This window comes from Amblyomma americanum, chromosome 6 (assembly GCF_052857255.1).
Source record: "Amblyomma americanum isolate KBUSLIRL-KWMA chromosome 6, ASM5285725v1, whole genome shotgun sequence".
Taxonomy (NCBI): domain Eukaryota; kingdom Metazoa; phylum Arthropoda; class Arachnida; order Ixodida; family Ixodidae; genus Amblyomma; species Amblyomma americanum.
This window is the reverse complement of record NC_135502.1, coordinates 82,162,820-82,224,815: the sequence shown is the minus strand read 5'-3', so window position 1 is coordinate 82,224,815 and position 61,996 is coordinate 82,162,820. Positions and strand designations below refer to the sequence as shown.

The following is a 61,996-nucleotide window of genomic DNA, read 5'->3' as shown; positions in this document are numbered from 1 at the left end:
TATACGTGTGATTTTGTGCCATTAAAATGTATATTTTGACGGTCGCGCAGGTCTCGTTCGTTATAAGCGAAAGTTCGTCTTAAGTGGGGCCATTATATGTAGGCACGACTGTATTATAAACTCGAACATTCCCGAAAGAAAATAAATTGTGATATTTTACGTAGATCTGGTCATGTGGTGGGATTCACTGATAATGGCAGGGTTTCATCTCAAGATGGCACTTTAGCTCGTTTTATGCCATTTTCAATGTGAAATTAAAATTACAAATCCTCGATTCTTCGAAACTGCAGTGCTCGGCTTGTACAATGTGAAGCAGTCTATCCATTTCCATTATAATCTTGGGAGATGCTTTGGTCAGCAGTCATTCCCTTTAACTATGCATCGGGGCACTATTCATCAGCCTGGTGAGTGCACATGGACACTGGCAGAAGCATGGTGTTGTGTTACGAAAGAACAACGCATGGATCTTGTGCACATGTGAGAATTCTGTGAGTGCACAAAAGTTTGTGAATGCATTTCACTTCATCATCATCTGGAGTAGCCTTCCAGAGATATTAGCAGGCTGACATCTCTGGTGATCATTAAAAGGTGCCGCCGCTTCCTCCAAAAGTTCTGTGGTTGAAATCTGAGTTTGTTTGGTACTGTATTCTGTGATGGAACTGCTACGCAGTTTATGCCAAACTGCGCCATATTGCAATTTTTGCTGCTACATGCTGCTGCAAAATACAGTTTTCGCTCACATTTGCGCCATGTCTGCGCCAAAGAATAGCTGAAAAACTGGCGAGGACGCAACCAAAAGCTCCAGCTCGTGGGCCCTACCCGCCATGTTACAGCACGTCCTTCGGTAGGAACTTCGGTAGAGAAGCTCCGAAACACCTTCCGAGGAGAGCACATAGCAGGGACTCCGGAACTTTTTTTTCTTTGAGGGGGGGGGGGGGGGGGGGCAAGAATTCGAGCTTATTTTGCTTTTATTTAATGCTCATTTACATATTAAATTTTATATCCTCATTATTTTTTTATTTTTCAATGTTCAAAGGTTGATGCAAACTGTCACATTGTGGTGACGACAATCCACTGGCAGTCAGGAAGACAATGAAAAGCCTTCCAAAAGAAACTGTTCAAGCGGCTGACGATAAGGTCCTGCATGCGGTTGCATTTCAGGTGGCGTTGCCTCAAGTGCTTTAGCACGTCCTATTCAATTTAACTAGGGTAAAATCGTGCTTTTTTTAAGTATCCGAACATTCCTTGTTGCATGAGATGGAAATAAGGAAGGAAACGTGGGCTTGTAGCAGCGGTAGAGATACTAAAAAAAAAAGCTACTACACAAAGGTGCAATGCTGAAATGCATGCGCTCGCTGGCATGCGATGATGATTGCGCCCGGAAAGATCCTACTCCAATGAAATCCGACTGTGATGAAATGATTTTGTGTTATGCCGATGCACTGAAATTGCTGTGCTTAATAAAAATTAAATGCTAGCAGGCGGCTTTCGTCACGCTGTTTTCGGACTGCTGTATCTTGAATTCTTTTACGGGCAGCTCATACGACATCTGCCTCTCGCTGTTGGTCTTCGTGTTGTTGGTGTGTGAGACGAGAGGCTAATGCCTGTTGGCGTTCTTTCTTAGGGTGCTTTGGTGACGGTAACGAAACGAATGTAACGATAAAATGAGGGCTCTTCGCACTTTGCTTACATCCACGTGTAAAGGTGCAACTGTACAATGTGGAGACAACTGGCGCTGAGGCCTCTGTAATGGAGTGCAAGGCGTCTGATATGATGATTGGCGACCGAGGTGCACTAGAGAAAGAGGCTGGGAATAACGTGGAATCCATGTGCAAAGCTGAGTTAAGAAACCTATATTCGCTCATGACATTCTGATAGGAAAACCATACTCCCCTATCCCACATGAAGGCACAGGCAATGGATTATAGTTAACTGTACGGAGGAATAGCTGAGGCCAGCCGTTACGAATCTGGCTCCAATTTGGAGAGTTTGGATGGAACGTTGCAACTGGTCGCGCGTGGACGGGATAATGGCAAAGAAGAAATGCTTCAAGCTTAAAAAAACAGATCTTGACTAAATTATTAAATAAACGAGAAAATATGTCCAGTGTCGGAATAAAATGCCTCAGAATTACAAAACTTTCCTTAAAACTCAGCGATCATTCAATATAGCTAAGCTGATATAACGCATTACCGAGCACCGTCCATCCATCGAAAGGGGCGGCTGTAACCGCCAATCGTTGGCCGTAAATTACTGTCGGCGCAATGAATAAGAGGCAGCCCGCACGTGAACTTTCGAATGATACCAGAATAAAGCAGAAACTGCCACAGCTACAGAGCCCCATGAAAGTTGACCACGTATAGCCCTATAGGCTTATTATTTTAATTCGGAAGGCGAGGACACTCTCGTGGGGACAGCCAATTTCACTGCCTAAAAGGACTTTGGCGTAGGCCAGTTGGTATGACATCATGAAGACCAAAACCGCAAAACAGGACGGGACTAAGGCAGGCGACAACACAGGGCGGTGTTGTCGCCCTGTGTTGTCGCCTGCCTTAGTCGCGTCCTGTTTTGCGGTTTTGCTCTTCATGATTTCACTGCCTACTTTGCAATGGTTTTTATGGTTACATCGGGTTTGTCGCCCCAAAGCGACTCAGGCTATAAGGGACGCTGTAGTGAAGGGCTCCGGCTAATTTCGCCACGTGTTGTTTTTTAACGTGCATTGACATCGCACAGTGCACAGGCCTCCAGCATTTCGCCTCCATCGAAATGCGACCGCGCGGCCGGGATCAAACCCACGTATACTTCAGGTCAGCAGCCGAGCACCTAACCACCGAGGCACCGCGGCGGCTTGAAATAGCCTAGACTCTAGTCACTGTACAATCAGCTTTTAGTCGCTGGTTTGGTTATTTCAGGATGCTGCCAATTAAACGTTCACTGCATCTCAAAAGGGCAAGCAAGTCCATTTCACGTGAGCCACTGCACAGAAAAAGAAGCAGCGATCGCCGCGTGCTCCGCCGCTTTCGGGGGCAGCTTGCGCTGACAAATGGCTTCGAACAAAGAGCGAACCGCAAGACTACTACTTTGAGCGGCCACCGGGCCCTGCCCACGACCAGTCGGTGAGCGTCGTGCCTTGAGGAGACCGTCTCCCGTTGATCGACGTCGCAGCCCAATCTCCGCAGTGCGGGATGTACGAGTCGAGCGCCGAGTATGTCGTGGGGGGCCGACCCAAAGTCCGGAACACCAGTCGCGCCGCGGCTGGCACAAATACCATGCAGAGCATCAGGGCCCTCGTCGGCCAGCGAAAGTGGCAAGTCGTGATCGGCGTCTGCCTCGTCATGAGCGTAGTGGCGGTCGCGTTTCCCGCCACCGTGGGCCACTCCATGAAGCAGACGGCACACCGCCGCGCCGTGACGCGTGCCGTCTACACCGTCGCGCAAAACGAGCCAGCGGAAGAGCCGCGCGAGGTCTTCAATGCACCCATGGTCGACAAGAAGGCGCTAGCTGCGCACCGCCGTCCCACCAAGGCCAAAACGCGCAAGGCAACCACCAAGAAACGTAAGCACCCCCCACCACCGCCCCGGAAGAAGCCGCCAAAGGCAACCACCAAGAAACATAAGCGCGCCTCACCGCCGCCACGGAAGCCGCCAAAGATGGCGGAAGAGAAGGAACCGGAGGCGCCTGAGAAAGACGCGCCCCAGAAGGACCTGCCAGCCCAGGACGCTCCGGCGTCATCCGTCGTCGACGCTTCTCGGCCGTCGGTCGACAGTACGACGGAGAAGATGACCAGCAAGCCGGTCGAAACGGCAAAAATGGCGGCGCACAAACAGGAAGGTTCGCAGCCTGGCAACGAGTCCATCTTCCGGTTCTCAACTGTTCCTTTAATAAATGACAGCGCTAGCGGTGACCACAACGTCGAGGACATTAGGCTACCGAGAACAGTCAAGCCACTCGCGTACAAGCTGGTGCTAACGCCCATCTACGGAGAGCAGAGCATGTCCTTCAAGGGCAACGTCCGCATCACCCTCGAAGCCCTGGCGCCCACCAAGCTGATCCAGTTGCACTCCGCCAACCTGGTCATCAACCGTGCCAACCTTTCGCTCAACTTCGTCTCGACCGCGCCCGGCCCCGACATTCTGAGCATCCGCACCAACGACTACTCGCAGTTTCTGTACATTAACCTCGCGGAGGACCTTCTCACCGGAGACAAGTACGAGCTGCACATTCCGTTCACCACCGGGGCTCTGTACGACAATGGTTTCAACGTGAGGCGCTACCAGAGAGAAAGTGGTCCGCCAGTGTACGTAAGACGCGTTTTCACGTTCCAGCGCAATAGCAATCAAATTACTTCCGAAGACCTCTCGCATGTGGTAGAGAAGGCAGAGCTACAGGGACCTCGGCAGGCCCGCGACAACTGCTGTCAGGGAAGCGAGACGCGTGCTTACGATAGGCCTTGCACTTTGATCAGCGCAGATGGCAACGCGAAACAGCGATGATTGCGCACGTGGCCGCCGCGGTGGCTGAGTGGTTATGGCGCTCGTCTGCTGGCCCGAAAGACGCGGGTTCGATCCCGGCCGCGGCGGTCGAATTTCGAGGCAAAATTCTAGAGTCCCGTGTACTGTGCGATGTCAGTGCACGTTAAAGAACCCCAGGTGGTCGAAATTTCCGGAGCCCTTCACTACAGCGTTCCTCATAGCCTGAGTCGCTTTGGGACGTTAAACCCCCATAAATCAAATCAAAATCTTGATTGAGGACGTGAGGATAGCGTTCACGTCGAGCCCACCTCTCCGGAGCATCTATGACAAGCTCTTTGTCAAACACGTCTTTACTGCGTTTCCGGACGCACTTCGGTTCATTGGGCGCATGTGATATGCAGCCACTATGGAATTCGAACCCAGCGCGTGTAGCAGCGTTCCACGTTACCCATTCCGGGTTCGTAACGTGCCCCCCATTTTTCTTCCTTTCTCTGCTCAATACCTTAACGAGGGCCTTGGTTCTTGTAGTCTAGATTCCATAGGTAGCATAAGAGGGCTCCCGCAAAGCTTCCGGCCTAGCCGTTCGATCACCTACCACGTGACGCGATAATACAAGGCGTACTATACGTCAGCTGGAGTGAACGAGGGTGGCGCTCGTGGACTCTCAAGGTTAGGTTACACGCAGCATAAATCACTTTGAAAGTAGAAGATTCGAGAGCCGCCGCCATAGCTCAGTTGGTACAGAAGCGGATGCGAAATTCGGAGGTCGTGGGCTCAGATGCCACCGGCGGCATGAGGTTGCTTTTATTGAGGAAGCACTACTTCACGACGTCAAACCGGCTCGCCGGTTTGTGTGAAGCCGTCGGCGTAACCGGTGGGTGCGTTAACGGCAACCACCCACCGCCGATGGAATCCATGGTTACCATGACAGCCCGGGTATGGTTATCCCGCATTACACTACGTTGAATGTGTTTATTTATTTATTTCAATACCTTCAAGGCCCCTGGAGGCATTACAGAAGGGAGTGGAATGCATGAAAAATGTCTATATGTATGTAATTATAACACAGGAATTGCGGCAATACAGAGGGAAAAAATAGGAACAACAACAATAACGCGGTAAAATGCAGATTAGTGGGAGTAAACATATTCTTCGAGAGCAGATTTGAACCAAACAGAGTCGGTATTTGTGGCAATTCAGGTGGACAGGTAGTTTCATGCATTGGTTGTCTTTGGAATAAATGAGTGGAAATATGCGTTCATGCGACAAAAGGGGATGCCAACTTAATGAGGGTGATCTCTACGGGATGAAATGTATTAAGGTTCAGAGAGAAGCGCTTCTTTAAGATGGCGATTGTGATGATAAATTTGTTGAAAGAGAGATAAGCGAGACACTTTTCTTCGTAAGAAAAGAAGTGGAAGGTTCAAAGTAGCTTTCATGTTTTATACACTTGATAAACGAGAGTAGTTGTGAAGTACGAACCTTGCACAGCGATTTTGCACAGACTCCAACGTTTGAGTGTGACATTCGAGACCAGTATACTACACCGAGCATGCATATTCCAGTTTTGGGCGTACGAGTGATTTAAAGATTAGAAGTTTTAAAGAGGATGGTGCCATAGTAAAATTTCGGCTTAAATATCCAAGCACGCGATTTGCATTGCTTCAAATGAAGTTTATATGTGTTTGCCAGGACAGATTGTTAGTTATGTAACCACCTAGGTATTTTAAGACGTTACCTGTCCTAGGGTAAGGCCATCGATCTGGTAGTCAAAAAGGTCAGTGGAAACACGAGGCGGGTTCCGGGAAATTCGCATTGATTTACACTTATTAGGGTTAAGGCGCATGTTCCAGATGTTACACCAGTCGGATATGCTGTTAATGTCGGACTGAAGTTGGGCGGAGTCAGAGATAGAAGAAATCGTTCTGTAAATTACGCAGTCATCGCCGAACAATCTCATAGAAGAGTTTATGTGGTCAGGCAAAGTCATTAATGTAGACAAGGAAAAGTAATGGTCCCAGCACAGTACCCTGGGGTACGCCGGATTAAACTGGAGAAGGAAAAGAATTAGAGTTATTGGCATATACAGACTGTGTTCTGTTGAGAAGAAAATTTTGATCCATACTAAAAGGCTGGGATCAATGTTAAGCCTGCTAAGCTTCAAGCAAAGTAATTGATGGTTAACAAGATCAAACGCATTGGAGAAATTTAGAAATATGTTGTCGATGTAGGGTCCAGAGTCTATGGTAGCAAGAAGGTCATCAGGGAAAGATATGAGCTGTCTCACATGCAAACCATTTGGGAAACCCATGCTGATGTGGCGTAAATAATGAGTTATTTTCAAGGAAATTAACCAGGTTAGAATAGATTATATGTTCGAAGATTTTGAATGGAACGCTAGTTAAGGAAATTGGTCTATAGTTAGTGGTGAAAGCGCGTCACCGGACTTGAATAACGGTACAACCTTGCCCACCTTCCAATCGTTTGATATCACTGAACAATCCACATATTTAGTAAGCAGGTTAGAGAGGATTATGGATGAGTACACGTTAAGGCTGTAGCGCTCCTGGCGCTGGTTCTTCCTCGCCTTAGCTCCGACAAGGCCTTTGTTTGTGTCTCGTCGTCTGGTGTCACCTAATGTCACGGACAACCTGAGTCGAACCAGCCTACGGGTGGCTCTGTACAGCCGCCTGCCAGTGCAGGGGTGCATCACTTGGACCACTACACCAGCCATCGCTGAATCTCGCGTTACATAGTCGTAATCGTGCTGTGATTTTTTTTGTTACTTTTCTTGTGCGCGCTGTGTTTTGCTGTCGGAGGAGAAAAACACCTGGTCGTCGTTCTCGTAATTATTTTCACCGAACCCACGAAGATGTCCCTTCAATCATTACGCGGCGTAGTAATGTGAATTTGCACGTGCAACAGTATCGGTGTTTACAGCTATACATGCACGTAGACTCGCTAGAAGCCGCAAGTAGATCGCGCGTCTTTTTTTACCGTTGTTGTGTTTATTTTTCTAATAGACGACAGTGGGCCATCCTAACAACTCGTCAAGTGACGACACAAATGAGCCTGCATACTCTGAAGGCACAGGATTTTTTTTTATTGCAACAGTGTGCCTGCTTACATTAAGTATTATCAGAGGTAACGTCAACCCGGTCGCGGGGAGCAGAGCGCGAATATGCGAGCAATTTTCGGTGGCAGAAGCACTGAATACACGACGAGACAGTTTTATGTTGCAGAAATGTTCCGGTGGAGGTGCACCTTTCGACAGCGCCAGGTTCAAAAACATGCTTTTCCGCGCGTGCCCTGCTTGCACTGACTGTGAAATATACCGCGGGATGGGCGCTTCAGAGTCTTATACTCTAAGAAACTCCCAGAGTTTTCGCCACTTTGCAAGTTGAGAAATTGTCGAGGTTAGCTGCAACGCAACTAATCACTAATTTGTTATTTAAAAAAGGCGCACATTATGTACTTGTAATTGTGTTATTTGTGTTGCACTCTGAGGGGCTCCTTGCATGCTGGCGCTCGTCTCTCTCGCAGGTGGGTCTACGGTGCCAACTTCTTGCCTACCGAGGCCAGGCGCACCTTCCCCTGTTTCGACGAGCCGGGAATGAAGGCCCCCTTCACCATGGAGGTCATCCGGCCAAGCGACGTTCACACGCTTTCCAACATGCCCCTCGCCACGGTTTATCCCAAGTGAGCGCCTGTGCTAAGTCTCTTATGGTCGATAGAAAGAAGGTGATGAACAGCAGACGCTGGCAAAAGTGCCACAAGTGATATTTGCTGGCAGGACTCTAGATTAAACTTCGTGACATCTGCTGTTTCTGCACACTGCTCTACTGTCACGACATAATGGTTTCCCGCTGGTTCTGGGATGCATGTTGCCGCAGCCAGCATGGCCTTACCGTTCCTGCAAAAACCTCCTCACAATATTTCGTGGTTAGCAATGCTAAACCACCCGCAATTTTTTCTGTGGAATTGTACTCATACCTTTTTTCGTTCTTAGACGAGAAGAACACAAGGCCGACGTGTTCGTCACGTCTTTCCCTATGTCGACCTTCTCTGCTGGTGTCTTCATATCCGACTTCGTCTCCTACGGAAATGGCACGGTATGTTTTTTCTAGCAGCACTGCTGAGTGTCCGTCTTTAGGATCGAAATTGCGGTCATTTATAATACAGAGAAAGTCACACTTATTTTATCGTCATCATCATTACAATCGTCATCGGCCAGTTTACATTCACGCGAGGGAAAGTTATCTCCTGCGACGTCTCCTTTTAGCTCACTCCTTAATGAATGCTTTCTTTCATGAACTCTGCATAGCTTTCATACTAAAACAGGCAAAAAGTGCACACACATTTTTTTCTAATTACGCGCCGCATGGGAGCTAAGATGAATAATATTCTTCGTTATAAATCATCGTTACGAGTCATTATGGTACGTTCATTGTTTATGCGCAAAGTCAGAAGTTTCGAACTTTCGCTTTTTAAACCTTATTTGTTTACCGGGTGAATATATAGCATGTTCTTGTGTGCTATTTTGACATAGCTGGCAACTTCAAGTTGAATGTTCATCGCTTAAAAATTAACGCGCGCTTCCCAGTTTCTGTAACGGAGGGCTTTTTATTCCCAAGCTTCATCTGAGAGTGTTGGCAAACATGAAGCGAAAGGAAACATTTCAACACCCACTACCCGGCAATTGTCGGCCTATAGCTTCGTCGCACAAGGTTCTCTTTATTAACAAGACTAGTTGAGCAATACGACGAGAAATTCAATGTCGCTTGTAACTTATCAAGTCTGACTCATGGTTCTTCTTTTTGCCCTTCCGCTTTCCAGATGAAACTCTGGGCACGGCCTGGCGCTGCAAGGGATGTTGACTTCCTGCTTGAAATGGGCCCTAAGATACTGAAGTTCTATGAGGAGTATTTTGCGGCGCCGTATCAAGTGCCGAAGACAGGTGAGCATTGTGACAGCACAGACTAAGTCCTTAGTAGTGGCTTCTTGCTGTGCAATATTCAGACTCATTTTTCTGCAGACATCATCGCAATGGAGCATTACATCAGCGACATTCAGAACATGGGACTTCTGTACCTTCCGGAAGCAGTCGCCTTCTATGACGCCGAGGACTCTTCGGTGGCCAAGAGACAGAGCGTCATGCTGTCCCTGTGCCACGCGTTCTCTCACGAGGCAAGACAATCACCATTTCAAGCCTGCATGAACTATGGTTTCGTTTTGTAGCGATAGCTACATTACGGTAGCATTTCGAGCCTTCGGCGTGGCGGCGCCGTGGCGGTGGCGGCACTGCCACCCTGTGGCTGCGCCGCCACGCTGTCACGTGGTTGGTCACGTGGTGCGGAGCAGCTGCCGGCGGCGCGTCGCCGTGGCTGATCACCTGGTTCGTCACGTGACCAAGTTCCAATCGGCCCGCTGTAGCTATCGCGTCACTCCAGGTTTAACCAGAGCTAAACCATCGCCATTTTTTTCTTCTCTCACTGCATCAGGGTGTAGATATTAATAGGATTCTGAAATGCCGCAAAGAAGTGGGTACATAAGGATGTTCATTTGCTTCCCTTCATGCTGAGAGAAGCCAGCTAGGACAGCGCTTGCTAGTGAGGGCAGAATGGTGTCAAATAGCAGGGCGCATTTTTGGCAGGTACCACAGAGACTGCGATAAATAAGCAATTTTTTTTCTCGCACTGAGTGATTCCATCCTTCTTTCGTTACCATTCACTTTGTTGCAGCACCCATATGCTAGACCATAAATGGCCGCCGCAATAGGCGGTATTTCATCATTTTGCAAGTCGCGCGCACAGCCTTCGTCAAAACTTTCCGGACCAGCTAAGCAGTTTGGCGTACTAGTGGAACTCTTAGTAGTCCTTTGTGGCGAGACCATGAACTAGGCTGTGTAAGGTCTTGTAAAGCCTTGTAGTGCGGATCTTAGACCTTTCCCGGCACTCGTAAACTCCACCCATAAAAGCGGGAATAGAAGTGGTCCTACCCTTCACACGTTCGGACGGTTCAGAATGTAACACCCCCTGCACTGCACAGTCCCGGCGAGACAGTGTTGCGCCGAGAACTTGATCACGTCATTTTCATTTCGTCCAGCACTGTAGTTGTAGGCGGGCCTCGCGTCTCGCGATGATGTTATGACTTTATTACGATAACACTGTATACGTAAACAATGGTGTAGTGCTGCCTGAACAGTAGCTGGTCATCGTAAGCATGTGCACATAATGGCCCTTCAGAAACTGGAATCGTACGTGGCTCCAGTTTACCGCGTATACATTTCATATGGCGACCTTCCTTCACGGTGTATGCAGTGTGTTTCACCTCAGACTGACAGCAGTTTTCAAAACTAGGCTTTTTGAGTTATAACAGCGCTTTTTTGAGCATAGCATTGCCAGCGGCGAAGTGCATCAGAATACAACTAAGACATGCTGACTAGAAGGATGGCTATCTAATACTGAATGATTAACTTTTTTACTATTACTGTTAGGTTCCTTGTTTACCTCGCGGCCAGAAAGCGCTAGCCACGCCTGCGAGAACGTGTCGCACGTCGGCACATATGCCACGAGCTCTCTGCCGGCTCGCCACACCAGTTGGGCGCTGCGAAAGGAATTTAAATTGCGAATATTACGAGTGTTTTTAAAGATTGCTGAAAGTCTTAGGGGAAACACCCCATATGTCAGCTGGTATTGCACAGTCCTCAGAAGCACTGGACAGGGAGCACAGGCCTGTGTTCTTAGCAGCGTCCCTTTACAAAAACTTCGCTCATTGAGTGTACGCTTAAAAAAGAAAAAAAAAAGGAAAGCGGACATGTCCTCGAAACACCCTTCGTAGAGCTATAGCCTCAATAACTGAATGCACACTTTGTAAGGCATACAAAATGCGCACGTTTGTGTGGCGCTCGCATGCAGCGGGACGTATTTCTATTACCTCCATAGTCAGGAAAGCCGCATCTCTGTCCACGTGGGCAAAATTCTTCATTAAACGGGGCAATTCAGCCGTGAGTGCCCACATATTGTGGGACAAAAGATAACCTGCACTTTTCAACTTTCATGCACATATTTCCGTTGCGCTCGATACATGTTCTTGGAAGCTGTCGTTGGTGCGTTCTTTCGTGTTTTTACTTCGAAATTTATCAAGTGCATCTGTAACAAATTGTGAAGCAGTGAAGTGTTTAGGCCTTGTACGCGTACGTTATTAGCCCATTAACGCCCGACGTTCCATATATGATACAGTGCGCAAAAATGTGAATTATTTTAATTTCTGCCCGCATATCTGTTGAACGGCTGACATAGTTCAAGTAACGCTCTTCTCCAACATATTTATCAACTCAAGGCCAAAGTATAAGCGGCCAGAGATGCCTGAGGCCCAAAAAAAGATAAATTCATGAAAAAGCTGGCCCTAATGCAGAAAAGACTAAAATTTGTGGTCGTAAGGCTGCATTCACAGATAGAGCAGTTTTGAAGTTCGCACGTGAATTCCTGCATGCGTCTGCGTGTTAGCACGTAATTTTATGAACCTTAGGCACCCCGATATTACAAAAATGAGCTCAAATGAACTAATTTGTAATTACATTTTTCTTAATGAATCTCAGTTTTTGCATTTTTGCGGTCAAGGAACCATTAATAATGAAGTCCTGGAAATTCGTAGCTTTTATGGGACGTTTTCAATGGACGGGAATTAATGGGTTAACACGCACCTTGCCTCTTTCACGTTTCAGTGGTTCGGAAACCTGGTCTCTCCGGAGTGGTGGGACGACGTGTGGCTGATGGATGGATTCGCAACGTACTTCCAGTACCGCTGTCTGGAATTCTTCGACCAGTCAATCAAATCGGTAACGTCTGGCTTTTCAGATGTCCATTCTGCTGGTTCTTTGAAGCATAAAATGCTCTCAGCTCGCGATCTTGGCAGTCTTAGTCGAGCATCCGTCTCAAAGTCATGGCGAAGTTTTCGGCGGAACCACCGGCTCTTCAGTGCTGAAATTTCTGTCCGTATATATATCGAGTTAAAAAGTTCACCGGCACACTCAGCGGGGTTCAAGACTACTAATGTGCAGATCAAGGAGATAAGCCGCCTGACGCCACGGACCACTCGGCCATTGCCGCGACATTTGCGATGTATTGTAACAGCGTTATTGGCAGCAGAAAGAGTGCCGCTCCTTTCAGATAAATTTGCGTGCTGTTTTATTTATTGCGGTAGCCCTAAACTCTGCAATCTCAGATTTCGCTGATGGTTATCTGTCCGAAGCCTCTGGCAGGTGGAAACCTGCACACCGGGTTGTGGTACCCTACCAGCAAGATTCATGGCAAACTATGCAAAGAAATTTATGGCCGCGAGTGGGTTTTGAACTCACGGCAGCGCGAAGAGGTCAGCTTCGCTGGCCACTGCATTAGACCACTATGTCAACGCCGCAGCCGAACATCCCGCGGGTTCAACCGCCAGTCTCTCGCGCTCTGCTTTTAATGTGGTCGTCTTCGTCAACTTCCATCCGTGCACTATGTTTCCAGAACACACCGATATCGCACTGCCCTCTTAAACCGAGCCTCGAAACGAAACCGAAGCGAAAACTGAAGCGCGAGCGCAGAAAATTTACTTTTGACGTATCCACGCCAAATCGTAGCTCATTTTTTTCTTCTTGAAGTGATTTCACAAAAGGTTGAAAGGAACCTAGAGCGCAGGACGCTTAATTCCGCATTTCAAGGTAGAAGAACTGCAGAAGAAATTGTTTGCCGGTACTTGGTTGAATTACGGCTTTTTGTCTCTTCAACCATTTCTCAGCCAGCCGCGGCTGTATTCCTATAACTCTACGATTTCTGTGTTATCACGCGCTGCGAATATTTATGTGGGGCTTTCATTCATTGAACATCATAATTTTATTCAAGCGGCGGAGCTTAAAACTGCTCCCATTCTTTTCGCTTCTCCCTAGTACGACCTCATGATTGTCAACGAGATCGTCCCTGTGATGAAGCACGACATCATGAAGTACGCTCCGGCTGTGGTCACAAACGTCGACACTCAGTACAGGATCTACCAGTCCTTCAACGTCTTCAGTACTCAAAAGGTGCCACTTTCTTTGTTTTCAGAGCGAAAGCTCTACTTCGCTGGTTTGAACCAAAGTTTCGCTGCGTGTTGGCGGAGCCTCGAGCGGGGTAGCAGGTGGTTAGCAACGGCGTCCCTAGCAACCGGATCCGCATCTAGAAACAGGTTGTCGCTACGCCGAGCTCCGCGCTTCACCGCGGCGTAGCTCCGCTGGATCGCTAGACTAAGATAGTATATGGGCGTGTACCATTGAGTGGGTAACCATGACGATCTCCTAGTATAGTAGTGAGAATAATTAGTAGTAAACATAATGTCTACATGTAATACATTATTGGAAAGAGGAAGTTTAGCCTAATTAAATAGCACTGATTAGGCAGATTAAATACCTTAAATACCGTTATTAATCAGTTGATACGTACGTTCCTATAGCAACAGATAACTAAGTGCCAAACACGTGACGTGACTTTCGGCTTGACATTGAAAAAGAATTTAGCGAAATGTAAGAATAACAACAGGTGAACGTATGACGTCATATACGATATGACCCAATGTAAGCCGCGTGACTTAGCATGGCGTCAATGGGCGCGTTGAAAAAGCGCCTACCGAGGCTGCTTTCGCCACAGACGGCGGCGACATGGACGGGAATGAAGACGGAGTCGCTTCGACGAGCTCCGGTCCTGGTAGTTGTCCGGAACGCACTCAAGGTTACGGACACCAAGCCGCATCTAGCTGCCCTACACACCAGAACTTTCGCTCTCTAACCAGGTTCAACAGTAGTTAAACCGCAGCTAATTTCTTTGGCGTCTGTTTCTTTTTAAATTCCTATTTTCCTTCAATGCGCATGCCTCCTTGCTCTTCGTTCATCGATATGACGGCGCTGTCAAGCTTAATTTATCTATACAGGCGCAGATATCAATCCGTCATCGCGCGTATCGCATGACAGTCAGCTTTGATTAGGACATACACTTTATTGCGCACTAGGGTCAGCGGCTGAATTCATGCTGTGGCCTTAAGTATTGCGATTTCCGTACTATGCGACGTCATCGACCTTCACAGGTCAACTTGTGTTCCGGGCCATTGTTCGTTGCGAGTATAGCTGAAAAGTCAAAATCCACGGGGAAAATTAACGACGGGATAATGATACAATTTCTTCTCTGCCACTGTATTCAATTCTTCATGAAGTGTTCTCGTGCTGAACTCTCCAGGGGGGCCCTGAAGCGATTAATATTCTTACATTAAGTTCTGCACGTAAGGCGTCCTTACGTCAACTTCCTGATGCCTGAACAGTTTGGTTTCACTAAAAGAAAAAGTTTGTACGACAGGGGCAGCTTGACTAAGTGTACATCGACAGGGCGAGAGATAGGATTCTCCAAAACAATGGGCACGTGCGAAAGCGCGTACAAAACTGCTACAAGGGGTGGTAAACCAGAATGAGTACGCCCAACAACTTGCGGATATAGAAAAGGAGGCAACGTGAAGTCGAAAGTGTTTGATGTCCCGATGTGTTTAGTTCTGTTGAGGTTCATTGGGGACTCAACGCCAGGAGCTGTTTTTGTATTGAATAAAATAGAAACTGGTAGCTACAAATAAAGGCAGGATTAGCTATGTGCTGCCGTGCTAACAACGATTCATGATGTGACTACGGTGTTAACAGGCAGCCATAAAAGCGACAAAAAAACGAAAGGTAGGCCAAGAAAGAGGACAAAAAATCTTTGAGGTACCTAATGACTTAATGTCTACTGGGCTTTTTACTGCTCGAATGCGTTTAAACGGCATTCATTTAAATACGCGACTTAATATTTAAGGCAACCTTGTCAACCTAAAGGGACGTAAGGTAGTTAATGTTCAATAGTAAGTACGTAAATTGTTGTTCACTAGCACACGATCTTTTATTTTCTCCGTAGACTAGTCGCTTCGTTTTTTATGCATTAGCATAACGAGCTCGTCGGTCCAAACGGTGGCATGGCACATCACACTGGGTTGGGGTGTGAAAAAAGCAACAACAGACACTGAGAAAGAAACTGAGCGCGTTGGATTGGAGCCTGCGGTGGCGCGAATCAATCAAGCGTTCCTGGTTGCTGCATTAGACCACTAAGCCATCTGCGCAGCCTGCCATCTCCGCCGCCTACAATCTCGCATGTTAAACTGCCGGTCTCTCGCACTGTGTTTCGGGATCACGCAGGCATGTAGCAAATCATAATAAACGACGGGAGGTTTGAACCAACAAATTAAGTTATCATTGGTGTGCATTAACTCTATACAGTTGCAAAGAGAAGTGAGCCAGGTGCTCAGCGTCTGTGAATTTGTTTGTACGCACTTATTTGAAGGTTTGTATTACGGCTGTTTTATATTATTGTCGTACCCGATTGAGATGTCCTCGTGCGCCACTTCGTCGTAATGACTGGTATGTCGTTGGAGCAATATTTTGCCACAAGACCGCACCAGTTAGTACGCCAGCGAAACAAAAAAAAAAAAGAAGGAAACAAACATCTATAGCCTACTTGGCTTTTTTGTGTTTTGTAGGCCCCTGATTGGTGGTAACCAAGGCTGTCCGTTGCATGGGCTCCTTATTTTAGGCTGCTACCCTTGTTACAAGGCATTACAAAATTATGCATTGCTTGTAAGATGGAGCGGTCTTCTTTGTGACCGTGCACGTATTTGCTTTGTTGAACTGAGCCCTTGATTAGTTTTTTTTTTCATCTTTTTGAATAGGCTGTCGCGCTCCTGCGCATGCTGGATATGGCCGTTGGAGAAGCCGCGTTTAAGAATGGCGTACACGTAAGTTGTGAGCTTTCTGGCATTTGTGAGCGAATACTTGCTATACTTGCTTCCTTTTGCTAGCTTTAGGCTCGTGATTGCTTCGCGAGGTACTAGTGCCTTGGCAATAAGTAACAGCAAATATCAACACATTAAATTTAATCCTTAACTATTTCGCCGAATGAAACATATGGGGAGTTGTTGCAGAGCCCTTGCTTTGTTCTAAAGGCACTGGGACGCCCAAAACAGTAATTGTTATAGTCATTTGCAAATTCTGCGTGAGAACAATAAAAAGGAGAAAGCACGTATGAATGAAGTGCACCCTTTTTAAGCATTGCTGAAAAACTTCTATTTTCTTGCGGTTACTTGCTTCTTACTTTTTATAGCAATGCCTGTTCAGGGCGCGTTTAATTTCCTGTTCTGCAACGTTGGCGTTTGCATTGGCGTAACACCACGCCACAGTGATCGGCAAGCTGGATTTGGCATCTTGCATGACGTCAGTGCAACATGCCAGGCTGAGTGGTCATCATGTAGTGGCGACGCCACTGCAGCCAGCCATGGAAATGCATTATGCTAAGTGACCCGCAAACAGGGACGTCATATCATACAGTATGGTAACGTCACGCACAGTCTGCTAGAAAAGACAAATAATAAAGAATGAACGATATTTTGTTTATCAACGCGAACAATTGTCACTGAATCTCGCGTTACAACGTGATAATTGTCCTATAATTTTTTTTTGTATTTCAGAACATTCTCGAAAGAAGAATGTTCGGCAACGCGACGTCAGAGTTCGTCTGGGAGGCATTTACGCAGGTAACTTCATAGAGAAATAGTCACCGCTGGAACAACGTTTTATGGGTTAGAACCTTGCTGATGTTCAGAACATTTTTTTCGAGCTAGATTCCAGCTTAGTACATTTCATAAATATTTAGTTTGAAATAGACGAACATTGCTTTCAGTCACCTGGATACAAGAGGCGAGCTAACAGCGGAATCATCCGGCCTGATAGAAAATATTTGCTTTTTGTAAAAGTTAATATGGTAAGGGGTAGAGCGAAACCAATTTCGCGAAAGAACTTACTGCATTCGAGTGCGTAAGCAGTCGTTTGAATATGCGTGATGCGACAGCGCATAGTTGTAACGAAAATCTCGCCTGCGGTCATTTTTTTTCTGTTTTTAGTAGACATAACTTTTGCACGAAATTGTTATTGCTGCTATTATACTTTCACTTTCGCCTATGATTGAGTTTTGACGATCCATGATTTCGATTATCTGTACATGAACCTCTACTGAAACCAGAAATTTGAATAAAAAGCAATAGGCATATTTTTCAATATTGTGGCATCTGTCTTCAGTTATATTAGCGGGTCTCCTTCCTTGAATCTTAAACTTACAAATGAATTCCGTAAAGGGCACATTTTTTTTTCGAAAATGATGCCAAAAATCATCATTTAGCACCCGGGCTGCCATCTGTCAGTGAACAAAAAAATGCCTTGAATTGGTCTTACTCGCCTTAAACCGGGCAAGGAGGGTCAGAAATATGACAGGCTGGACCTGTCATGAGCCAGAAGTAAGTCTGGTTATGACGAGGCTATAGGTCGTCTAAGTCCGCTTGGGGGTTAAGGACATGCAAAAAAATGCTCATGTAAGAACGCGTACGCACCCGTGGATGAATGTGTTCAGCACAGATGTATCAGTGGAAAACTTGTAGGATAACTTGCCACTTCATTGTTCGCGCTCTCATGTTTCTGAGTGTTTTTCGCCTTCGACTTGCTCAGGCGCAACCGAAGAAGCGGCCGCTGAACGTGAAGAAAGTGATGGAGCCGTGGGTGACCCAGCCCGGATTCCCCATCCTCAACGTGAACCGCGTGTACGACGAAAACGCAGCGACGCTCGTCCAGAGCAGGTTTGCTCTCGAAGCCGAGGAGCGGGAGTCGAGGTGAGGGCGCAGCCTCGTGCTCATGTGCTAGGCTGGCCACACTTATTTTTCTTTATTTCTTTATTTCTTTTCTCACTTTCCTAAGTCCTTAACGAACGTGGTTTTTGCTCTTTTGCACGGCTGCTGCAGATACACGTGGCCGATTCCAATCACCATGGTGTCTTCCGAAGATCGGTTGTTTTCAAGTACCATGCCAGTCGTCTGGCTCTTTGACAAGGAAGGTGGGTTTCGAGCAGTTGTGCAAGCAAACGACTGGCAGTGCTTACATGGCCTTGTACCCAAATTTTCTGGCTTTTCTGGCTTTTCATCATATTTAACAACTCAGCTTCTCTTATAATGATACATTATCGTTTCTTGTTTATAATCTCTAAGTGGTTGTCTCGAGAAGTTATGGTCAGTACTCCCAAACCAATGAGTGCCCTAGCATATAGCTGTCCTACTTTCGAGATAACGTTCACGTGCGCTCTTTTTGGGTCACTTAGAAAGGAAGCATTCTTTTTGGAGCCGCTCCTTTCAGCCTTCCTTCTCAATGACGACCACCAAAATCAATTCGCATTTCACTTACGTGTTCCTATTTTTTCGCTCTGATTTTTTTTTTAACGGAGAAGTCGGGAGCATAAATATACGAATAATCTCAGCATCAGGGCGGCTATCACTTAATGCGGCATGCTGTAGTGGCTTAGTGGCTACGGCCTTCGAATGGTGCGCACAAATTAGGGGGTACGATCCTGGATGCGGAGACCGGATTTTGATGTGGCGAAAATGTAGAAACTCAGACTTTGTGGAGGTTGAAACTCTCCTGGCGGTCGAAATTTAGAACCGTCCACCATACGGCATGGCTTCTAACCCACTGTATTGTTTTGAAGCATACGTAAGAGCTCGTTGACTGTCACGATGCGCACGCCTATGTTTTCCAGGACAATTGGAGAACCTGCCCAGCGCACAGCACTGGATTCTCATCAACAGCAAGTTTGCATCCTACTACAAAGTGAACTACGACGCCCACAACTGGGACCTGATTGTTCGCCAGCTTCTCTGGAACCACACGGTAAAGCTCAGCTTATATGACCCTCTCGTGCGAATAGTCTTTGAGACCCTTTAGCGCTTCAGATGTGCGTAATATATAGACGAAGGTAGGGTAGAGATAGAGAGAGATGTGCATGGCTATTTATTTCACGTTTATTTTTTCCTCTTCAGTACATCGACCCACTCAACCGCGCCCAAATTCAGAATGACCTCTTCGACTTGGCGAAGTACGTCACTGCATCGGTTTTCTTTCTGAAGTGCCATACTTTACTGTCTAGACGAGCTCATCGCTGCTCACCTCTCTCCTTGCCGGTTGTTGTTGCAGGGCCGGCTTGGTGAATTACACGGTCGCTTTGGAGGCCACGAAGTACCTACTCCGGGAACAGGACTACATCCCATGGAAGGCGGCGTTCGAGAAGATGAAGGACGTCGGGGTCCGACTGCAGACGACCGAGTCGTACTCGAGATGGAAGGTGCGCAGCTTCCGGTCATACAGTCGCTCTCGGTCGTTGTTGAGGTACAGCGGTGAAGATAAAATGCGTGTTAGCCTTGATTTCAGTTACTTCGCTTTCCACATTCTAATCGGAGAGGGCAGAGGGAGAGACGGGGGTTAGCTCTCGTGTGTTTTCGCAGTAAGACACAACTCGGAACACTGTTGCACGGAATGAATGACCGAATGACCAGTTCGCGATATTATTTCCGCCATCTCAGCTTTTCTTCGAAATAACATGGCTAGAGAAGAAGGAAGCGAGAGGAAACTTCTTGAGAAGTAACGTGGCTGCTGGCTGCATCTACTTTTTCCCGTTTGTGCCGAGAGTTTTAATGTGTTAGAATTAGAACCCCCTATTTGAGGAGAAAGTGTGCAGTGCTGGTGTGTGGCGTGTATCACCTCGGGGAGAGGAGGCAAAGTAGAAAGAGGAAGGTTCGAGAGAGAGAGATGGATGGAAAGAGTAGGGAGAAAGTGGAAAGAGCGAGCGAGGAGGGCGTGTCGGTAGGAGGCGACGGGTGGCGATAGGATACCACGGTCGCCAAGCAGTGTGTCACTGTGTGGAGAGAATGGCGAGGGGATACGGCGTGTCACACGGTGATTGATGGACTGGCTCACGCCACCTGCCACCGTCAGAAAGGAACACTAATGCTAACGCATGCTGTGGTGCATGAATAACACTGGTCATCTGTGGCTTTTTTTTCTTTTGCAAAGCAGCTCCTCTTGAACAGTGGTCACTAAGCCAATCTCCAAATGAAGGTGACAGGAATTATTTTGACAGTGATTCTAGCTCACCTGCTGTTATTCTTTTACTTACTGTGAATATCCAGGGTATTCATCCTCCTTTTGCTTGCGATATTCTGCGCAGGGATACATGTCGTCCTTACTGAGCGCCAACTTCGCGAACATTTCATGGGATGGCAACGAGACGTCGCTTCTCTCAGCGTAAGAAAGACAATAGTATCATGACCTCTTCTTTATACGCTGCGCTATGCACGCACTCTGCTTTGAAACGCGCGCAACCACGTTGCTGCTGCAGAGAACTCGAGTCGGAACTGGCCTTCCTGACGTGCTTCTACGGTTACCAGCCGTGCATAGACAAGGCCATGGAGATGTTCAGGGAGGTCAAAGACAACACGCCCATGGGCGACGAGTAAGCACAGCGATGTCACGGCGTACTTCTCGGTTATGTAGTGATTGTCGTGGGGTGGGTGGGCAACCATCTAACTATAGTAGTGGGCTGCGGAGGTGGGTGGTGCTTCTGGAGGATGGGGGCTTCACTGACTGAGGCTTTACACACCACCATTTTAATGGGATGTCACTCGTACTGCTAAGGCAGTAAAACGACCATGTGCTGTGCGATGTCAGAGCACGTTAAAGAACACCAGCTGGTACAAATTGATCCAGAGCTCCCGCTATGATGTACCTCGTAGCTCATGTGTCGCTTCAGGACGTTAAACCTCACTATTTACAACTTTTTAAAAAGAAAAAACTGGTGGGGGGGGGGGGGCACTTTGATGATCTAAACTGCGTGAAGCGAAAGCCTTTCCACGCGACTTTGGCAGCTACTGTTGCTGCCTCTCTGAATTATCATTAATTAATTACTAATTACTAACTCCGGCGTTTTTTCCGTCCAATTTGTGTTTTTTTCACTTTGCTGTGATGACTTCCGGTGGATGTAATGTCACACCGTTTTCGACGCAATTTTTTCACATTTTGGGCTATAATTAGTCAACTAATTACACTAAAGTCATCAAACGTGGCTTATAGGTTCGTTTTTTTATCCTTTGTCTGATGCAACCAGTCTTTTTCTCCCATCTTTATTAGTTCCCGAGTTAGTTCACTATGCTGTGACGACTTCCGGTGGATGTGACGTCCCACCGTTCCCGTGGCTGTATCGACGGCCGCGCTGTTTCGACGCAATTTTGAGATTTTTGGCTATAATTAATTAACTAATTACGCTACAGGCATCAAACTTCATTTTTAACTTCTCTATCCAGAGCAACTATATTTTCTCCGATCTTATTAGTTACCACTAAACAAAGCGTCACGGGCGGACACGATCGGTGGCCGCGAGCATGAGTCATTAAAGGCTTTCGCCTTAAAAATTCCTACTCAGCAATTGCGAAGCACCCGATATATGTAGCTATAGGGCCTACTGAATGTCTCCAGAGATGGCTTGTCTTCTCAGAGGTAATGTATTCACAGAATGTCTACACTTTTCATATCCATGATTCAATAAATAACTTCTTTCGGACTATATCGCTAAGTTCAACTTATTCAAGACAGAAAAAAAAAACCACCCTCATTGTTAAAGCCCTTCGGTTTGTCTGAGAAATATTATACGGTAATTATGTTTCCCGTGCACTTCTAAAATTATTAAATTCACGAATGTGCTAATGCTTAGAGCCGCCTTCTAAACCTGCTCACAAACACGCCTTGCACGCAGCATGCCGTCCCACCTTCGGTACACCGTGTTCTGCGAGGCGGTGAAGAATGGTGGCGAGAAGAACTGGAAGTTCCTGTGGGACCGGTTGCAGGAGGCTGACGACTTTTCCGAGCGAGCGGACATCATCAAGGCCCTCAGCTGCTCGCGCAGCCCAGAATTGCTTGGAAAGTAAGCGTTGCGGGGCCTGGCCGAGCGAGCCGTGTGCGTTTTCTTTCTCGTTATAGTTATTTACAACGCTCTAATCCCCCTTAAAGTCAGCATGCGCAAACAGAGGTAAATTACCGTATCGGGAGCACACAAGTTAAAATGCTCCTGTCCTAAAGTAATTTTCTATGGCCATGTGCTTACTTGTCATTACAGAAATTTGAGCTTTTATCGCCACAGTGAATGCGGTGTCTGAGACGAGTGATGCACAATAATGCGAGTTCGTGCATGTTGCGCTGTAGGCGCAGCGGCGCTGCGAAGCGTATGTATGCATTCTACGTGAGTATGATGTCGGCGACGAACGCTCTCGGGATTTTGCGCACGAACGCGCCTCACGACAAGATGCTAAAATACATGCTAATACATTTCGCACACCATAAAACACTTGTAACCCTCAAAAAACAAACACAATCATTACACACTCATGCGTGGCAGATTTCAGTGTCAGGTCTGAGGAGGAAAAGCGCTCACGCACCTCTGTTTTTTCACGGAATAACAGCAAAGCACAATGAGTACCAGGCAGCACTGATCAGCAGCATTTGCCATTAATTTTTTCACGATGCGACTGCGCATACGCGAGCCTATGGCGGAACACACACTGGTAGGGTAAACAAATCGGCAGCTGCAGCGCTCGTTGAGTTACATGTTCGTGCTAGCCGACTGACGTCAGCCGACGCCAACACCTTGCGTAACGACTAAACGCTGCAACACCCAACATACAAAAAAGGCGGCCTCTAAGTTTAATCGCGTATCTAACATGGTGTCGACATGTAATGGAGCTGTTTATAAAATCGGGTTTGGGCATCAATTGTCGGTTTTGCAACAGGCGTCGAACCCAAAGGACTAGCAATCTATGACGTCGCTTATGCTTTTGCATATTATGTCCAGCAGCGACAGCGGTGTGTTTGCCTTGAAATCTTCGCAAATTCACCGTGAAGTGAGCGTTACACAGGTTACAGCTGCTGCTGGGACTGCTCAGCACGCCCATGACACTGTTAGGCAATGCCGCTCATACCATATTGATCTCCTTGGTAATCGCACGGAGAAGGGCAATGCATCTGACATATGCACTCCGCACTCGATCTCTGTGGCGATGACGACGAGGCCGCAAACCCGATGCATAGAAAAGGCTGCATGCCACAACGCCGAAGGGGACGGCAGTATACCACTAATAGCGACAATTTACAGGTGCTGGTGAGAGCACGAAGGTGAATCTGAGGGGGACAGGATACTGTGCAAAGCGTGGTTCGGTAGGCTTCGGGAACTGCCGCTGTATTAACGTAGCGACTATTAAGCGTAGAGCAGGTGACTGCGCCGTGCCAAGCAGCACACATAGCTGCCAACTTCCAGGAGCAGCAGAGGTGAAATAGCCTGCTTTCTTAACGCCCACGCTGCAATATTTTCATATCAGCCATACTGTGTGACTCCACCCATAAATCTGATGTTTCTGTCCCGAAAAAAAAAAATGCAGCAGGTATGGCTGGCCAAGTGCTGGCACTTGTTTTAAGAAGTATAGAACTTGCTGCCACACGTCGTCTCATTCAGTGGTAAACACGTTTGCCATCTTTTTCGCGTGTTTGTGGGCTACTACTGCCAACTTTCTGCTGCATTACATTCTAGAAGCGAATAAAATGCGGCTTCGGATGTACTATGGGCAAAGGAATTTTTCGACCACTTCAAAGGGGAATCGCGGAAAAATTCCTCTTCGCACCTCACGCTTTGTAACAAGAAGCTATTCAGAATGACAGATAACAGCTAACGTCAGGGCTCTACAGCGGATCATCTGTGCCCCGCGGTTACTTCAAATCTCCACAGATTGAGGCGAACACTGCAGTAGCAGTACTTTTCGGTCTATAGAGCGTTGGTATTCCATGAATTATGCAGAATTTCCCAGTGTGATCGGGGGTCACGCATGCTTTGGGCTTGTTAGAGACTGAGGGGCTCTTGAGTGAGCTGACTCTATCAGCGCTGCAGGTCCCTTCTACGAATAACGTTGTCGGACTTGGTTATGAAGGAAACTGTACAGGGGGTTTATTTACATTATTACAAGATTTAGGAACCCATTGGAGGGTGATGGAGGAAAGTCGGAGGATCTGAGAAGACCCGAAGATTATCGAGCATTCATGGGTCACTGCACTCGTCGTCCGGTTTTAAAAGGGTCCGGTCCCTAGGATTCCCCAGGTTCGAGAAGGCCTTCGCCAGGTTGGGCGTGGCCTAAAACTTGCGCTGTCGTACACACACACACACACACACACACACACACACACACACACACACACACACACACACACACACACACACACACACACACACACACACACACACACACACACACACACACACACACACACACACGCACACGCACACACACACACACACACACACACACATAGGGACACGCCCCCGTCACATTTCTCGCCGGAGAGAGAGAGGGTGCCGCTGGACCCCCCCCCCCCCCCCCCCCCCCTCCCAAAGAGAGTGTTGCCTTCGCGTCCGAACGAGACTTCTCACGCTGTTAAGCCGGACACGTCTTCCGGGAAGTCCGAATGGGTGAGGCGCCTGTGAGCCGGCACAGTTGAATGGGTGAGCCACTCCTGCGCGGGTTGGCGGTCGCTAACTGCCTCCGGGAACAATGTTGTTTACAAACGGCGGCAGAGTCCTTCGTCTCGATTCCAATAACCCAAGCGGGGACAGGCCGTGGGAACGAAGATCTTTATCGCCGTGCAGGGACCCTGGCTGCAGCTGTCCCGGGCCGACTACGCAGTTAAACCAGACGGGCTGTCGCCAGAATCCTTACAGGCTCTACTATTTTGACAGCAATGCTCGCATATACATGCCAGTGCAGGCTACACCTAAGTTCCACATTGCATGCCTAGCCTAAAGGAAGCAATATGCTCATGCGCATCTGTTACGGCCGCTAGTATTTTCTTATATGTCTGTTCTTTTCTGTGAACCATAAAACCTAACATTGCTCACACTAAATACGTAGTTTCTTTGAGGTCCAAAAAAAGGCTTAACGTGGCGGTGTGTTGTAGAAGCAGTTACATGACAGATGCGACGTAACAAAAGTCCTTGGGTCTTAGTTACCGACAAAAATATAATGTCCTCAAAGTCGAATGCATGGAGCCTGAAACTGAGATTGACTGTCTAGGCTTGGGTGTACGAAGACCCTACCCCATACTGACCGAACATGTTAACCGTGACACACTTCGGCCAAGCTGTCCTTCTACAATCAAAATCACGCCGTCATCACCATCGAGTACGAGAGAATAAATCCGCCGTTATGGCGACTTTTCACCTTGGCTGTGTACCAGCACTTGTGGAGAAAGCCAAGTGCATGTAGCAGTGCCGTTTCTTCCGTAATATTTAGTACCTATCCACCCTGCGCAGCTACCTGAAGTCTGTGGTGCAGCCTGATGATGTGATCCGGCACGAAGACGTCCCCAGTCTCCTCACGTCTTTCTCGGACAACGTCGAGGGCAGGCCTGTGGCCTTTAAGTTCATCAACAACGAGTGGGGATCCATTCACAAGAAGTGAGCTGTTTTCGCGTGCACTTGTCCCTAGTGGTTTGTTTGGAAGATACTTGACCCTGATGTGAACCTTAATAGTAGAAGTGCAGCTATTCTAAATTTCTGCTCACGTTATGAGCAGGCCAAGCGAGCATGCTTTACTTACGCCGTTTTTTAGCTCTCTTTATCTACCCTACGGTGCAATAGATAAGAGGGTATAACAGACGGCCTACTAATACCATAGCCTTTTCGCCGCGTGTAGAACATGTCAGCTGGTCACCCAGGAACGCTCAAAATCTTACGTGATCTCTATATCTTAATTTTAATTTTCTGTCTTTGATCATAGTTATTTCCTCGCTGCGTGCCTGACTACTCATGAAGCAGTTACCGCGCTGAAAACATAAAAGAAGAAAAATCTTCAGCGAATACAAAAGCCCCCCCATCATCGATTATTGACTTCGCAATAGAAATTGTTCCAGCATTATCATCAAGCGCAATTCATCATCACACGCTTCAGACAATCGGAATAAGGGTGGACGTCTGCAACGTAAACACAAGTGAGGTAGTTATCTCTATGCTGCTAACTCACCTCTTGATCGCAGGTTCCGCCAGATGCCAGAGGCTCTCTTACAAATCGAAGAGTCGCTCATAGAGTCAGCGAGTGAATCATCAGATGTAGAAATGGTAAGTACTTCGTCTCCAAGTTATTCCCACACTGCATCGCATGGTTACGGTGTCGGCAACGACGTGCCGTCGACATAAAACAAAAAACATCTTCGATTCTTAAACGCCCTCCGAAAATATCACTTTTTCAGTTGACATCCTTCTACAAGCGCAACAAGAAGTCCACGATGGTCCCAGAATGGCGCTACAAGCAGGTCCAAGAAGAACGGAAGCTTGACGACGCGTGGAAGTCCAAGTTCTATCCCGTAGTCAAGCACTGGTTGGACGAGATAGAGCTGCCGGCGGTGTAACCTTGGTTGTCGACGGAATAAAATGAACAAGTGTGCAAATGACAGCAACGCCGAGGCATATTGAGGAAACAAAGACGATGTATTTACAGAAAGCAGTAATGGTTTGCGAAGAAAAAAAAAACTGGGTATACACTCGTGCTTCAGCAGGGCGAGGTGAAACTTGTGAGGATCATCGCTTGTGGACACCGCTGGCCGACGAGCGATCCTCCTTGTAAAGTCCGCGGTATTTGTCTCTTTAGTAGCCTGCGCTTTGACTTAGCAGGTTGGCGTAGAATTCTGTGAAGGATTTGACCACAGTTGCTCTGAAAAAGAAGAAAATCAAATTGGTCTTGCACGTTGTGTCAGCGCGTAGCGTGTTCAAGAAAGGCGGAGCGAAGCTGCGGTTGGCTGCCGGCACTAACTTGACTCTTTCGAAAGCAACTGCGTAGGCGAGGCGGAGCACGGTGGCCCGTTTTATAGGCGACCTATATGCGCGCCGTAATCTTAAAACGAGCGAGAAAGTGCTCTCTGCGATAGATGCTTGAGAAATTACGTTCCGTATGTGTGGAAGTATGACCGCGTGCTTGACTTCATTTATTTTTTTTTGAGCACGCAAGCCACGCTTTAGCGACACACGCAAGGACGCGGCCGGAATCGTGACTTGGCTTTAGCAACGTTTTCGTAGATAACTTGGATGATTTATGTAATTAGGGAAGCAGAAACCACATCGTTTTGCATGCTTATACAGTACGTTGGGTTCGCAGTAATATCAGTGCAGCTGCAAGCTTAAAACGGATATCCAAGGACATCGAACCTACTCTTTCGGCTTCAATGTGCGCGAGGACATTAGAATACTGGGTGTCGATTACGGATGAAGTTGAAATGAGACCTTCGGACTCTGTCGTATGCACGTTGACAGTCTTGTTAATGGCAGGGAACTTCAGTCCATTAGGAAAAACTAGTTTCTATTGGCAGGCATGGATAATGCATCAAGTGAAACACATGCATTCGGCCTGATTCCTTTGTAGAAGAGCCGAGGCCACTGAGGTTTGTGCAGGGTTTTGAGGATAGATCGATGGTTCGTAGTTAGCTACGCATTTTAAAGTGGAAATTGAAGAAGGCATTGCGTCGCTAGTGGCAGGCCACTGAAAAGTTAACTTTTACGAGTCAGTGAACTAGCTAGATGCAGTGGAAGGGCCGCGATAAGCTGCGAAGGATGCGGCCTCCTGTCAAGACTGATTTCAGCCAGTGACGTTAAAAGAGAAAGCTACACACAAGTGTTTGTGAAACTTTACAAGTCGTTGCGCGCATTGTAACTCGAGTTTACCATCACTCTTAAAGCACGGCACAGGCTTGCATACCAGTGGCAACACTTTCACGTGGTCGGATTCGCGAGCTTCTCCTCTTGCTTTTACGAAATTTAATTACACGGATGACTTTTTTCGGCTGTTATTGAGCAGTGTAGCGCAGGAGAGGAAATTTCAATGTTACACGCTTGCTGAACAGTCTCCGGGCTTAATGGTTTGCGTTGGACATAGCGCACCGAGGTGATTTCTTTCGTTCTATTCACCCTGAGATTCGGAGCTTCAGGGGTACCATACTGCCCATAGGTTGCTTAGGTTGCTTTTCAGCAACCTATGGGGCCCGGAGACTTTTGATCTCGGCGGCTGATATTGCGGTGTAAAATTCTCCCCACTTTCTTCGTGCCGAGTAAAGGTCTTTAGCTGCTGTTTTGTTCAAGCCACTTGGTTGTTTCCAGCATGTTTCCGAAACACATCCTAGCATTTCTCGTCAACTGGCGGGCGTTCGGCTCTTATTGAAGCACGTTTTCGATGGAGTTAAGCTTATCGACCACACCGCGTGGGGGCGGAATGACTGCCGAGCCGTGCGGCGGCGCCATAGCTGCTGCATTTAGTGTCCTCGCAGCTTCGGACACTGAGACTGGGGTGCGGCCTCGACTAATGAAAAACGCTGTACACGTAACAGAGTACACTGGAGTTCCGGGTTGTGCATCCTGGTTAAATGTAAGGATAGAGAGGTGCACCATAGGGGGGGTCACCATTTCCCCCGTTTAAGTTTAATCTTAGGCCTGCTCGTCCCAGAAACATTCGTAGCCTGCATTCTTTTCTGCTTGTGATATAAGAAGGGCCACAGTCGTACGCCGAGAAAGAGCCGATCAGTGTTTTTGTTTGAATTTAAGTGCTGAATTCTCTCTAAGGCCATAGCTGCATGCTGGGGTGTTTGAACTTGAATATACTGAAACAAAAATACTAGAAATTTTGAAAGGTCAGGAACAGCTGGACTGTTCGCATTCAACTTCAGCAAGCACTTATTTTTTGACGTTTTCCAGCGCCGCTAGCGTATATAATTGCTTTCGCCAGACAGGAGGACCGTCATGGCGAGAGCAGGGAGGCTTGCGTAAACAATGCAGTCATTCTAACTGCTGTTTTTTTTTGATCGGCCCGAGAGACAATGTCCAAATTTGCTGCGTTCTAAAACAACTCTGACAGGAAGAGAGTAGGAGTGCTCGCCTGAACATGACAGGTCCGGAGTTTCCGGCCGGCGCTTTCCAGTTGAGCGTGGCCGCCTTCTTGTTCCGGTTGTTCTCGTGCGTGATGGCCGAGCACTGCGGGATCACGTGGGTTCCCGGGCCGCCCAGGAACTCGCCGATCACCTCCCGCGTCTGCGGGTTGAAGCCTTGCACGATAAAGCCCTTGAAGGACGGGCCACTCGTCGTCACAGTCACTGGGAAAGACGGGATAAAAGGAGCAGAGAGGTCAAAATAGCAGTTTGCAGTCATCTGGAAGAAACTTTGAAGCAAATGATGTTGCACTTACTGTACCTACAGGCAGCACGTGCAGAGAAAAAAAGTTGGTAGTGTGGAGGGGGAGAGGACGCAGGAAGACTTATTAAGGCTTTCTGTACTGCCTATAAAATCTATATGTGGGCGAAAGCAGAATTTATTAATACTAACCATCACACTTACGCGCTGTATGTGGACAAATCCGAGAACTATGCTAGGGGTAATAGCTGCTTTACGAAATCGAAACAATAAGTGCTGCTTTTTCCGTCTGCGTTTATGCTCTTTGTGGAAAGCTGCAGGCGTTGGTCAACTGCAGCGAGAAAGCAGATTCTATTCCTTCCATATCGTCTGTATATCTCTGTACTACAGTATGCACCTAACACCAGTAGATTTTATCCGATGTTTGCTAATACTATACCCAAACGATACCGTTCTGGCTTGTAATACATACTGCGATAAATTATATTTATGCGTGCTAATAAGCAGCTGGATGTTGTATGAATCTACGTGCGGGCCCAACCTTGCAAAGCCACGCAGACAGCTTCTCCACCCGAGCCGCACCCAGCCCTGCAATCCGCGGCCGCTTGTAACTGGACCACACCCAAACGTGCGCCAGGGCGTACGCTAGATTTATTAGATCCTAAGCGTAATTGCGAGACGACCAGGGTGCGCATAGCGCGTTCCAAAACCGTGAGAGTACGTTGGGCTGAAATGGGAGTGACAACGTGCTTTGGGCTCCTGCGTAGTACAGCGCGTGGCGGGCAGCAGAGCCATGAGGTTCTGCGCATTTCAAGTCTAGTGGTTAACGAAGCGGCTTCAGAAAATCATTACACGCATGGTTTAATCGATCTTTCGGGTCTTGAGTGTGGTGACCCATACAGCGGAAGCTAAGCATGGGGATGCTGGATATACCCGTGACGATGTCCCCGGGGTTGTAGTGTGCCTTGGACTGGACCACGGCGAACGGGGACGTGGGGTTTGGCAGAGCGGCTGTGGTGCCATGCCGGGGCATGAAGGAATCGCAGGATCCCACCGGTGCGCCGTCGGGGAAGGCCCGCGTCACCCCGACCACGAGCAGCACGACCACCAGGGGCGCCGCCAGCTTCATCTTGCCGAAACACGTGTGCACGCGCTTGCTACGAGGAGGGAAGTGCAATGTGGTGACACTGTCAGTGCACAGCAAACGCTTTCATTTGGAGCTGAAACATTGAAAGCGGTGTTTTTTTTGTTCGCAAGAAACAGTGTGTACAAGCCTCCAGTGCAGTAATAAAACACACTGGCGCGTCGCTCGCATGTTGCTTTCAAAAGAATAACGGATTGTTGGGTGAGTTGGTGCATGATGAAAGTTCACAGGGGCGAAACTAAGCCAGCACACTAAAGAACATGACACATGCACGCATTACCGACTGTCAAATGAACAGTTGGTAGTGCGCGCATGTGTCGTGCTCTTTATTGTGCCGTCTTAGTGGCGCCGCTGTTCACTTGCGGCGCTTTCATAACTAAGTGAAACCTCACATAACTGATACTGAGGAAGCGTGCACAACTGATCAGCCAGACCATCGCCTCCTGCAGGTATGCTTTCATTGCTAGCCGCATTCCTCACTTTTGAAATGATCCGCCTTGGACATCTTTGTTGGTTTACTTGGAGCGCTGGGGTGTCACTTAGAGGGGGCGGTGGTTTACATTATAGCCCATCGTGGGTGCTGGCCAGTCTCGGCCCTAACAGCGCATGCGCCTCGTTCATCGATAAAAAAACAAAACATGTTTATCTCGAGAACGTTACGAGAAGTTCTGCTGAACAGAACGAAAGCCATACGCTGGGCCGCCAAAGCAAACACTGAAACTTGCACAACCGTCATTGTATAGGAGAAAGGAGCTGGACCAGTATAGGAGGTATTCACGTGACGCCTAAGGCGCCATTTAGCAATACAGCAGGGGGCGATAAGCCGATAAGCAAATGGGCCATACTGCATGCGCCAGAAAATGGCGTAAAATGCGACGTCGGTGCATACCACCTTGTTTGGTTTGGTTTATGGGGTTTTACGTCCCAAAGCAACTCATGCTATGAGGGACGCCGTAGTGGAGGGCTCCGGAAATTTCGACCACCTGGGGTTCTTTAACGGGCATTGAGATCGCACAGTACATGGGCCTCTAAAATTTCGCCTCCATCGAAATTCGACCGCCGCGGCCGGGATCGAGCCCGCGTCTTTCGGGTCAGCAGCCGAGCGCCGTAACCACAGAGCCACCGCGGGGGCCGCAAACCGCCTTGTTTCTCGAATTCGGTTCTATTCTGACCCTAGCGGTTAGTTATAGCTGGGTGGATTGAAAAAATTAGCAGACTGTTTAGCATTGCTAAGCGCGGAATATCGTGTAGTAGCACTAGTTACGGTGCACACTTCAGGTCTTTAAGTGCTAAAGGCATTTTACTTAAAGGTCTTTACCACATAAACCTTCTACACAAAGGCCTTCACCCGGACGGCATCTACCGTGAAGGCATTCAACCTAAAGGCCTTTCACCTATAGGAATTTGACCTAGAGGCCTTTATCAGAAAGGCCTTTGACCTAAAGCCTTTATCTTGAAGGAATTTACCTCTAAGGCCTTCAACCCGGTGGTCAGGTGGGCCGCCTGTCACAAAGCAGACTACAGGGACGTACGTGTGCCCGAAATCAGAAAATGTGCCCAGTAGTGCTGCCGCACTAGAACACGTATTCGCCACAAAAGACGATAGCATGTGCTGGCCCCACAACCCTCGCAAGTGCAGGGCGTATGACGGCAGCGACCAACTATCGCTAGCAGATTTACCGTTGTTTTTCAGGACACAAATAATCAAAGGCGGGCACGCAATGTAGTGCACGATAGTGATGTAGTGCAAAGCGCGCAGGTCGGCGGCAACGCATCGGCCGTGCTGCGTACGTGCATAGAGCTCTTTGCACGACACTGTTCTGGAGCAAGGAGCTCTTCTTCACCGACCGCGGAGATCTTTCGTCACACCAGTTCTCAAAATCTTCACGATACCCATGGGCTAAAGTACACCGATTGGTTCGAAACTTGGTGGCTAGAAGAACGCCGCATTCGGGAGGTGGTTGGGCTATAAAGCATTGAGTTAGTATACTGACTCTGAAGGCACCCTAGATGTTAGTTGCCATGCCGCTTCCGACACACTGCCGGGCTATGCAGCGATCCTCAAAACGTGGTTATACTGGATAAGAAAAAGTTGTTAGGCCATCAATAGCTGACCGCCCAGTTTACAGGGATCCCTCTGTTTGCTAAACTGCAGAAACTGGCGGAAGGTCTCGCAGATATATATCTGAGTGTCATAACTAATGCGATAAAATAACTCCAACCTATCCGCAGGTGTGACGTCACGGGTGCGCAGATCACGGAGCTGGCCTAAGGTTGGCCACACTCCCAGGACATGACGGCTGTGGGCCACATCAGCAAACCACGGCGGACGTGGCAACACCGACGCACGTTATCGCCACGCCTCTACCTGTGCGTTATTGCAGGAGCTGGCTACATTTTTTGTTTTTGTTGGCGGCTGTAACTTCTCTTACCTCATAGCGGACGAAAAGAGAAGGCGACGCACTACTGATACCTTACTGATGCGTGCACACTATGTGTCTTTTGTTCTTTCAAGTCAACACGCAAGCCCGTTGTCCGGTATTGTGACTGCTGTAATATCCTACCTGACGTTACACTAGCCTGATTCGATGACTTTTGTGCCTCGGAATCGGTAGTTTTTTTTTATTTTGGATTATCAGTAATCCAATGTATTTCAGAAACTTGAGTGGGTTGCACTCCAGTGAGGCGAATGGAGGCGTAATACAGGCGTTAAATCAAACTAAGCGAGAAAAAACAGGCACTTAATGTCAGCATATATTTTTTGCACTATCTTGTGATGAGCCGACAATGTCCTAAATTTTTAAATTATCTGACTTATCTGGCCAACGTAGCAACGGCCGAGCGCGTGCGCTTCAGGGCTCCACAGTCCTCTTTGAGGCGATGAGGAAACTTAGTGCTTTTTTACACTCAACGCCCTCCCCCCCCCCCCCCCCCCCCTCCTTACCCGCCACCCGTCTTATATGTCATCTTTATCCCGGTTTTCTATATACGACACGTATAAGCCAGATTTTTTATCTCGATAGCCGGCTTCAGCTTCGTATGTCCGTATTTTATGTAAGGGTACCTTCTTCCTCGAAAGTCTGGTCGGTCCCCCATTCTCACGCATTCGCGTAACGACCGCGAAGCGAGATTTTCCTCTATGCGATATCTTTGGCCGCTTTAAATAGGGCGCAGTGTATAATGTCGTTGACCGTTGGGTAACGTAGCCTTTATAGAGACTCATTTTCTTCGGTACATCCCAAAGCTCTTTTCGCACTTTTGTTTGGTTCTCGTCCTTTCGCAACAACGTTCTCGACTTCCTTGAAACTGGAACGAGATACTACGCTCACGAAATGCGCGGACTAGCGTCTGGGTACTTGAGCTCTTAAATAAACTAGGGCTGTCTGTGAATTCGAGATATCTCGCGAATGGTGTTCATCTTCACTCGTTCACGAAAATTGTCAATGGTGTTTGAAAAGTCTTGCCCCTTTCACTTGTAAAAGTCATGAAATCTGAAAACTGAAAGAACATTTAGAAGCGAAAGTTCGACTACGATTTTGCGAACACACCTACAGTTCATTAGCAAGGCTGCGGCACATAATGTCTTCAACTGGCACACAGCTCTTGTCTCTGTTTTTTGTCCTCATCCATTACTGACTCCAGGAGCACCCGATTGCTATCAACATCATTGGATCTACAGCAGGCCTTCACGCATCTTCTCGACGCAGCCTTATTTAGATGCGTGAATGCATGTTTGTCTTTTCATTTTTCTTTTCAATGTCCAATAGCGCAATAAAGAAATGCAGTGCTTAATTAAATTTCTGTGGTACCAGTAAGGTGGATCATTTAGTTTTCGACTAGTAAGAGAAAATGTCACGTGGCGGCTCCAGATACTTTAATTATAATAAATGCTGATGAGAAATTTAGGGCTTCGATTTATATCGGCGTTTCTTTCAAGAATACCAGTAAAAATCTCTTTTCATAATAGATGAGATGGGGAATCTCCAGAACTCTGACTTGATGCATATATGCCACCAGAGTTCAGTTATACACGTTAAATTGTATGCGCACGAAAAAAGTTAGTGAGTACGACAACACGTACAGTCCCCATGTACCAGGCGGAAGAGCAAAGCGCTGAGTTCTGCTGATCTTCCCTTAGCGCAAACGAGTGGGGCTACGAGTCCTTGTGATTTCTTGCTTATTTGTCGAGATACGTGCAAGGACAACTGTCGCGTTTGCTCTCGGAGCAAATGGGATTTTCTCTTGTTGGTGCTTAAAGCTAGATAGAGCTCTCTGGGAACCCTACTGGCTACGAAAGAGCAAGAAAAAAAACAATAGTCGCAGCCTCTCTTCAAAGACGCAGCCTCGCTATTCGCCAACGACCCAGATGCGATAAATGTCGTCGCCTCCCGCGTTGAGGATCACGTACTTCATGCGAGGAAAAGCACGCCGCCCAGGCTGGGCTCAGCCGACCTTATCTCGGACCAGCGAACTCTCTAGATGGGCCGCCTCGGCAGGATACCAAACGTGCTGGACCTGGCCCGGTATTTGAGAAACCCTTTCAAAATTACTTTTCCTCGCCAGATTTAGAACGGATTAGAACGACCCGCATTGGCTTGCGCGTGGGCTAACAACCCAATGACGTCATGCCGGAAGTCTGGCGTTGCACAATTGGGTAGCTCCCCATCAGATATGCGAGGGCTTTTAGCGAAAATACAGCTCACTGGTTACGCTTTCTGATTTCCGCATACTGGGCTGGGAAAAAAAAAACGATTTAACCAGGGTGTACGTGTGCGCGTACCGGCTTAACCTCTTCAGGCTCCGCTGATTATTATGATTAAAAAGAGACATTTCTCCGCCTCATTAATATATTCAGGCATCAAAAAAGCCATTTCGTTCGTTTTCCTGCGCAAAGCACCAACGGTTAAGTCTTTAGTGACATGTAGAAAATTCCGCGCAAGGTGCCACAACGGTACGGAACTGTAACATCGAAATGACAGGGTCTGCCAGATAAATACGTTAGGGATAGTGAAATCACCTTCTCTTTAGAACGTGCACGTGAGGCTGCTAGAAATTTAAAAAATGAGAATAATGGTGGCAAGATTAGTCTGCGTGAAAAATAGTTGAGGACATGCTAGCAGGTTCACTATTTTGCCGAATATTGTTGATTGTTTTAGCTATTAGGTGTATATAAAAAAAACATGTACAACATAAAGCATGCTGAATTCTCCTACACTTGAGACAACAAAATCACGACTAGTTGTAGCACGGTAGTCGAGCTCGCTTTGTACAGAGCTGTGTACATAAGCCGCCGCGGTGGCGCAATCGTTATGGCGCTCGGCTGCTGACCCGAAAGACGAGGGTTCGATCCCGACCGCGGCGCTTGAAATTCTAGAGGCCCGTGTGCTGTGCGGCGTCAGTGCACGTTAAAGAACGCCACGTGGTCGAAATTTCCGGATCCCTTCACTGCGGCGTCCCTCATAGCCCGAGCCAGTTTGGGACGTCAAACCCCCGTCAACCAATGACCTGTGTACCTATAGAACCTTAAAGAGTTGAGTACTGCGACATTTCTTGGTGAACAAAAAACAAAGAGGAAGAAGGGTCGATAGACCAGAGAACCGGGATCTCTGAACTCGCAGTAATACTGTATTTCGATCGGTTAACCCGCATATGTATGCGCAAATATTGCGCAGAAGACGTATAGTTTACGCATTCCCTCGCTGCTCGGAGCAATACATCGGCCCAACCGGGAGACGCGGTACCAAAAAGTTAGGAACCATGCAAATAGTATTAAACAAAAATGGGCCCGCAGGATAAGAGCATGGCAGGTTTCTTGGCGTGCATTGTCGGGTTTTTCACTGTACACCGAAATTTAATAACGCTGGGATCATTAGAAAAAAGTAAGGACTGGGTCACGTGTGAAAATGCCGAATCCGAATGAATTGCGACAATAGGCCCGGGCTACCTGAGCTCAGCTTGTACTGCGCTGTTTGATCAGAGTTTATTAGACAGCGTTCTGCCGTTAAACCTGTGAACCGCTTGAAATAGAGTAATTATGGGAGCTCAGTGCTCGTACGTCTCTAATTCATCGGTCTCTCGTCCTATTTATTTTTCCTTTCCCGCTGCATTCAACAAGACATGTCGTTCCTACATGCCCAATTTGTCACCTCACTACTGTCGACATTTTCAGCGTTGCTGTTGACATAAACATCTTCATGTTCAGTTTTCCTCGCTGAATCTTGTCTTGAGGAATAAACGTCACCATTAACGAAAGTAGTGTCGCGAGCGTATTAAGATCTCCAGTCAACTGTGCCTTGCCGCGGCATTGTCACCGCTGGCTACGCTGTAGGAAATATATGAAAACCGTTGCGACAAAACTAAAGCGCACGTCCGCCGTTTGTCGATAAGCTGGTGGTGACATCTCCGATGAAAGGACCGTGCATTCAAAAAAACTAATGCCTCCTTGTCTCTCGTTTCTTATTTTGTGATCGGAAACCAGCACTGCTGACCTCTGTCATACACAGCCACAGGGCCGATTTTTTTTATGAAGCCAGTAACCCGCCACGGTGTCTCAGTGGTTAGCGCGCTCGGCCACTGATCCAAAGTTCCCGGGTTCGAACCCGACCACGGCGGCTGCGTTTTTATGGAGGCAAAACACTATGGCGCCCGTGTGCTGTGCGATGTCAGTGCACGTTAAAGATCCCCAGGTGGTCGAAATTATTCCGGAGCCCTCCACTACGGCACCTCTCTCTTCTCTTCTTTCACTCCCTCCTTTATCCCTTCCCTTACGGTGCGGTTCAGGTGTCCAACGATATATGAGACAGATACTGCGCCATTTCCTTTCCAGAAAACCTATTATTATTATTATTATTATTATTGTGAAGCCAAGTAGACGACGTGCTTCACAAAAACTCTAAAATGCATAGAGTTAGCATGGTTGCTAACTATTGCGCGTGTCAAACAGCGATTGAAAATTGCCGCTTCTTTTTGAATAACGTTGATAGCCCGGAGCTAGATAATTAACGTGTAACTTGACTTCACGCGGCATGAATTGGGGCCTCAGGAACCTAAGGACACCTTTTTACACAGTCTATGTGCAGGATTAATAATTACGTTACTAATGTCGGCATCATGATCGCTGCCATCAGGCTGACGACGTCCACAACAGAATAAACTCATCTGTCGTACTCCTTGAATTAATACAGTAATACACCAGTTGTGACTTATCTTCCCACGCAGTCCACTGCGGTATCATAAATGACCATCGGTTATCTGGTCTCCGGATTATTTTGACAGCTCACGTTCATCTCCTTCAATAATTCCGTTCGTTGTGAGCCAAACACCTGCTATTGTCTTGCGAATTTCACGCAATGCAAAATGATACTTATGCTTGACGGGTAGGGACTTCCAGCTGTTCTGCTTTTACGCTAGCCTGCCTATGCCGAGAAAGGCGCCGTAGTTAACAACCATGTGTCTCCGACATTACGCAGCCTGTACAGTCGTGAGCAATATAAGAGCGAGCAAACTTAGAGCAAAATTGCAAATTTACGGTTATTTCTCTACTACACTGGAGAATGACTTTTGGATGTTATACGGCAAGAGGAAAACTAGTTAGAAAACAGAAAAAAACTGTGTATATCGCACATAATTATGTAGTAACCAACAAATGAATGATCAAAACGTGTTTCTTCTTATACAGCCTACGACTGTACATGCTTTTTTGTTTGAAGCAGTCTGTTCAAAGAGAGCATCAGCATCTCGTAAGGCATTACTGATTCGTCTTTTTGTTTGCACCGCGGTGGCTCAGTGGTTATGGCGCTCGGCTGCTTGGCCCGAAAGACGCGGGTTCGATCCCGGCCGCGGCGGTCGAATTTCGATGGAGGCGAAATTTTAGAAGCCCGTGTACTGTGCGTTGTCAGTGCACGTTAAAGAACCTCAGGTGGTAGAAATTTCCGGATCCCTCCACTACGGCGTCCCTCATAGCCTGAGTCGCTTTGGGACGTTAAACCCTCACAAATCAAATCAAGTTTTGTTTGCATATTTATTAAAGTAGCCGTAGCGGGCTGTATCCGACACGCTATGTTGCTTTCGATTTCGTCGACTTAGAAGCTCTGCCCAACTCTATTCGCAGAAACAAATTCCTCACAACTAGCGGGCTCACAGTGAGAGGCAGCCTTTAGTATATGCCCTCTCATAAAAGACGATTAAAATATATTTTTCGGGGGGGGGGGGGGGGGTAATTCCAGGCCTGTATTTTAACTTTTGCCCAAATGCTCCGTGGCTGTAGTTTGGTAAGGATAGGTTGTTGGAACGTCACACACACAAAAAAGACTAAAGAATGTTGTTATTTCCCGGTTTTGTTATGCAAGACGAGCGGAGGACAGTTTACGAGCGAATAACCGGAAAGACGATAAAAAAGTCGTAACTCCTGTACTCATAGCTTTTCTAGGATATCGCTAGCGTTAGCCACTGCTGAACTGGGCCTGTCCCAGTAACTTGCGGAACGATAGCCGTGCCGGAAGAAAAGAGAGAAATACCATGGGCGACAAAGGAACTGCGCTGTTCACGTAGCACTTTTCAGGGGCCGGTCACGGAAGTGCGCCCGCTCCGATCTCAGTAGGACTGGCTCGGCAGATCTAAACGGGCATCAATAGCAGGCTACAGGTTCCAGTTTCCCTATCAGATTTGTTCACGCTTGCGTTGCTTTCAGGAACTGAAAGATGAGCACCGTACATGGTATGGGTATCTGATACTGGCGATCGTCAGACGTGGTCGGTGTTAATCTGTGTTGGCATTGAGGGAAAGGCGAACTTTTCTATCAGAACACTGTTGGCCGTCTGGTTATCCAGATAAGGTGAACGTCCCTGGCTGGGCTCAAATGTGTGAATTTCTTATATTTTTTTTTGCGAAGAAATTTCCTCCAGACAAGACATCCTATTTGTGTATTTTTTTCCGCTAATTGCTTTTTACCAACCGTCGTGTTTTAGGCTTTCCTGGTACGTGTGGCTGTGGCGCCTTATTCAGTGACCTCCGAATGTGACATAATCGTCGAAATATGCCGCTGTCTTAACAAACGTGTTCATTGCTTGAGACAAGCTTTTGTGCGGAGTAAAGTTAACTTACCTAATGAAGGTAACCGCTCAGCAGAGAATATTAGTCGCACGGCCGTGTCCCTAAGTACTTCAGAACATTGATGTACGGCCCAAACATTAAAATCCGGCTGCGGTTACATTGTGCATTGAAATTCGACGTTACGCCTGTTAGGAAAACCTCCCCCCCCCCCCCTTTTTTTTTCCTAGTCTTGCTTTAAACTCGTGCTGCTGAAGGACGCGGTAACATGTCACGCTTAAAGCGGGCAACAGACGTCGAGCTTCACAGAAACGTAAGTGCGAGTCGTGTTATGTGTCAGTTCTGAGAGGCGCTTATAAGAGCGCGCTCTAATTGTATGCCAACACTGTTGCAGTTATGGTCCACTTACAATTTCGGTAGAATTTGGCTTAAACGCACTGCAGGGGTTTTTGCCAAATAAAAGTAAAAAGCTGTTCAAGTAAAGGGGTTGTCAAGTGTCAATGCTGAACCCTTTTCCTCCACGGCGGCCGAGAAACGACAGCCTTCTAACTACTCTCACCAACTTCAGGCGCACGTTAGTTTAGCGCCCGTCTCCTAAACCTAGGTCAGTTCTATCGAACCCTACGATTTTCAATTCTTCAAGAAAACAAAATATCGGCCACATCTTTCAGTTCAACAGAAGGAGGCGGCAGTGTTCCAAGCCTCGAATTTTAGAAAAAAAAAGAAACACGGGGTGTTCGAGAGCCTGGGTTCTCGTACGAGACTCAAATCGAGAAAAGGAAGCGCTCTCCTCAGCGCGCGTAGTCGGAGGCAGCGACGCATCGCCGCCTCGATGCTGGTACTCACGCGCTTGGCAGGTCCGATCCCGCTGCTCCCGCGTTGGCGGAGTCCGATGCGCGAATGACCCGAGAGCCGAAACGTCCCTCCTCCCTCAAGCGGCGGAGGCGGCGGCCCTGTTGTTCCACATGGGCCGTCCAAGGACTGGTCGAGCCACTTCTATACACCCGCGAAGCGCCGTAGCACGCGCGCGTGTGTGTGTGTGCGGCTTTCCTCGCGAGCGGTCCCGGATTGTGTCGACACGCTTAAAGTCACACTTTCATCGCTGACCGAATCTTTGTCTTTGTTTGCTTCCTCCTCCTCCTTACCTCGCTACTTTCCAATTCCAAGTAGGTTGCAGACGCCGCGTGCTGTTCCCGCGCCCTTGCAGGCTTTGCAGCGCTCGCCACCGTTATCGGCCGCAGTGAAATCCAGCCGAGCCTCAGGCAGTGTCTTCTCGCATCCTCGCCTGTCTTTAAATGCAGTGGCTCGGTGCCTCCTTCACACGGGGGGAAAGGGATGGGGTACTATAGCGACCGAACGAACTCGAAAGTGTTTCTCGGGGGTTAAGGACACAAAGGGATAAGGAGGCTATTGTGACTTCTCGTATTGTGCTGCCGTGTTCGTGTCAGGAGCAGTGCCAACACAGCCGACGCGAATTACTACTGTATGCAGCAAATCATCAACGAACGCCTTCCACTGCGTAGCTTATTTTTCGGTTTGTTTGTTTTTTACAACCAAAGCCCGAAAGAGGCAGTAGAGTGAGCTCGAGAATTCTGAACGTTATATGGTTTAACTGGCAAGACGTCAAGTTGCCTTTCAAAAATGAGAATAGACGTAAGTTATGATCACGCAGCCAGGTGATATTCAATATGAACAAATTTGAGTAATCGAAGTCTCTATTTACCCGCAGCGGTGGCTCAGTTGTTACAGAATTAGAGTGCTGAGCCCAAGGACGCTGGAGCAGTATCGTGCTGAAAGGACCTGCGAGGACAGTTGCTCTTGGAACTTCCTAAAAGAAGTAATGTTCAGTGATTATCTCCTTTTATTCAATTACGGGAAGTTCATGGGACCTAACATTGTTCTGGAATTCGCTTCTTTGACTGCTTTGGCGGTAAGTGAGGAATGCAGATGTATCTCTGCTTCCTCTTGCATGCGGTCTTCAGCAGGCAGAGAAGCAACCAGAATATAGAACTTTGCTTTCACTACAGCCGGCTGTGAAGAGCGTGAAATGAAATTTCTGCATCAGGCACACAATTAAAGCGACCTTGAAGGTTACAGTCCAACCACTGCTGTTTTGTTGACGTCTAAGCTCTAGAACACATCTAGCATGCCCGTAAGTAGAAAATGCTGCAACTGAGTGCGATAGAGAAATTGTCTCGGAATGGGACGTAGACATGGGGAGGACCTCGCTTATTATGACAATTTTCCTGGACTCTGAGTAGAAATCAATGGCATATCTTGGAGAATTCGCATGCCGACCCCAAGTAAACTTAAACCATGCTCAAAGGGGTAAAGACTTCAAACTATGGTTCTCATGGTAATGAGCATGTGATACAAACCACGGCAAGAAAGAATAAATGGTACAAAAAATTGTTTTGTTTTGAGTCGACTACCCTTGTATTCTAGTTTTGGCAAGCTGAAGATGGAGAGTTTCAAGCAACCCGCCGCGGTGGCTCAGTGGTTAGGGCACTCGTCTACTGAGCCGGAGTGCCCGTGCGCAAACTCGACTGCGGCGGCATCGTTTCAACGGAGGCGAGACGCAAAATGCGCTTGTGTGCTGTGCGGTGTCACTGCGCGTTAAAGATTCCCAGATAGTCGAAATTATTCCGGAGACCTCCGCTATGGCACCTCTTTCTTCCTTTCTCCTCCCAATCCCTCCTTTTATCTCTTCCCTTGCGGCGCGGTTCAGGTGTCCACCGAGGTATATGAAACAGTTACTGCGTCATTTCCTTTTCTCAAAACCCATTTTCAAAGTTTCAAGCAATAGTACTGGGCGAAAGACGCGAAACTGGGAACGCAAATGTACGGGAAGCGACATACGAGCATATGGGACCAAAAACATGTTTTCATTTTTCAGGCCAGTTCCCCCGAATGTTATACATAAGTACTTCACACGTCGCTTTCAATATGCTTTCCGACTGCTGAAGCTGCTGAAAATTTTTTTTTATCGTACTCAGGACAGCAGAGTTCACTCGGTTATTCGAGCCCATCATCATCCTGAAAACTGCCTTCGAAAGTGTTTCTTAGAATCTTTAACTGGAAGGAGGTCATGGGGTGGATTGGTAAGAAGAATGTGCAAAGTGGTTGCCAGCTTCAAACTCAAATTGCCTAATAGCGCCATGTGCAGCATGGAATGTGTGAGCTGGGGCGCCATTATGAAACAAAAGACAATTGTTCTCATCTTTAGTTTGCTATATAGCTCTTATAGTGGTCAATCTCCACATTTAACCACTGTGTGTTTGTCTGAAGCCTATTTTGTAGCAGGCTGCACACCTGGCAGGTTGTGATGACATCACAAGGCCACGTGGCCTAGGTGGCAAGTGGACGAAAAACAACGCAAAACTATGGCTACACAGCGCTAGCGCACCTAATTTGGATTCGAGCGAACTAGGCAAATCGATAGCAATTTTTTCTCAGCGCGATTTCTTCGCACAAAAGTCATCATGCCCCCTTCCCCCCCCCCCCCCCCCCCAAAAAAAAAAGAATCACCATAATACCTAAAGAATTCTGCGGACTACGAAAAATTGTGCTTTCAGGCCATGCTTTATTTTTCGATCTTGATGGTTTTGTAAATGATCGAGGAATCATTTCTACTCCCGGACCGTCCATCAAACTACTTATCATTCAGCTTCGTCATGACGATTTTCTTATGACAGCATTCCAGTTATTTTTCTTTTAATTCCAGGCCAATTCAAATAGACCCTTGGCGCGCACGTCGTTTTTGCCGGACCATTTCCACAGCAGCAACCTGAAGAATCATCCACGCATATAAGCCTTGTCTACATATTCCACTGCGCGCCACATTTGCTCATTGGTAATTTCAACACTGCGACGGGCCCATGCGTCATGGGCTTTTAGGTACAAAAAACACCCAGTTTCCTTATAGCAGCTCAGGCTTTGAGGGACACCGCAGTGGAGGGCTCCGGATAATTTCGACCTTCTGTGGTTCTTTAACGTGCACTGAAAACGCACTGTACACAGACCTCTAGAAGTTCGCCTCCATCAATATGCGACCACCGTGGCCAGGATCGAGCCCGCATCTTTCGGGTCAGCAACTGCGGCGGCAATGTCACAATTTGATCACGGCATAATTCTTAATGTTTCAAACACATCCATTTAGTAACAAATCATGGCGGGACAAGAAATCGAACTTGATTAAATATTCAGATAACCTAGTACTTTATTACCTGGAAGGATGGCGCAACATGTCTACAACATTGAAACTCTACCAGTAATCTGAGTCATAATAAGCACCGCTCGCAGCATCAAGAGAGACTTTCGATAAGGCGGTGAATGAAGCAAAGCAAACTTCCTCCGAAATGATGTGGCGACCAGGAGCGAGCGCGCAGGCCATCCACCGTGTAAGAGGCGCGCGACCTGCTTCCCGATCATACGGCGGCTCTGACGCAGCCACGATCTCACTCGCAGTGGCTGCAGCGCTGTAGGTGCAGCACCCCACACGGACGTCCATAAAAACGGCGGTTACTTCACGGCGGCGCCGGCGGCGGAGGCCGTCGCTGCCCCTAGCGTTCTCCGCTCACGCCGTCTCACGTAGTAAGCGCTCGCTCAGCCGTCGGCGGCCGGCACTTCCTCGGCGACGTCCTGCACTAAGGCGGCGCGTGAGAGGATCTCGGTTTCCGTATGGGGGGTCCTCCTCCCGCGAGGGAGCGCACCTTTTCGCACGGCTCGCCAGTGCGCGCTGATTGCCCGTGCCCGTTTCTCCGTGATTGCGGAGTGTCCAAATTGGGGTCACTGGGCCGCCGCCGACACACACCGCCGCGGGTTGGCGATGCAGCCGGCGGAACTCTGGAGAGAGGCTCCGCGAAGCAGGCGCGGTCGCGTGGATGGCCATCTGATGGTCCGGCAGGCGGAGGCAACGCTCCCATGGCGCCGCAGCGATCTGGGACGTCGTCGGTGGTGTGTCTTCGGGGAGCCCTCTCTCACACCCCTTCGCCCCCTCTTTCTCGACTGTTTTCTGGCACATCGGTCAGGCGCCGTCCCTGCAGCAGCTCGTCAGTGACGCGCAGCTTGCTTCGGGCGACTCAGCGCGAAGTGGGGAAAAAAGTTGAGAGAAACAAGACGTCCCTCTTGAAGGAAAGGAAAAGACTTGCAGGAACGGATGTCATACAGATGTCCGAGTCTCAATTGCTGAGCAAACAACACTGGTTTCTCCTGGCTGTTTAAGGGCGATGGAGGAGGGCCAGGATGAGTTTGGGGCTTTTGATTGGTACTCTGGTAATTTCTGCCTTTCATGACTTGTTGATGTCGTCTATGGACTTATTAGAGCAGCCGATAGATATCGTTCCATATTAGATGGTGTAGAGGAATTCGGAACTGGTCTTTCCAAGACCGCACCATCATGTTATATGAAACTTTTAAACAATGTAGCAAGGTGGTCACATTAAGAAATATAGACAATTCTGAAATATGGAATTGATGGTCTGGCAAGGTTTTTTGATTGTCAAAGAACATCGCCAGTACATATATGTGTGTGCTTTTGATTTTGCACCAGGTGAAGTAAGCAAGCCCTCTCCTGTCGCCGTTCAGCCTAGTCACGGGCTCTGGCACACAAGTACGGCCCCAAACACGGCGTCTTCCACGTGGATATTGTGGGCCCTGACACCCGGGGGTGGTTTACAGCCGCAGTTATACACAAAGACAGGCAGGTGGACGGTTTGAGCTTTAGGGCAGCTGACCCCACTCACGTAGAGGAGGTGGCTATTGCATTGGACATCACCGACACTGCTTCTCGACATATCATCACCGACTCCCACGGAGCGTGTGGAAGCTACGCAGCCGGTCGCATAGCGCCCCTAGCAGCATATTTCTTGCGTTGGTGCATTCGCAATACGGAACCCACCCATAAAAACATCATCTGGACTCCAGGCCATCAAGGTCTTCGAGGGAATGAGGCCGCACACGCGGCTGCCCGAGCTCTCATCTCCCGGGTACCTCAGACTGACCCTGATACCCCGGATGCGGGGCAGCCCTCATTCCGCTTTTGTGGAATTTTGAAATACTATCAACATGAACATCAAAGCTACCCATACCCGGCAAAAGGGCTTGAGAAAGCAGACGAACACGTGCTCCTCCGACTTTTTATGTATACTCTTGTATCGTCATCATCATCTGCATGAGTGCACCCACTGCTGGGCAAAGGCCTCTCCCATGTTTCTCCAATTAATTAGCCCTGTCCTTTACCAGCTGCGCCCACCCAATGCCTGCAAACTTCCTAATCTCATCCGCCCACCTAACCTTCTGCCGCCCCCTGCTACGCTTGCCTTCTCTTGGAACCCACTCCGTTGTCCTTAAGGACCAGCAGTTGTCTTGCCTTCGCGTTACATGCCCTGCTCAAGCCCATCTCTTCTGTAGCATCAGCAGCGGGCTTACACAGCAGGACCAGCACCAGCGGCCGAAGATGATGACGCCGAAGTGCAGCCGAATTAAGCTCGCTCTCGTGCCGGCGTCACGCGTCGTTCGGCTGCACGCCATCATACGTTCTAGCATTTTCAGCCCGTAAATCAATCATTTCATTCATCGTGCCGGCCTCATACTGACTGGTGCTTCACTTCCTCTTGATTTCGACTAGGATCTCATTAACACGCGTTTGTTCCCACACCCACTCTGCCCGCTTCCGGTCTCTTAACGTTACACCTATCATTTTCCTTTCCATGGCTCGCAGTGTTGTCCTTAACTTAAGCTGAACCCTTTTCGTTAGCCTTCACGTTTCTGCCCCGTAGGTGAGTACCGGAAAGATACAGCTGTTGTACACTTTTCTCTTGAGAGATATTGGTAACCTGCTATTCATGATCTGAATCTGCCACATGCGCTCCACCCCATTCTTAGCCTTCAAGTTATTTACCTCTCACGGCCCGGATCAACTGTCACTACCTGCCCTAAGTAGACATCCAGCACCTCGCTGCCATTTGTGAACTGCTTTTCCCTTCCTAGACTGTTTAACGTTACTTCAGTTTTCTGCATGTTAATTTTTACACCCACCGTACTGCTCTGCCTGTCTAACTCATTGAACAAGGCTTGCAGCTGATCTCCTGAGTGACTCAGCAAGACAATTTCATCAGAAAATTGCATATTATTTAGGTATTCTCCATAAACTCTTATACCCCACTGTTCCCAATTCAGGCCTCGGAATACCTCCTGTAAACAGGCGGCGAGTATCAATGGCGAGATCGTGTCTCCTTGCCTGACGCCATTCCTTACTGAGATTTCATTGCTGAGTTTATAGAGGACTATGGTAGCTGTACAGTTCCTATACATATGTTCTCGTACCGCAATGCCTGTATGACTACTGAGGTTTCCACTGGGTCAAATGCTTTCTCATAACCAATTATATATAGGGGTTGGTTATATTCTGCGCATTCCTCTATCACGTGATTTATGGTGTGAATATGATCTATTGTGGAATAATATCCTTTACGAAAGCCTGCCTGATCATTTGGTTGATTGAAGTCTATGGCTGCCCTGACTCTATCAGCGATTACTTAAGTAAATACCTTGTAGTCAACGGACCGTAAGCTGATCGGTCTGTAATTTTGCAACTCCTTGGCGTCTCCTACATTATGATTTAAGATTATATTTGCGTTTTTCCAAGCTTCTGGTACGGTCGAGGTCATGAGGCACTGCGTATAAAGGGTGGATAATTTTTCTAGCACAATCTCCCCTCCGTCCTTCAACAGCTCTGCTGTTACTTGATCCTCACCAGCTGCAGTTCCTTCACCAGTTATTTGATCCTCACCTTTTGCATTGCTCTTGTATGCCCGGCTATAATAAAACATTTCGAAACTATGGTCACTGGGTGGTTCTCGCACTGTTAGGAGGTGGCTGACGCCTACCACATGGGGTGAGTCTGCCAGCAGAGCACAGCCCCCCTCCCCCCCCCCCCCCCCCCTCTACCCGAGAGTACTGGGAGGCGGCCCCACTTGGCTGTTCGAACCTCCAGGCTCAGCGGGCATTGCTCCAGAGGGCCCGGATGGTGGCTTCTGCCAGTGGGGTCCCGGACTAGGGAGTCTACTTTGTAAGGAGGCTTCCCACTAAGGGAAGCCCCCCGAACACCCCTCTGTATATATATAGAATAAATGTTTTTCACCACCACCACCACCACCTCAGGTACTAGCAATATCTTAGAAGTCAAATTGAAGGCCTGAGATCGTATTTTATGACGATTTTTTCCCTGATTTATTTTTCCACCGTGGTGGCTCAGTGGTTATGGCACTCGGCTGCTGAGCCAAAGAACGCGGTTTCGATCCCGGCCGCGGCAGTCGAATTTCGGTGGAGGCGAAATTCTGGAGACCCGTGTACTGTGCGACGTCAGTGCACGTTAAAGAACCCCAGGTGGTCGAAATTTCCGGTGCCCTAAACTACAACATACCTCATAGCCTGAGTCACATTGGGACGTTAAACCCCCATAAAGCAAACTTAAACCAAACCTTGATTTGTTTTGTCCCTTGCACCTGTTATATTATCAGTTTCCTCCGCCTGGGACGCCAGCCATGACAGTCACCAATCAATGCCATCCACCAGCTCTGATAAATAAGGCAATGCTTACCAATGATAAGGCGGCAAGGGAATGAAACGGTAAAAGAATCGTGATAAAATAAAACTTATTCAGAAACGTGTCTGTTCGTTAACCTCCTTGCATAGCATCGGTTTATTTTTGGACTGGAGCCGCAGCCTTGCCAGTCACGGTAGCCAACTGGACACGTTATGAAGGCACGTGTAGTGGTTCTCCCTCAATTTGGTCACTAATGATGGTGAACGAAACTGCAGCTTAGAGTTCAAATATTTCCACATTTTCTCTCCGCAAGCGAGAGAGAGAAAGAAAAAACATAACTGAATCATCAATGAGGTGCCATTTCGCTTGGGTGGAGCCCTTTGTACAAGGCGCCAGTGCCAAAGGTTGACTGTATAACCTGCCGGGGCAGCAATGGCTGATTTTGCGGCAGTCGGCAAAGCGCAGGAGAGGAGGAGCTTTGTGGCGACTTGACCTTTGGTTCCCGATCCAAGGCCGGACTGGGTGCCTAAATATCTCCCGTTGCTACTTTCCCAGCGCATGCAGAAGGCGTGGTCTTTGTTTGTACCGTTCCATTCCATCTATTTTTCCTCTTATAAGCTCACAAGCAGCCCTAAAACTCGCTCTGTTAATTATTACATGCACATACAGACACTGCTTACAGTTGACGGTTTTGTTCTTGGATCTCCAGACACAGTTCTTGGTGCTAATTAATGCGCAGCACGTGTGTGTGCTGTCCCGGATTGTTGTGGTTTGGTGCCTTGGTGCAGAAGCGCCATGTGGCGCGCATGCAATTTACTGGTAAAAAGCAAAAAAACCTACACAGTGGCTTTTAGATGCCCTCTCACAAGCCCACGTGCATGCCTCTTCAGTCGAGCTTACATGTAGGCTTCACGCAGCCCAGCTGTGCAAAATTACAAATGAAAACTACGGAAGGGGGTTGGATGCACTCAGCGAGCGATAAAAAAAGGAATATACGTGTTTGCCTTGGTTGAAACGGGCGTTGCCTGCTTACACAGGCTTATAGAGCCCTGCTGGCGTGTTTCGAGCGTCAGTCACGTTACCTGGCGAAGCGGATCGACTTTTTGCTGGCTGTCTTTTATTTATTTTATTGTGGCGTCATTCCCAGCTCACCGACTTCTCTTGGTTCTTCTGCTGGAACTCCATTCATGTGCACTCGTTACCGACATTGACAGAACGAGCATGGCTTTGCTGATAGTGGTGTCGAGAAGTGCCTTCAGTCGGTGGTGCTTGAAATATGAGAGCACCCTTTGTAAAGTCAGTTGGTTCATGATCAGGGTGAAACGGCAGAAATATAAAATGACGAATCGGGAGAAAAATAAACAAGCAAACGGAGAGCGGCGCTGACTACTGACTGATTTACTTGAGCGACAAAAACCCTATTATTTGAAACAGACAACCGTGGCGTAATGAAGCAAGAAAAAAAATATACATGGAAAATATTTTTGGTCTTGCCTATAGTGTCGCAGTTGTCTGTGGGAAAGATGGTGTTGCTAACGTGTTTGGTCAGCCCTAGTCGGAGTCAAAGACTGATTTCCCACGCTTTTCACCCCTTATCTACAGGGGCGTCCGACATGAAAACGCAAAAGTTAGACTGGAGGAAAACCTGCGCCTAACGGAGTTATCGCTGGCTTAAGCCACTTCACCAACCTTCCACCACAAAGAATCCGCGCACCAGATTAGGGGATACCTTGTGCTTATTGGAAACCAGTGGATGCCCAGTGACACGGTGATTCGAACCCCGTACCTATCGCATATATGACACGGAGGGTCCCGGAAACGCGAAGTGTTTGCTGTGGCCATGTGAGGTTTGTTTTCTACAGCCTTCCATATTCTGCAATAGACATGCTTATGAAGATGCTTGTCCATCGCTTTGATATCGGTGATCACGTAAACACTTTGCTATACAGTTCCATGCAGCTACTCGCAGCTTTTATGCGCGTAGCAAACAGAGCACTTAAATAGAATTTCGCGCTTTCTGAGTTACTATTTTTGACAAGTGCTTGATTATTGTTTGTCTTGTGCAGATATGTTGATGCGAGTTAAAATACAAGGCCTTATTCTGTTCTCAATGGGCACACCATGAGGGCATCTGCTTTTCGGTGTGACTACTCGCCACCGGAGGACCATTTCAAAGCACCTCGCAGAGTCCCGCGATCGCTGTGTGTCAAGAAGACGGTTATCACTTAGATAACACTGGGCAATAGGGGCACTTTGACCTACCTGAATTTAAATGGGCAAACGACGCGGGAAGGACGGAATGAAGGAATAAACTCCGGCGAAACTATTGCACGCTCTCTTTTCTTTTATTTTCAGAAAGTGTCTTTTCCTTCAGCCCTTTATTCTTGCAGTGTTTTGCTATTCTAAGCAGATGCGCCACAAACAGGTGCAAGTTAACACCCTTTTGTCTGATAACTTTCTCCTGGCCATCAACATTGAGTCACTCACGAAAACTCACTGAACAGCGGTGTTCCGGTTTCGTCAGTTCCAATTTCTTTGTACATTCCAATAATAATATTGCTATATACACATCAGAAAAGCACGCGAATTCATTACATCGCTATGCGAGGTAATTGGCCACTGAAACTTGCCGTTAATCAAATATTCAAGGTGGCGGACTGTCCAAAAAGACGCGTATTTTCATCTCCACCGACGCATGTGGATATTGCAGACCTCGCACAGGCTCAAGCGGCGCTCTCAGGGACGGCCTCCTACTGGGAGCATGGAAAACGTGTCAGAGCCTTCGCGCGTACACGATGCCTGTCAGGGTGCGCCCGGGCGGAAAGGAACGCCAATGGATGCCAAGCCCGGCCGTCCTGCGCCGATGTGACCCCCCGGGTCGTGAGATAGACCGGGACAGGCCGGCGTGGACGTGGCGATTGGTTCCATCAGCGAGTGTAGGTTGGACTCATTGTCCCTCACGTGACTCGCAGATGCCGGAAGCGTTGTCACGCGACCTGTGGGTAGCACTGTCATGCGACACACAGAGCAGTTAGATACAGTCCCACGCGTTTCGACGAGTGTGCAAAGTGAGCGTGTCATTTAAAAGAAGGAATTTCTTTGGTTCCGCATCCTGTTTTTTCTTTCCTCTGCCGTTTACAAATGTAATTCCTTTCTTCGGTCCGGAAAGACTGGTAGTCTCAATTGTATTCCACGTATTTACATTGCCGTTGATGCAACTTGCAACTAAAAGATGATTTCCATCTAATTATTTTTGAGTGTTGCATCATAGAGGCTGGTGTTGCGTCCCAGTAATTAGGCACAGCATTAAGCACATGAAATGGATTTCAGTGTGTGCCTCACTTTACTTTCACATTCTTTCATTCTATCGTATTTTAGACGGCTTTGGCTCTACGTATTTGTAGCTCTATGCAACAACCGAGTGAGCAGACATGGTATTGGCTCAACAATAATTTCCGTCAGCGTTATAATACCCTGAAGGGACGTTCTTGCGGGCTAGTTGGTCGATTTTCGAGGAAGGTTAGAAACTGGTGTTGTATTCGCTTCTTCACCTCCTGTCCTCGTCGTTTAGAGCAATTTCTAACTAAAAGACTCGCCCGCATCGCATCCTTCTGCCGTTCCTCGAAATGCGGCTGCACATTTCCGATGTCTATTTACAAATGAAAACGCCGGACGAAATAAACCCGGGATACGTTTTTATCAAGAAGTTTTCTGAATTGTGCATTTCCTGTGCCCCGTCATAGCGGCTACTTCAGAGCGCGTTAGCTTTTTCCGACTACATATGAGTGGTGTTTCGTAGCTTCGTTATTTTTGTGCTGTTTTGTTTTTTCTTGGAAAACCGGGGAAAGCAGGATCTAGTGGTGAAGCCCGCTAACTTTCTCCGTACGCCCCTCTTTTCGTTTTGGGCTTTTCGCAAGTATTCTGTAATTAATAAACACTTTCACTCAAAGACTAGCCATGCGTTTCTTTAGCCATCTTTTCTCCACTGTTTTGTCCAGTTAGAAAACCAGCGCTTGGAATATTCTGACGGGAGAACCGTTTAAAGATAAGGTTTGGTTTATGGTTTGGTTTATAGGGGTTTAACGTCCCAAACCAGCTAGGCTATGAGAGACGCCGCAGTGAAGGGTTCCGGAAATTTCCACCACCTGGGGTTCTGTTACGTGCACTGACATCGCACAGTACACGGGCCTCTAGAATATCGCCTCCATCGAAATTCGTCCGCCGCGGCCGTTTAAAGTTAAGGTACTCACTTCTTTCACAAAACACATGAATAATATACAAGCAAGAACGCAACGCTTAGGAAGGCGGCACACCTAAATCGAATAGAAACCGGAAGCCGGGACAGGGACGCCTTTGATGAACGCTTAGACTATTTTATATTCTGAAAATTTTTGATCGGCTAAAGCGAATGCAGTATTGGATTGCCATAACTTCAGTGACGACACGAAGCTAACACAGAGGCACGAAAATGAGGGTGCCTGTTCGATGGTCGGTGCCGGCGGTGGTATGGTGGCCATACAGCGCCGGCAAACGCCGTAATCAAGACAGTGGTTGGTTTAAGATAGAATGCAACAGGGAAACGGCCGAGTTTAGCGGTTGGCAGAAGTACAAAGAAAGCCCTCGTTGAAACTAAACGTGCCCACCAGAGAAGACATCATCTACAAAAGAAGGTAAAAGAAAAATGACAGTTCTACACTGAATTATGCAATTAGATCCCTGTTTGAACCGGGTGAGAACAGTGAAACTTTGCAGTCCAACCGGCTACATACTGGGAGCGCAGCGACAGCCCATTCGCGGAGTTCAACCGGAGCTGCGGGCGGTCCCGTCGGGACGATGGGCAGCGTCGGCTGTTGCTCGGGTTCCTGGCACCTGCGCGGTGGCGGCTTTGCCCGCAAGGAGCGGACTTAATCGAATGGATCCTTCTTTTCAAATTGACTGCCCGCTGAAAAAGGAGCTGCTTCAACGGACACTGGCTTCGGTACCGAGTTGAAGCCAAAGCCGTGTGCACAAAATGCACATTACCCAGTTTACACGAAAAACAACGAGCAGACACATGCCAGTAGCCCCACACGTCGGCTCTGCTTGGCTGCCATATTCAATCAAGGGTGCAAAAAAAATACAAATCATAAGGAAATCAATCCGTAGCTGCAGTTCAAGTTGAGGGTCACTGCACACCTGGCAAAAAGAAATAACGACATTGCCAACAACGAGGGACAGGCATGCGCCCACTCTTCATTGCAGAAAAATGGTGACTTTCTTCATGGTGGGTGGAACCGCGCGAACAGACGAGAGCCGAGAAGAGAAAGACAAAGACAAGCGCTGACTCGCAACTAATGTTTTTATTGAGAAGAACATACACTTTATACCCCAAAAACACGTGACATATCAGTAACATAGCAATTGCGCTGGCACTTTCAAATTGCTACACACGTATCAGCCGCAAGGTACACTCTCATCAACTTTCTTTTTCATCAACGTTTTTTTTGGTGACTTTCTGCTTAGAAAAGTCAAGGAACAAGCAATATAGCTCGGAGACTTTTTCAGCCAGGATTTAAACGAGGCAGAACAAGGTCGCTTGTTCTCTACGGCGGTTGACATCGACCAAGTAATAACAAGTAGAACTAATACAACCCGCACGTACTCAGACATTTTCTTTTTCTGAACCGGAGCCCGGTAAGAGGTTATAGAAACATTAAATTTTCAGGTATACTCAGAGGCAGCACTTCTGCTTTTTACGTTGGCTGTCCAACGAAGCGCGTATGGTAAAGTAGTAAATTGTCCCAGAGATGACCAAATCCCATTGGAGAAGGGCTTTGATTTATTCATTAATTCTCTTATGCTTATTTGGCGACGAAATAATTTTTGCGATTAAACGATAGGCTTTTACGGACTCGTTTTATGGGCTTATTTTGAACGGTATTACGGCTTGTAGACCGCGCCCGATAACATTAGCAACTACTGAGCGCATCTTGTCGCAATAAACCAGGAGAGGAAACCAAGGGTGGAAGCCGGCGGCAGGCCTTTATAGGAAGACGAAGACTAAGAGTGGCTACACAGTGCATGCAGCGACAAGGATCTGGCGCAAGGTTGCTTCGGCGACGCACTGTTGTCCGCGGTAAACGTGCGCTTTTAAAAATAGGCTCAAGTCGGCCGACGACGAATGACCTCTCAGAGTTAAGATTAGGGAAGTGCTTAGTTGAGCCGTGAATGATTCCTTTCACTACGAAACAGCTTCACGCTTACAAGCGAGGTTCTTTGAATTTTCATTTGGCTTTCGGGCACGCAACGCACGTTTATATTTAGTCGTTGGGTTAACGTACCGCTCTGCACAGGCTATAACGGGCGTGCGGGTTCCCTTTAGTTCCTGTACACACAGCATGGGCTGGGCAGCTGCGCTTCATCGTTCTTAATGATCGTCGGTGCCTCTCAAACAGGTACAAATGGTTTTGACTCGCAGCAGGTTGTCAGGCTATGGTGGAATCACTGGCTTTGTGAACAGTGTCACCAACCAAACTATGTGACGTCATAAGACTCGTGACCACCAATCAGTAGGTAGCCTAGCAGAGGGAGGTGTGGTCGGGACCTAACGAGATCACCTGTGAATCAATACATGAGGCCGGGCTCAGTCTTGCCAGGCAGTGGACGTCTGTGTGGGGGTTCGGGTTGAACAATCCTGTGATAACAACGGATGAGAGGGAGAGAAAGTAGGGTTGAATCGCAAGGAAACCGGACGAGGAGGCGCAAGCTGGATCGGGTTCTCCGCAGCTGACTGATAGGGATGTCGCCATTGTTGTCAGGTTTACGCACTGTGGGGTATGCGAAAATTGCCGAGCTCCACATATAGCGAACGACTAGGAACACTAATTCTTAACCGCAAGATACCCTCCACCGCACGAAAAGCTGAGCACAGCGGACGCTGTAGGCTGAGGCCAAATACAAACTAATATCGAAACCTACATAAATGCAGTACAATGTATCCTACTCAATACCCTGACACCTGCCCCTGGTGTGACGCAAGTCCCGCGCTTTTCCACGTTTTGCGGGGGTGTGCGGGGAAGCATGAACCTCTAAAGACGACACATTCGTCTTACAAGCAGTCGGAGGCCCAACTGACTGGCGTGTCCTTGCAAGATCAGCTAAAGCTCATCTACCAGGTTCGTGAAGCAGCTCAAGCCACTGGAGTTCAAGAATGAGGACCCCGCCCATCTGATCATCAAGCAACTCTGAAGGTCTGTCTCTTAATAAATTTTATTCTCCCTCTCCAGATGTCAATTCTTCGATCCGCGAGAGAGAGAACTCCATTTTTTTTCTTGCAGTATTGGCAGATATCTATACTAAGCACTGCTATGCTTGCACATGAAAGCACCTTTGTGAGCAGATTTAGATAAGATGCCGCTTTTCCGTCCAGTGTCAAGTTCATTACAGTTTCCTGTCTGCTACCGCGAAAGGAAGACTTTGCAAAGCGGCCAGGCCGAAGAAAAGCGCCAGTACTAACTTTCCCAACCGCCTGGAGCGCGCCAAATGGTTTGAAAACCCCCCGCGTCTCTTCTGTTGTCGCGGGAATTCTTCAAAGCACATCCACCGTCCTCTGTAAGCCTGCAAATAGCCTCAGACCGGGATCCCATTGAACCTCCTGTCTCCACGCTCAGACGTGCTGGGGGCGCTCTGTTTCAAGTCGTGACGCACGCGTCCAAGGCGGGAGCGAGTGCGCTCCTATTAGGACCTGCAGATTACGGTGCGAAGCGGCGGCGGCCCGCGTTTGACCCCTTTCCCATCTGGACCTTGACTGGGCCCCTCTTTCGAGCCGGGATAATCGGCTAACGGGCCTCCGCCGCGCACGGGGAGAAAACCGGGTAACCTTCTCCGCCCTTCTCGCGTCCTCGACACGCTCGCCCTGTGCTAGCACGCGTGCAACACGAGAATCGGGACCCGTTCGTGTTGTTGCGGGCTCCTTCGCAATGGTGAAGACGTGGCCAGGAGGGAATCGAAGAGGACGCATGCTCGTGTTCAGCTCCGCTGAATGCCAGTGAAAGAGGATACCAGCCCCGTTACGGCAACGGCAGCTCATTCACCCACGGCGCTACGTCATGCATCGTCGGCTTCAGAGCGCCTCCTAGAAGCTGGTGGCGGATCTGCGAGCTGTGCTTGCTGCAGCGTGACGATGCATGCTCTCAGTCACAGCGAGAGCGAGAGCCACTCTTTAAAGTTGTACAGACACAAAATTTCACACGCGAACTAATGATTGGCTTGTTTTATGAGCGTAAGGAGATGCCTTCCAGCAAGTTTCACTCGCAGGCTTTGAGTGGAACATGATTGGTTATGATTTCGAATGTTGTTCAAGCACCCCCACGGCAATTCCACCCACATTGACTGACGTCAAGGTGCACTTGCCCCGGTTATTGTGATGTCACCGATCCCAGTGGTTGTTCTCAGGAACAACCAGTGCTTGCAGGAGATGCCGATGTGATCAGGAATGTGTCAGTCCAGGTTGGCCGATGGACCGTGACGTGAAGGTGCACTTCACCGCTGGCGCCGATCGAGAGCAAAAGTGCCCCTAGAAAATTGATTCTAATTAATGATTAACGCCGCGCACCGTTGTTCTGAGCTCATTGTAATGGTTGCTGGGCCCGTAAGCCTCTTTCAGGGCAAAAAAACAGACCCCCCCCCCCGAAAAAACACAAAAAAACTATGTATCTGTACTTCTTTTATGCCAGTGTATAAACTTAAGCCTGGCTTTGCGACTGATGGGCCTACTCTAAATTGGTGATCATGATGAAGAGCTACAGGGTAAAAGTAAAGGGCTGAAGCGTTCAGGTACGTTGCCTCGTGTGCTTGGTTCGGTTCTCGTTCCGGCATAGGCGAATTCCGAAGCTGACGAACGCAGGAAGTGGGTCCTGAAGTGCTAGTCTTCATTAAATGTCACGGGGTCCTAAATAATGGGCGCGCGTCTTATTCTGAACCGTCCAACGAGAGCGCCATTCGTATAGACAGTACTACTGGGGACAAAAGTTTCCGGGACACGAGATCTAGGAAAAACGTTTATTGTATCTCGCTACTCAGTCGCCTGATATTGTGAAGATATAAACGAGCATTTAGGCCTTCAATGCCCTCATACAATATCAGGCGAGTGGGTAGAGAGTTGGAGCTACAATAAACGTTTTTCCTAGATCTCGCGTCCCGGAAACTTTTATCTGCAGTAGTACGTTGTTGGTCATGACGTGAAACCTATTGCGGCATTAGTAGTCCAGAGATAATTCGCGAGCGGCTTGGTGTCAAGTCAGGACCATACCAATAAAAGGCGATCGTTCCGAATGAGCTAAGCAATGACTGCAGTGCATTAATTTCCAGATTAAAAAAAAAAAGGAATACCAACTTGAAAGAGCTCCACGAGAGACGATTGATTAACTGAGACATGTGTGAGAGCCTCTTTACTGTTGTAACTAGTCATGGCTCTGTGACTGGGATGCTTTACAGTTTGTTGTATATCCTCCTTTTGTTGGCGTAAGCATAAGCTTTCTAACTGTACATTAAGAAACCGATAAAAAAATATGCTGCAGTTGGATTTATCTCAGTACGCTTTAAAATATTCTTCCATTGGGCCGAGAAACAAATAATGTGGACTGAATATAACGAGCAGATAAATATATAAGGGAGAGGTAGACACCCATTTTAGGGTGATGATGGGACAGTAAAAAAAAAGTAGACAACTGTCAGGTATACCCAAATACACGATAAAAAAAGAAAGGAAAGCAAAAATAGCTAGTCGGGTTAATAGAAAAAGAAAACGTGACCTTATTGTGAGCTGATTCGCAGGTATCTGTTTTTTTTTTCTTTTACTTGGCTGATTATAAAGTTCACTACCCAAAACCACACAGAAGCCGCTAAGGATTTCTCTTTCAAACCCGTTCGTTTCAATTCTGTTTTCTGAGTCCCCTTTGGCCACCACCGAGAAATACATTGCGTTCGTTTCCAAAAATTCGACGAGTGGCCACCTTTGCGATGTAATCTCTGCCCACGAACCACTCGAAAGCTAATAACCAGTGCACTGAAAGGCTGTATCTCTGACTTGCCGCTTTAGAGCTCGCCTCTTGGAGGCGCTTAATGGGCAGCGCAGCCCCGTTTACTCGAGTAAAAAAAAGTAAGCAAGCAACATGGAGTGAGGGGGGGGGGGGTTATGAAGATTGCAACTAAGACGATCCAGGAGTGCGGCCGCGGAGTCCACTTCATCCGTTGCTCCCAGAGGAGACAGCGCAAAGAGCGTGTGCTTTTCCTGTTTGTATTTCTATTTCTTTCTCACCCTCTGAGATTCTTCTCTACGAAGGAACACATCGTCCGCTGAAGGCGGCGCCCCCCAGTGGCTTGAGACGTCAAGTGGCTGAGTGGGAGTGCGGCGTAATGAAAGTTTGGAAAATCAGAGCAAATATTTTCTTTGAAACCCTGCAAGCAGAGGGCGGCACAAGTCATCTAAAGGCTGTTGATGGGGAGCAGGCTATCCTGGGGTATAATTCTGGTACGTCAGCTACGGCACACTAGCGTGTGCTTGCCTGCTTGAGCGTGTGCTTAGTGAGCGCGGAGAGCCAGTGCGCATGCGCGTGCGCGTCTGGCTTGTAGGACGACATCCAGAATGACTGACTGCGCCTGCGCGGAGGCCCCTCTGCAGTTCTAGGCACTTTTCGGGCTCCGGCAGTCTGCGGTTCAGGGACGGCGAGCAACACAAGCAGCGAGGCCTCTTCGAACACGGTAAAGACCTGACACCCGAGGTCGGGCATGATCATGATCCTGTCTTTTCTGGGGAGTGATATAGGTACACGCTCTGACCTGAGCAACCGGATGGTTTAATACGGGCGTCGTTAACTCCCCAAAACTCATACTCTTATTTTTTGTTAAGCATTCGTTCTTCCATCTCGACGTCCGCAATTGCGCTGTCGGCTCTTATCTATTAACATCATGTGTTAAACAATTATGAAAAAGTCATTACATGTTGAGCAAACCACTGAATGCGAGAATGACAGCTTACACCGGCAGTCAATTACGTGAGCCATAAATTAAGAAATGGTATATACACACCCCTTTCTAGGCCAAATGTGTATAACGAAAAAAAAGTTGACAAAGTATTTGCGCTCGTAAGCTGAACGCATCTTAAATATCAGCGTTAAATGAAAAGTCCACAGTCTTCGCCTAAACCTTCCGAGACAGTCGCTCAGTGAAACCTTCCGGTCTTTTTAGCACAAGATAAAATCCCACTTTTGTGCCATGCCGGTGGTTAATTGCGTCATGTTTCGCTCCGGGATTTTCGCTGCGGCTAATTTAGCCGCTTTCTAGTCTTCCATATCGTGCCGATATATTAGTAAGCAAGTTCCCATCGTCTGCAAATCCGAGCTGCTTAGCCACGTAGCGCGGCTTTCAAAAGCGCATATGGTCAGCAGCGTCAACAGACGTGACCGTAGTTGTGAAAGAATCAACGGTGTTGCCGACAGCTGCCGTTACGGACATGTCAACAATGCCGAAGAGCGTGCTGTCATTTCTCGAAAAGCTTACCCTACCAGTTGTCAGCTGGTAACGGGCACGTACTTCTCGCTCCGATACACCGGTCTCTATGTCACTCACCGTCGAGAATGTTGCCTGATAGGCACGTCCCTTCATACTGTCACAACGTACGCACTCTTCGTGACACCGCTTTTGATGTGTTGTTCGCAGCCGCCGTGTTCGCGCTTGTAACCTGTCGCGTGGGCTCGGGGAAAGAGCCGGCACAGCGACAGAGCGCTTCTGTGTGGTGCGTTTTACAAGCTTGTTGAAGTGTCGTTTCTTGCTGGATTGTTAGTTGTGTAAAATTGTTACTCGGTATAAGCATCAGTTTTTTTATTCTCTTGGGCCATCGTGGCGATAAGCTTTAGCATATTGCTCCCCATTTTAGTTGTTATCCCGTAACACTGTTCACGTGTCAGAAGACGATCATTAAAGCATCAGTGTTTCTGTGTTACAAGCTTTTCTCAAACGCGAACTGAAGTCTTTGCTGCCGTTTTTATCAGCAGATCAAAAAACAAACTGGCGGACTCAGATTCAGAAAAAAATGTATGGCTAGACTAATTGCTGGCTAAGCGTAGCATCACAACCCAAACTAGCTGTGCACCTAAAACTGTTTACAGTCTTTTTCTTTGACGGCGTATGTACTCATTGCCGCAGTTCAGGATAAAATACAATCTACAATACTTGGGTCGTAAACTTCCATTTATATCAAATAAATACGAAACAGCTACTAATTTTAGTTCAATGATGCTGTTCACTTACTGTTCGCAAGCGTTTCTAGATTGTTGCGTTGATTTAACAGCTCAGACGTTCTTGCTGTGCATTTTATTTACTTTATGGTACTTATGTGTTCCTCGCATGTTATATCTTATTGAAACATGTTGATGTCTACAATGGTGTTGCTCCCGAGTTTCGTTTAATCGTTTTTGTGTTGTTGCTATGCAATGTAAGGATTTCCTGGGCTTTGGTCGAGCTGTCTGGGCAAATAAAGTTTTGTTTTGATTTGGCCGATTTCAGTTGTGTCTAAGATTAAGGTGTGTTAAAAATCTAAGGCTCCTTTTTAAGAGTGGCTCAATATTTTTGCAGGTGGCGATGTTTTTTTCTGCGCTAACATTCGTAGTCTGGCTTACAACAGCGAGTGCATACTGGAGCACAGGTAAGCAGGTTTTCCCCCAGCAATCATAAAGTGTACTGAAGAGACATACCCTTCTTGTCCATCGCCTTTGCATCGTCTCCCGATCTTATATAGGTAAACGCAGGTTTTTATTAACCGTGGATGCTTATTGAAACCAGCAGCACATAAATGCCTTATGTCTTTTTAGGGACGAAATTGGCTGCTGTGGCTGTTTTCGAATACATAGCACCGATTCTGATTGCCTGCATTGCGCATCGAAGCGATGACTGGTCTTTTTACCCCTAACGGCGCATATTCAGTGCTAATTCTTCAGATTTCATTTAGTGTCTTAATGCTACCCCAGAAGAAAAGAGAAATTAATTATGTTGTGAGAGAAAAATATACACGCACGAAGCCATGACAATTCAAAGGTACCATATAAAGAGCTTTGAAACGTAATACTTTGCGAACATTTTCAGTTACGAATGCGGACATTAATAAGTGGAGATGAGGGAAGTATCAAGGCACGAAGAGGATCAACCCGGTTCGCATAACCCCGTGATTATGGCAAAGCTGCGTCGAGGTGGAAGAGTAAAAAACGCTCCCTAATAGTTTTTCTACCGCTATTCTCAGTGCGATGCTTTCAGTCAAGGCGAGGAGTGTTCACACTGCACAGTGTTGGGTCTCCCCGTCTCCGGTCTGGTATTTGTATTTTCCAGATACACCAGATACAATAAGTAAAAAACTTAAAACTCTTCCGGAAAGGAGTTCTAACCTTTCTGGGGGCGGAAGTTTAAAAGCTATTCTGAAGTGTCTATTGCGTGTTACAAACAAGGCGCCTGCTTATGTTCTGTCAACTATTTCCCAGAAAATAAGTTGAAGGTTTGAGGAGTGCCAAGATCGAGTGCGAAACTGCCGGAAGTCGAACAAACCGGTCTTTAAAATTAAGCGAATTCGAGCCAGTGAAATTCCACTGTACTCTTCGATCCT

At 47.8% G+C, this 61,996-nt stretch overlaps 3 protein-coding genes across 3 annotated transcripts in view; 2 read left to right on the top strand and 1 right to left on the bottom strand.

Moving 5' to 3' along the window:
• The first annotated feature begins 2,994 nt into the window (after window positions 1–2,994).
• LOC144093796 (aminopeptidase N-like) lies at window positions 2,995–26,909 on the top strand. The gene is made up of 20 exons (XM_077627499.1): window positions 2,995–4,297; window positions 8,016–8,171; window positions 8,482–8,584; window positions 9,309–9,429; window positions 9,508–9,659; window positions 12,199–12,312; window positions 13,405–13,539; window positions 16,230–16,295; window positions 17,025–17,090; window positions 18,055–18,215; window positions 18,345–18,436; window positions 19,133–19,263; window positions 19,413–19,468; window positions 19,567–19,714; window positions 20,597–20,673; window positions 20,768–20,881; window positions 22,178–22,345; window positions 25,772–25,915; window positions 26,494–26,575; window positions 26,707–26,909. Exons 1-20 carry the CDS (start codon window positions 3,186–3,188, stop codon window positions 26,863–26,865), a joined length of 3,357 nt encoding a protein of 1,118 aa, XP_077483625.1. The 5' UTR covers window positions 2,995–3,185; the 3' UTR covers window positions 26,866–26,909.
• A 14-nt stretch (window positions 26,910–26,923) lies between these two features.
• On the bottom strand, window positions 26,924–40,863 carry LOC144093797 (putative defense protein). The gene is made up of 4 exons (XM_077627500.1): window positions 40,665–40,863; window positions 30,560–30,783; window positions 29,376–29,589; window positions 26,924–27,167 (listed from the first exon to the last, which is right to left on the bottom strand). Exons 2-4 carry the CDS (start codon window positions 30,753–30,755, stop codon window positions 27,101–27,103), a joined length of 477 nt encoding a protein of 158 aa, XP_077483626.1. The 5' UTR covers window positions 30,756–30,783; window positions 40,665–40,863; the 3' UTR covers window positions 26,924–27,100.
• Window positions 40,864–58,753: 17,890 nt separating this feature from the next.
• LOC144093794 (angiotensin-converting enzyme-like) overlaps window positions 58,754–61,996 on the top strand; it is a 144,930-nt gene continuing 141,687 nt past the window's right edge. Inside the window, exons 1-2 of the mRNA XM_077627498.1 lie at window positions 58,754–59,106; window positions 60,979–61,048. Of these exons, the coding sequence (XP_077483624.1) occupies window positions 60,985–61,048 (64 nt within the window). The 5' untranslated portion in view covers window positions 58,754–59,106; window positions 60,979–60,984. The remainder of the gene's footprint in view (window positions 59,107–60,978; window positions 61,049–61,996) is intronic.

What these genes read in the sequence shown, in the direction of transcription:
- LOC144093796 (XM_077627499.1), top strand. Translation starts at nt 3,186, where the DNA reads ATGTACGAGTCGAGCGCCGAGTATGTCGTGGGGGGCCGACCCAAAGTC. An exon ending in AGAGAAAGTGGTCCGCCAGT is followed by an intron (nt 4,298 to 8,015) that starts GTACGTAAGACG and finishes TCTCTCTCGCAG; the next exon opens with GTGGGTCTACGGTGCCAACT. An exon ending in GTATCAAGTGCCGAAGACAG is followed by an intron (nt 9,430 to 9,507) that starts GTGAGCATTGTG and finishes ATTTTTCTGCAG; the next exon opens with ACATCATCGCAATGGAGCAT.
- LOC144093797 (XM_077627500.1), bottom strand. Translation starts at nt 30,755, where the DNA reads ATGAAGCTGGCGGCGCCCCTGGTGGTCGTGCTGCTCGTGGTCGGGGTG. An exon ending in CCCCGGGGACATCGTCACGG is followed by an intron (nt 29,590 to 30,559) that starts GTATATCCAGCA and finishes CGTCTTTCCCAG; the next exon opens with TGACTGTGACGACGAGTGGC. An exon ending in TCCGGACCTGTCATGTTCAG is followed by an intron (nt 27,168 to 29,375) that starts GCGAGCACTCCT and finishes CTTCTTTTTCAG; the next exon opens with AGCAACTGTGGTCAAATCCT.